This window comes from Phocoena phocoena, chromosome 19 (genome assembly GCF_963924675.1).
Source record: "Phocoena phocoena chromosome 19, mPhoPho1.1, whole genome shotgun sequence".
Taxonomy (NCBI): Eukaryota; Metazoa; Chordata; class Mammalia; order Artiodactyla; family Phocoenidae; genus Phocoena; species Phocoena phocoena.
The window spans coordinates 19,098,503-19,149,477 of record NC_089237.1 but is presented as its reverse complement, the minus strand read 5'-3'; the positions used below and the strand labels follow the sequence as shown (position 1 = coordinate 19,149,477).

General features: G+C 48.8%; 5 protein-coding genes across 9 annotated transcripts; 3 read left to right on the top strand and 2 right to left on the bottom strand.

The window, feature by feature from the left end:
* Window positions 1-640: 640 nt before the first annotated feature.
* COASY (Coenzyme A synthase) lies at window positions 641-4,710 on the top strand. The gene is made up of 10 exons (XM_065896876.1): window positions 641-729; window positions 1,116-1,823; window positions 2,396-2,610; window positions 2,856-2,987; window positions 3,130-3,319; window positions 3,403-3,467; window positions 3,659-3,743; window positions 3,904-4,001; window positions 4,090-4,236; window positions 4,338-4,710. The coding sequence occupies exons 2-10, from the start codon at window positions 1,127-1,129 to the stop codon at window positions 4,395-4,397; spliced, it is 1,689 nt and encodes a 562-aa protein (XP_065752948.1). The 5' UTR covers window positions 641-729; window positions 1,116-1,126; the 3' UTR covers window positions 4,398-4,710.
* An 802-nt stretch (window positions 4,711-5,512) lies between these two features.
* Window positions 5,513-12,313, top strand: MLX (MAX dimerization protein MLX). 3 transcript variants are annotated; one of them, XM_065896751.1, is made up of 8 exons: window positions 5,513-5,572; window positions 5,974-6,010; window positions 6,490-6,579; window positions 6,858-6,964; window positions 7,219-7,318; window positions 7,506-7,605; window positions 7,975-8,176; window positions 11,176-12,313. In XM_065896751.1, exons 1-8 carry the CDS (start codon window positions 5,531-5,533, stop codon window positions 11,230-11,232), a joined length of 735 nt encoding a protein of 244 aa, XP_065752823.1. In that variant the 5' UTR covers window positions 5,513-5,530; the 3' UTR covers window positions 11,233-12,313. The 3 variants fall into 3 exon arrangements, with proteins under 3 accessions (XP_065752823.1, XP_065752822.1, XP_065752825.1); XM_065896750.1 differs by having other exon boundaries at window positions 5,531-5,734; window positions 11,176-11,232; XM_065896753.1 differs by lacking the exon at window positions 6,490-6,579 and having other exon boundaries at window positions 5,531-5,572; window positions 11,176-11,232.
* Window positions 12,314-12,500: 187 nt separating this feature from the next.
* Window positions 12,501-17,053, bottom strand: PSMC3IP (PSMC3 interacting protein). 2 transcript variants are annotated; one of them, XM_065897347.1, is made up of 8 exons: window positions 17,020-17,053; window positions 16,831-16,931; window positions 16,552-16,641; window positions 13,642-13,753; window positions 13,008-13,153; window positions 12,834-12,887; window positions 12,656-12,715; window positions 12,501-12,557 (listed from the first exon to the last, which is right to left on the bottom strand). In XM_065897347.1, exons 1-8 carry the CDS (start codon window positions 17,051-17,053, stop codon window positions 12,501-12,503), a joined length of 654 nt encoding a protein of 217 aa, XP_065753419.1. The 2 variants fall into 2 exon arrangements, with proteins under 2 accessions (XP_065753419.1, XP_065753420.1); XM_065897348.1 differs by having other exon boundaries at window positions 13,008-13,138.
* Window positions 17,054-19,952: 2,899 nt separating this feature from the next.
* On the bottom strand, window positions 19,953-39,131 carry RETREG3 (reticulophagy regulator family member 3). The gene is made up of 9 exons (XM_065897896.1): window positions 38,893-39,131; window positions 27,197-27,303; window positions 25,445-25,475; window positions 24,388-24,514; window positions 23,663-23,747; window positions 22,721-22,858; window positions 21,594-21,676; window positions 20,815-20,947; window positions 19,953-20,410 (listed from the first exon to the last, which is right to left on the bottom strand). The coding sequence occupies exons 1-9, from the start codon at window positions 39,129-39,131 to the stop codon at window positions 19,953-19,955; spliced, it is 1,401 nt and encodes a 466-aa protein (XP_065753968.1).
* Window positions 39,132-39,421: 290 nt separating this feature from the next.
* On the top strand, window positions 39,422-44,138 carry LOC136138021 (tubulin gamma-1 chain). 2 transcript variants are annotated; one of them, XM_065896520.1, is made up of 11 exons: window positions 39,422-39,559; window positions 39,878-39,990; window positions 40,195-40,362; window positions 41,225-41,293; window positions 41,581-41,660; window positions 42,085-42,211; window positions 42,435-42,521; window positions 42,635-42,784; window positions 43,183-43,335; window positions 43,419-43,580; window positions 43,749-44,138. In XM_065896520.1, exons 1-11 carry the CDS (start codon window positions 39,511-39,513, stop codon window positions 43,944-43,946), a joined length of 1,356 nt encoding a protein of 451 aa, XP_065752592.1. In that variant the 5' UTR covers window positions 39,422-39,510; the 3' UTR covers window positions 43,947-44,138. The 2 variants fall into 2 exon arrangements, with proteins under 2 accessions (XP_065752592.1, XP_065752591.1); XM_065896519.1 differs by having other exon boundaries at window positions 39,511-39,559; window positions 41,225-41,320; window positions 43,749-43,946.
* The last annotated feature ends 6,837 nt before the right edge of the window (window positions 44,139-50,975 follow it).

Below are 50,975 nucleotides of genomic sequence, written 5' to 3'. Positions count from 1 at the left end.
CCATAGGGACCATTCTCTGGCAGCTCTACTGAGCTCACACGCAGAGCTCTCCTCCTCCTCCTCTCTCTCCGTAAAAAACCGTCATATCACTGGTTCTGGATGATGTGGAGAGCACTGCACGGGAGCCACGGCACATGGCCTCTGTCCTTACCTCCCCAGATATCCCTGGAACACACAGGGCGTCAATTTTTCCATCTGTGAAATGGGGGCTTGGACAGAATTGTCCTGTGACCTCCAACATGAGGATCCTCAGACTGGGAGGGTGCCAGGAGGGCTCCGGGGACACCGAAACCTAATTCAAGTGCTACCCTACGACCCCCAACCTCCGTCCCCGCGATTTACGCAGGAAAGCCAGGTGTTAGTTCCGCCTTTGCCGCTGTCTCCTGAGGGACCTGGCTGAAGCCAACCTCTCCTCTTAGAGTCTGAAGGGCACCCGTGTGAAACGGGCTTTCAAGTCCGCCTTGACCTACTCGGCCCAGGCCCCGTGAGGTTGGGTTTTGGAAATAAGTTTCCGCGTATCTCCCAAAGCCCCGAGCTCGGCTCCTTATCAATGCAGGTGCCCCACCCCATGAGAAATCTCGCGAGAATCCCTCGCCGAACCAAAGTTGAGATGTTTGGCCTTTCTCAGGTTCCGTAGCTCGGAGTCGCAGCACCGGAACTAATGTTAACTGGTCGCGGCTGGGGAAGCCTTCGCGGTGGTGCAAGCGGAACCAAGGCCCGGAGGTCTCAGTAAGTAGGACCCGAGCCTGAGCGCCTTTAGTACTCTCCTCCGATTCCTTGAAGATCCTGGTGCCGCTCAGCAAGAGCGCCCAGGATTTCTGGATCCCCAGCCTTATGACTCAGGGGCTCCTGCCGAGTTTTCCCCTCCCGGGATTTCGATGCAATTCAGCGAATTCACCGCTCCGTCTGAGAAATGATAAAACTGAGATTTAGAGCACAGCCCCGAGGCGCCGTTTGCCAGGTCCCGTACCCTCCCCCGGGTTCCTCTCGATCCGCGCTGGGAACGCCATCCCTGCTCCAGGTCTCCCTCTCTTGGGTCCGAGTCCTCCTACAGTCTTCGGCCTCAGACACATACCACTCAGTAACCCTCGCCTTGTCTCTCTGACTGTCCGCAGGCCTGGGCAGCATGGCCGTATTCCGGTCGGGCCTCCTGGTGTTGACAACGCCGCTGACCTCCCTGGCCCCTCGCCTGGCCCCCATCCTGACCTCGGCGGCCCGGTTGGTGAATCACACGCTCTATGTACACCTGCAACCGGGCATGTGCCTGGGCGGCCCGGCTCAGCCCCAGTCCAGCCCCGTGCAGGCCACGTTTGAAGTTATCGATTTCATCACGCACCTCTACGCTGGCGCCGACGTCCACAGGCACCTGGACGTTAGAATTCTGCTGACCAATATCCGAACCAAGAGCTTTCTCCCTCCCCTGACCAGCTCAGTCCAGAACCTGGCCCACCCGCCGGAAGTGGTGCTGACCGACTTCCAGACCCTGGATGGAAGCCAGTACAACCCAGCCAAGCAACAGCTCGAACGTTATGCCACCAGTTGTTACAGCTGTTGTCCGCAACTGTCTTCGGTGCTCCTATACCCCGATTATGGGCCTGGAGTTCTGCCCGTGGGGTCCCTGGACGTCCCCTTAGCCTCCACCATCAGCCCAGCCTCCCCCGTGGGCAGGTCTGCCAAGCAGCCAGTGCGTGGCCACCGGCGAGGTGCTGTGGGTGGCACGTTCGACCGCCTGCACAATGCCCACAAGGTGTTGCTCAGCGTCGCATGTCTCCTGGCTCAGGAGCAGCTTGTGGTGGGAGTAGCAGACAAAGACCTGTTGAAGAGTGAGTGAGAGAGACTGAGTTAGGGCAGTCTTACCCTCCCCCCAGGCCAAGATTGAGGAAGGGTGGGGCCGTCCGTTACTTCCCACCACTCCCAAATGTCACAGTGCCTGGCACTCAGTTGGTACTGAGGGAATTTTGTTAAATGAATAAATGCAGCTTTCTAGGTGTGTGGTCTAGTCACCATTCAATCAGGATCCCCCAAATGTGTAGCCAAGGAACCTGCACTTTTAAACAAATTCTCCAGGTGATGAATCCTGAAGTTTGAGTCCCAGGGAATAAATGGATGAGCAAGTTGTAGGTAGCAGTGCCACAGGCAGTCAGAGGAGCCTCTCGGAATTCTCTGGCTCTTGGAATTCTCCATCTGACTCTGGTGCCTCCTGGCACTGCTAGTTCTCTGCACACGCGCCAGCCCTTGCAGCTCTATTGTGCTTGCCTGCTGCCTCCTCATAGCTCCCCCGATCACTGCCCAGCTCCCCTCTGGAGATAGGATGCTTAGGGACGCTCTCCCCTGAACTGGCCCACACTCTTCCTCCCCAGTAAAAAGATCTCACTGTTCTGGGCTCCTTCCCCAGGCAAGTTGCTCCCTGAGCTGCTCCAACCCTACGCAGAACGCGTGGAACATCTGAGTGAGTTCCTGGTGGACATCAAGCCCTCCTTGACTTTTGATATCATCCCCCTGCTGGACCCCTATGGGCCCGCTGGCTCTGACCCCTCTCTGGAGTTCCTGGTGGTCAGCGAGGAGACCTATCGTGGGGGGATGGCCGTCAACCGCTTCCGCCTTGAGAATGTAACCCCTGAGGGAGACTGGCAGAGGGAGTGGATGGGGATGGGGAAGGCCACTGGGGGCTGTTGGAAGTACATGACCCCAGAGGAGGGAAGAGAGGGCTCAAGGTGGTGGGAAGAGGCAAGGAGGAACTTCCCAGCTTGCCCTCCGAGGCAAGCTCTACCTCTGGGTAGGCAGGGGAGGATAAGGCGATAGATTTGTCCTCATCTCAACCCTCCTTCTCTCTCCTCACTCTTCCTTTGCCTCAGGACCTGGAGGAGCTCACCTTGTACCAGATCCAGCTGCTGAAGGACCTAAACCACAAGGAAAACGAAGAGGACAAAGTCAGCTCCTCCAGCTTCCGCCAACAAATGCTGGGAAACCTGCTCCGGCCTCCACATGTAAGCCTAACCCACCTGCCTCCCACCCCTTCCCCTGCGTGGGTGGGCTGGGAATGCTGGAGAGGAGAGACTGAAGGGTTCAGCCTCAAACCTGAGTCTGGGGACCCTAGTAACTGTGGGGTTCCCTCTTATCTTCCCATAGAAGAGGCCAGAGCTCCCCCCAGGTTTCTACGTGATTGGGCTGACGGGCATCAGTGGCTCTGGGAAGAGCTCAGTAGCTCAGCGGCTGAAGGGCCTGGGGGCATATGTTATCGACAGTGACCACCTGGGCCACCGGGCCTATGCCCCGGGTGGTCCTGCCTACCAGCCTGTTGTGAAAGCCTTTGGAACAGGTAATAACTGGGGAGGGCTGGAGGTGGCCTGAAGTGAGGAGATGGCTGGCCTCCTTGCCCAATCCTCTGTCTCTGTCATCCAGATATTCTCCATAAAGATGGCATTATCAACAGGAAGGTCCTAGGCAGCCGGGTGTTTGGGAACAAGGTAAACACACACCTCTCCGAGGGCTCTGCAGCTGCTACTAGACCCAGAGGTTGGGACCCAGTGGACCTCTCTGGTCTGGCCCAGAATGCCAGTTTCCACTCAACTGTTCCCAACTGCCTCCCCCCTCGGGCTGGCTCCATCTCATCCGGGGGAGGGTAAACTCTGCCCACCCCTTCCATTCCCTTTCTCAGAAGCAGCTGAAGATGCTCACGGACATTATGTGGCCAGTTATCGCAAAGCTGGCCAGAGAGGAAATGGAGCAGGCTATGGCTGAGGGTGAGTGAGCAGCCCAAGGGAACAGCTAAGCGGAATCTCCCTCGGGAGCTTTCCCACCCTAAATCAGACCATCCGCTTTCCCTGGGACTGTGTTTCCTTGGCTCTCTGACTGGTAGCAAGTGGCAAGGTGCTGCTGGCAGTGACTGGGGTCTCCCCACAGGAAAGCATGTGTGCGTGATTGATGCCGCCATGCTGCTTGAAGCAGGCTGGCAGAACATGGTCCATGAGGTGTGGACCGTTGTCATCCCTGAGACTGAGGTATCTGGATCCCACCCCCCACTCTATCCCCATTGTAGCCCGCATCCTGCTCTGAACCAGTGGGCTGATGAATGCCTTGTCTGCCCAGGCTGTACGACGCATTGTGGAGAGGGACGGCCTGAGTGAGGCTGCGGCCCAAAGCCGGCTGCAGAGCCAGATGAGCGGGCAGCAGCTTGTGGACCAGAGCCACGTGGTGCTGAGCACCTTTTGGGAGCCACACGTCACCCAGCACCAGGTTGGTGCCCAGGGAAAGGCTGGCTTGTGGGGAGGGAGTCTCCAGTGGATGCGTGTAGGACCCTGTCCTCTTTTCTTCCCAACATTCTGGCCTGTCCGAAGGTGGAGAAAGCCTGGGCCCTCCTGCAGAAGCGCATCTCCGAGGCACCATCAGGCCCATGACTGACAATGAGTTCTCTGTGGGGCCAAACTGACCCCTGGAGCTGACAAGAGATCCAGTGATGATGGCGAATTGGGGCCTTGAAGCTCACCCTAGCTGGGGCCTAGGGAGCTCTGTGCTAAGCTGGGCCTGCTGGACACAGGAAGCCTACCCAGCTTGCCAGTGTTTGGCCAACACTGAGAATGTAGCTCTTGGGGGAGCAGGCCCCCTAGCGTTGTCCCATCCTCGCTTTTGCCCACAGGTTTGTGGCACCCATGGTGGGCTGGAGCCAGGGCAAACACTGAAACTTGTTACAGAATTAAAGGTGAATGTTGCTAGGTGCTGCCTGTGTGGTGCTTACTTCCTGCTCCAATGCCTTTGGGTATCTTTGCGACACTTAAGCCACAAGTGCAGGGCCCAGGCCCGAGCTGTAAGCCAGGAATGCAGTGGTTAAGAGCATGGCTTTTGAAGCTAGCCGGACTGAGGCCAGTCTTGGCCCTATCACTGACTAGCTGTGTGCTTTTGGATACGTTCTGGACTTTGTAGGTACCTCAGTTTGCTTAGCTTACAAAGTAGCATGACTTGGCTAACAGGCTCTTTGAAAGCGTCAGTTCCTCAACTATCCTGCCAGACTTGGGCTGGGCGTTGCAGGAGCATCCTACAACAAGCCACGCGGGGCCTCTGGCCTCACAGAGGTTGCACCCCGGAGGGGTCGGACGAGGTGGCCAAGACTGCAGGTCCGGGAAACTCGTCCCGGTCCTCGGGAGCTGGCTGGCCTCGGCAGTGCGCGTGCGCGCAACCCTCTGCGACACCGCGTACCAGCCTTTTGCGGGGAGCCCGTTTCACCGAATGTGCTTCATGTCGCGGCGGCTGGGACGCCTGCCCTGAGGAAGGGCAGGGACGGGCGGGTAGGTCGGCCCCAAGACCGCCGGTATTAGCCCCGACACCAAGCCGGACTCCAGGACTCCACCGGCCGCAGCGGGTGGGGGTGGTGGGCGTCGTGGGCGTCTTCCGGGTCGCGCATGCGCAGCCTCCCCGCCCCGCCCCCCGCCTCTGGGCCGCGGGTTGGTGGGTTTGGGTCACGTGGGCGCGCATCGCCGCTTCCTCGCCGCAGGGGGCCAGCCCGCGGGCAGGTTTCCGGTTCGGTGGGTCGGAGATGACGGAGCCGGGCCCCTCTCCGGAGGACCCCTGGGTCAAGGCAAGCCCCGTGGGCGCGCACGCCGGCGAGGGGAGGGCGGGTCGGGCTCGTGCACGTAGGGGGTCCGGAAGACGAGGGGATTCCCTGAAGTCCCCAGAGCTACTCCCGCTCTCCGGGCCCCGGGGCTGCAGAGAAGACAGCTCTCACCCCGCGTGTGCCAAGGTGGGAAGACAACTGAGGCGTGTGCGCGCGGGTGTGAGGGGACGGGGTTGGAGGGCTGGGGGTGTGGAGTGGGCGGACGGGGTCCTGCCGAGGGGTGGCGCTCCCGCGGCCTAGCCACTCTTGGCTCTGGGGGAATCCTGCGGCTGCCCGCGCACCCCAGGGGTGGGTGTGTGTGTGTGTTTGTACACGCGCGCAGGGGCGGAGGTCTGAACGGGCTTCTCCCTTGCTCGGTGCCGCAGGTCGAGTATGCGTACAGCGACAACAGCCTGGACCCCGGTGAGTGGCCTCCCCCACCGTCTGCAGCTCTGGAGGGACACTCCCATTTCAGCCCTATAGATTTAAGTGGCCTTGCTAGCCACACCTGAGCACAGTCCACTGCCCTTGAGCTGAGCGGGCCTGAGCAGCGAGGGAGGAGGAGCTGGAGGACAGGGGCAGGAAGCATCCGAGGGTGACACCTAGTTCCCTATGTCCTGGAGCAGGGACGTGATGGAAGTAGTGACAGCTGGTCACTCACCATCATCACGCCCAGATGCCACTTTGTGAGCCAGGAGGTATCACTGCAGGCCTGTGGAGCAGAGTAGACACTAGAGACAGGAGCACTACGAAATGGCACGACAGGAAGTGGGTGGCCCAGTATGGCTGGCTTTTGGGTTGAAGGGGAGAGGTCAGTATTTAAGGCCCAGGAAGCCATTATGCTCCTAGCAGGGCCCCTCCCTCTATCCTACCGCTTAGTGATTGGGGCCTCTCTTTTCCAGGGCTTTTTGTAGAAAGCACCCGCAAGGGGAGTGTAGTGTCCAGAGCTAATAGCATCGGTTCCACCAGTGCCTCTTCTGTCCCCAACACAGGTAGGCAGCAACGTCCCCCCCACTCGGGGGAACCAGATATGCCTTCATTTTAGTATCTTTCCTAGACAGGGCAGCTCCAGCCATCCACGTGGAGGCGCTGGAACCGTAGTGCTAGAAGCAGGGTATTGCCATCTCTCACCTCATCTGGGATATTAGGTTCTTGTATCTATCTGCCATCTCTGGGTACCAGGTTCTTCTTCCCAGCTGGGGAAAAGTGGGCTAGATGGGCCCCACTGGGCCCCAGAATGACCTCTCCCTGCCCCCAACTCTGAGCGTAGATGACGAGGACAGCGATTACCACCAGGAATCCTACAAGGAGTCTTACAAGGACCGGCGGCGGCGAGCACACACTCAGGCTGAGCAGAAGAGGAGGGATGCCATCAAGGTGATTGGGGATGCCTGCACCTCAGCCAGCGCAGGAGGGCACTGCACACTTCAGATCCACTCTGCCTTGACCCCGTCAGGCAGTCCCAAGCAGGCTTGGGGGCAGCTAGTCTAGGCCCTGGACATGAACTTCTCCCTCCTTCCCACTCCCTTTGAGTGAGTGAGCATGGTACCTGATATCATGGAAGAAAAACTTTGTGCCCATTTGCCTTAACCCCTTAGTTAAGGAACCCATGTCCCCTGCTGTCTCCACAGAGAGGCTATGATGACCTGCAGACCATCGTTCCCACCTGTCAGCAGCAAGACTTCTCCATTGGCTCCCAAAAGCTCAGCAAGGCCATCGTTCTGCAGAAGAGTATGGCCAGGAGAGCACTGGAGGGCTTGGAGCCAAGGGGGCTGTGAAGGCTAGCGCCTCAGAGCCGCTTTTGGCCTGGCCCTGGTGGGGTGGTTGTAACAGGAGAGGTGGGGTCTGGGGGAAGGGGAGACACAATCAGCCTGGTCCTTCTGGTTGTGCCCACCCCCTCTTCCCTCCCCCACTCCAGCCATTGACTACATCCAGTTTTTGCACAAGGAGAAGAAAAAGCAGGAGGAGGAGGTATCCACGCTACGCAAGGACGTCATGGCCCTAAAGATCATGAAAGTGTAAGGGGGGTGCTGGGCTGGGGGAGCCAGGGCTTCTGGTTCTGAGGGGACTCTGAGGCCCCTTCAGTTCATGCCCTTCCCTTTGTTCAAAGGCCACATCAGATAATATTCTCACTCTCTCATGTGGTAGGCAGGACTCTATCCCAACTGTAGCAGATACTCTGGAAACGCCTGTGGGATTAATGAAGGGAAGGCTGGAGAGGGTGGGTCACCACTTCTGACCTGGAAGCAGTACCTAGCTGATGTTGAATACCTCCCCAAGGCTCTCTGGGAGTCTCCTTCCCAGGGGAGTACGTAGGGCAGCGCTGTTCTTCCTCCTGGGCCGGTGGAGCTGCTGCAGCCCCTTAGCCCCGGCCTGTTCGCTCTCAGGAACTACGAGCAGATTGTGAAGGCACACCAGGACAACCCCCACGAGGGGGAGGACCAGGTCTCCGACCAGGTGAAGTTCAACGTGTTTCAAGGCATCATGGACTCCCTCTTCCAGTCCTTCAATGCCTCTATCTCCGTGGCCAGCTTCCAGGAGCTGTCGGCCTGTGTCTTCAGCTGGATCGAGGAGCACTGTAAACCTCAGGTATGGGGCAGCAGTGGACACGGGGTTGGGGGTCTTCCCTCAGGCACGGTGGCCCCAGCCGTTGTTTGTTCAGAGAGACAGGGTAGCAGGTTGTAGGTTTCTGGAGGATATTTCTACAACTTTCAGTATTCCTGTTTCCCCCTTTGCTTTCTAGCCCAGTTTTGCCTGTTAAGGTTTCATTTGGCAAGAAGGATTGGAGCACTCCCTAATGCAAGGCCTAGCTCTTGGCCTTTGTTTCACCCACATAGCGGCAAGTAATGGCAGCCTCAGGCATTCCTCCTCAGCCGCCCAGCAAGTAAGCCCCGATCACTCGCAGCAGACTTACTTGGGGTTTTTGGAAAGATTCCTGGCCCCCACCCCCAGGCCCACTGAAGTAGCTTTCCATGGGGTTTCTAATTATCATTTGTAATGGAGAGTGTGTTAATGGTTGCACTGAGTCTTCCATTTTTGAGGCCTGGTTGCTTTTTCTGAGGCTTGACTTGTATCTGAGATTCTCACATTTTTGTTTCCCAACATTTTTTTAAATGTAATTTTTAAAAGTTACACTCCATTTACACTTATTACAAAAAACATTGGCTGCATTCCCCATGTTGTACAATACCTTCTTGCAGCCTTACACCCAGTAGTTTGTACCTCCCACTCCCCCACCCCGATATTGCCCTCAGCCCCGCCCCCCACCGGTAACCACTAGTTTGTTCTCTGTATCTGTGAATCTGCTGCTTTTTTGTTATATTCACTAGTTTGTTGTATTTAGTTAGATTCCACGTATAAGTAATGTTATACGCTTATATGTGGAATCTCTCTGACTTATTTCACTTAGCATAATGCTCTCCAAGTCCATCCATGTTGCTGCAGATGGCAAAATTTCATTTTTCTTTCTGGCTGAGGAGTATTCCATTGTGTGTGTGTGTGTGTGTGTGTGTGTGTGTATACCACATCTTCTTTATCCATTCATCTCGGTTTTTTGCAGGGTTTTTTTTGGTACTTTTAAAAATTTTATTAAAGTACAGTTGATTTACAGTGTTGTGTTAATTTCTGCTGTACAGGAAAGTGACTCAGTTATACATACATATATTCTTTTCCATTATGGTTTGTCACAAGATATTGAATATAGTTCCCTGTGCTCTGCAGTGGGACCTTGCTGTTTATGCATCCATCCTATATACAGAAGTTTGCCTCTGCTAATCCCAAACTCCCACTCCTTCCCTTCCCTACCTCCCCCACCCCCGCAGCCTCAAGGCTGTTCTCTGTGTCTGTGAGTCTGTTTCTGTTTCGTAGAGATGTTGATTTGTGTCAACTTAGATTCCACATATAAGTGATATCATGTGGTATTTGTTTTTCTCTTTCTGATCTACTTTGCTTAGTATGATAATCTCTAGGTCCATCCATGTTGCTTTAAATGGCATTATTTCATTCTTTTAAGGCTGAGTAATATTACATTGTATATATATACACCATATTTTCTTCATCCATTCACCTGTTGATGGATGCTCAGGTTGCTTCCGTATATTGGCAGTTGTAAATAATGCTGCTGGAACATAGGGTTGCGTATATCTTTTTGAATTAGTGTTTCTATTTTTTTTTGGATATATACCCGGGAGTGGAATTGCTGGATCATATGGTAGCTCTATTTTTAGTTTTTTGAGAAACCCCCATACTGTTTTCCACAGTGGCTGCACCAGTTTACATTCCCAGCAACAGGGTGCAAGGGTCCCCTTTCCTCCACATTTGTTATTTGTGTTCTTTTTGATGATCACCATTCTCACAGACGTGAGGTGATATCTCATTGTGGTTTTTTGTTTTTCTGGCTGCGCTGGGTCCATTGCGGCATGTGGGTTCTTCTTCATTGCAGTGCATGGGCTCAAGCTCACGGGCTCAGCAGTTGTGGCGCTTGGGCTTAGTTGCCCTGTGGCATGTGGGATCTTAGTTCCTTGACCAGATCTTGACCGCGTCCTCTGCATTGGAAGGCGGATTCTTAACCACTGTGCCACCAGGGAAGCCCACCATACTGTTTTGATTACTGTAGCTTTGTAGTATAGTCTGAAGCCAGGGAGCATACCTCCAGCTCTGTTCTTTCTCAAGATTATTTTGCCTATTCGGGTTCTTTTGTTTTTCCATACAAATTTTAAAATTATTTGTTCTAGTTCTGTGAAAAATGCCATTGGTATTTTGACAGGGACTGCAATGAATCTGTAGATTGCCTTGGGTAGTATGGTCATTGTCACAATATTGATTCTTCCAGTCAAAGAACATGGTATATCTTTCTGTCTGTTTGTGTCATCTTCAATTTCTTTCCGTCAGAGTACAAGTCTTTTATCTCCTTAGGTAGGTTTATTTTATTCTTTTTAATGTGATGGTAAATGGGATTGTTTTCTTAATTTTTCTTTGATACTTAAATGCAAGAGATTTCTGTACATTAATTTTATAACCTGCAACTTTACCAAATGCGTTGCTGAGCTCTAGTAGTTTTCTGCTGGCATCTTTAAGATTTTCCATGTTTAGTATTGTGTCATCTGCTAACAGTGATATTTTACTTCTTCCTTTCCAATTTGGATTCCTTTTATTTCTTCTCTGATTGCCATGGCTAGGGCTTCCAAAACTATGTTGAATAAAAGTGGTGAAAGTGGGCATCCTTGTCTTGTTTCTGATCTTAGAGGAAATGTTTTCAGCTGAAAGCATGTCCCAGCATTTTTATTGTGAAACACTAAACATACTGCAGCAGTGAGAGAATTTTATAATGAACACTCATATATCCCCCCCTCCCCGCCAAAGTTTACCATTAACCTTTTTTGTATTTGCTTGATCACATAGTAATGCATCTCTCCATCCCTGACTGACTCCATCCTGTTTTGGGGGCATCTGCAAATTGTAGACATCAGTGCTTCCCAGGTTTTTTGTTTTAACTGCACTCTGAAGAGCACACGTGGCTCAGGCAGGCGTCGCTGAGCAGCTCTGTGCCCTCCGTGAGCATGATCTCTCTCTTCTCTGCTGCCCCTCAGACCCTGCGGGAGATTGTGACTGGTGTCCTACATCAGTTGAAGAACCAGCTTTACTGACCAGCTCTTGGAACCTGCAGAACAGCCAACAAGAGGCCTTGAGTCTCCTACTTGGCCGTGGAGCCACTGGGCTTATGAGATTGGACTGTGACACTGCACACCAGTCAGCTGCTTTCTCCTCAGTGTTTGGCTCCCCAGCTCCCCCCTCCCCCTCAGCCCCATCTTCAGTGGGGCTGGGGAGGGGGGAAGGTTATTATGAAAGCTTTGATTAATTTATTATACTGACCATAGATCTCAGACCTACCTAGTCTTTCCCCCTCCCCATAGGAGTCCTCGGGATGGGGTCTGCTCTGGGAACCCTAGAAAGCTCCTGGCCTCTCCCTTTGTCTAGGCCTCAGGTTTCTGCTCCCATTTGGTAACTACCGTTTGCCTGTTCTGGTCTCTCTGGCAACCTTTAGCCTAAGTCTGGCCACTGTGGCAGTCGTTGGATGGGAAGAAAGGAGGAAGGGAAAATACTCTCACAGCCATGAAGGGTGAAAGGTGGCCTCATGCCTAGGCTAGGGCTGCCTGGTCAGCCCAAGGTGAGGCCAGAGCTTTCTCTGGCCAGCTCAGGGCAGGGCTGCCAGGTTCCTGCCCTTGCCCCCTACTCTGGGTGGTAGAGGGAAGCAACCTCCTCACCCACTCCTGCCCTCTGTGTCCCCACAGGCAGTAGCACTGCACGGCAAAGTCAAATGTGACACAACACTACATATTACATTTTTTTAATTTTTCTAAACACCAACAATGCAATTTTGCTAAAGTTACAATTTTGGAAAACTGGTCTCAAGATCACTCCCAGGCTTTCTGTCAAGTGTATCTGGGTCTCCAGCATCTCAGTGCTGCCTGCATTTCCCCCAGGACTTAGGGCGGGGTGAAGGTGGGTAGAGAAGATTTTCTAAAGGTCTCCTGGAGTGTAGAGCCCAGGAGAGTCCTGGGTGAGGCCCTGGGCTCCTTAAATGCTGTGCATAGTAGCCTCTCCCTGCCCTTGTCCCCCAAGCTCTCTTTTGCCTTCCTCAGGTTTGATATTTGGGAGGTTTGATTATCCAGAGGAAATTAAATATTTTTATATCAAATTATATTACAATAAATATTGCCAAATGCTTTTCCTTTTGCATTGTTCCCCATCTAACTGTTAAGTTCAGGCAGTCGAAACGTGGATGACGAAATGTGTGAAACCATCCTCTCTGGGCCACCAGTGCTCCACCCAGTACTTTGGTGTGTGCCCAAAAGCGGACCTAAACAAGGCAGCCAGTCCAGGACGTCTGTGTTCCCAGGCCTGCCGGAGGGCCTCAGGGATCTGGGAGCTTGAGGTTGTAATCTTCATCTGTCTCTATCCCAACTTCCTCCTGCGGGGGGGGGTGGGGGGGGTGGGCAGCAAGACAAGTGAATGAGACCTCCCTGGACGCAGGCCCCAGGGGAGCAAGGAAGGGAGAACACCACTTACAAAAAACTGCTTCTTGCTCTTGGGGTATCCTTCAAGGATTGCATCAGACAGCTCTGTTGCCTGACAAGAAACAAAACCGCCCCCTTTCAGATGGGCAGTACTTGGCTTGCCTGACGGTCCATGATACCCCCGGCGGCTGCCGCTGTCCAGGGCCTGCCTAGGGTTCCCCCGCACTTACCATCCTCTTGCGCTTCCTCCACTCCTTGCAGTACCTCTGCCTCTCTCTGTACACCTAGACAGGGAAACAGGTTCCTCTGACCCCCTCAGCCCCACAGCAGCCGCTGGGGTCGACACTCCTCACTTTGAACCTGCACAGGCAGCCCTCCCTGCTCCCCACCCCCTCCCCACCCACCTGCTCTTTCTCTTCTGGAGTCACGTGGTTGGTGGCCGCTTTGATGTTCTTCAGTCTCTGTGTGTAGCCAGCACATTCCTTCTTTAACTCCTGGATCTCTTTCTGCATCTCCGGTGTGGTCAGGGCACTAGCTAACTCCTTCAGCTCTAAAACCACATCCCACGGAGAGGTCACTGGCTACCCTGAGGTAGGAGACCAGGCCTCCACCTCGCTCTGGGCTCTATACACAGGGTCCAGAATGGGTCCCATATTCTGGAAATCCTCAAGAGAGATTAAGGCTTACAGAATTATCGGTTTATTCTAGTTTTCTTTCCTTCCCCATCTACAAATAGTTGAGGGGAGTGAGTCCGAGTAGACTGTTAGCTGTAGTCAGTTAAAGCAGCAGAGTAAAGGGAAGTGTGGGAACCATATACTGGTACTCACAGCAGGGAAGGCAAATGCCTGTCCTGCCCACTTATCTTCAAAAGCCATTAGTTATTAGACACTGATTTTAAGGTAATGCCTATGACAGCCCAGCAAAGGGATCTTTGCTGCAAGAAGACAACACTGCAGTCAACAAACCTTTCACTTGGTAATTCCTGACCTCGGATTGACCCTGACACTAGCGGTACCTTCTGGGGTTGCCCAGTCCTACCCGCCTCCATGTGGCGGCAGCCCTGCTGCAGTGCCTGCACCTTGGCGGTGAGGGCCACGATTCGGGCATCCAGGACATGGAGGTCAGCATCACTGACCGTGTCAAATTGTTCCTGCCAGAGACAAAAGGATAAATAGAAGCAGGCTGATGGGAGAAGCAAGAAGGGAACCCACGTTTGGGAAGGCCACGTTCATACACACTCGCAAATCTGGGCCTGGGAAGACAGTGAGAGGGTACTTTCGAGCAGTCACTCGGTCAGTACCAGTCCACTCAAAAAGCTGTAAAAGAACAAGTTGAAACCTGATAATCGTCCTCAAGGGGTTTTGAGGTGCAGGATACTGAATAACAGGACAGAAATATCTTTCAGGTTACCGGCAAAACCACTCACTGGGCTGAAGGAGTAAAGGAACATTCTTCTCAAGGTGATGATACCTAATTATGGGTTTCCACAATAGGAAGAATCTGGACAGGTGAAGAGGCATGGTGGGAGGTATTTAGATAAAGGATACCAGTGAAGTCTGAGGAACCTCTCCCATGAGACCAGCAGCTAGAAAAGGCCTGTGCTGGGGCTCAGTGGGGTCTTGTCAGTGGTGATGGGAAGCAGAATGGAAAGGATGGGAATACCAGCCCAGGCAGTTTGGACTCTACATTCAGGTGAGGTAAACCATTAGGGCAGGAGGCAGCAAACTACAGCCTGCAGGCCAAATCCTGCCAGATGCATGTTTTTGAAAAAAACTTATGGAAATGTAGCCACATCCACTTGCTTACATATTGTCCATGGCTGGTTTTGCTCTACGGTGGCAGACTTGAGTACTAGTGACAGTTGTGTAACTGGGACAAGAGACCATCTAACCTGCAAAGCATAAAAATATTAACTGGCCCTTTACAGAAAAAAAAAAAATCTGCCAACAACTTTAAGGGATCTTCAATAGAGCAGTAATATAATGAAACCTATTTTAGGATAATTAGCCTTGACGGTGGCTATTAAATCCTGTGGGGTTACTGAGTAAAGGAAGATGAGAAATGGGGTCTGCCCCAGAACAGCTTCAGTTTTGTGAGGGAGACAAGTGAAAAGACAATTACAATAGAGTGTGCCTCAAAAGAGGTAGGTGCCCGAAGAAGGCAGTTAGCTCACAGCATTCAGGGAAGGTTTCTGGAGGTGATACCTGCGTGAAATCCTAAGGGATAAGTAAGAGTTAGCCGGGCAAAGGGAAAGAAGGGACTCAAAAACTCTGAGCAGAGGAAGGACAATGAGCAAAGGCCACAGGAGTAAAACGCATCTAAATGGTCTAGTATTGATGAATGGAGAAATAACAGGGACAGGAGAGGCTAGAGGCAGGCTGGGGCCAGGTCTCCAAGTGCCTTTTATCTGTTCTAGGGAGCACTAGAGTTTTCAGTAGGGAAACGGCATGACTAGATTTGTACGTACATAGATTATTCTGGCTGTAATGTTTCAGATATGTTTAAGGAGGCCAGGAGTTAGGAGGATATTGCAGTAGATGAGGAGCACCTAAACTAGAGCAGTGGTGGCAGCTGGAAAAGGAGAGGATGGATTCAAGAAGAGGAAAACAACTGGACTTGATGGCTGACTGGGCATGTGAAATAAGGGAAGTTAAGAATGATTCCCCGGGACTTCCCTGGTGGCGCAGTGGTTAAGAATCTGCCTAACAATGCAGGGGACACAGGTTTGATCCCTGGTCCAGGAAGATCCCACGTGCCACAACTACTGAGCCTACGTGCTGCAACTACTTAAGTCCACGCACCTAGAGCCTGTGCTCCGCAACGAGAAGCCACCGCAATGAGAAGCCCACACACCGAAACGAAGAGTAGTCCCCACTCGCCGCAACTAGAGAAAGTCCGCACGCAGCAACGAAGACCCAATGCAGAAATAAGTAAACGAACGAATGAATGACTCCAGGAACATCCCTGGTGGTCCAGTGGTTAAGAATCCGCCTTCCCATGGACATATATACACTACCAAACGTAAGGTAGATAGCTAGTGGGAAGCAGCCGCATAGCACAGGGATATCAGCTCGGTGCTTTGTGACCGCCTGGAGGGGTGGGATAGGGAGGGTGGGAGGGAGGGAGACGCAAGAGGGAAGAGATATGGGAACATATGTATATGTATAACTGATTCACTTTGTTATAAGGCAGAAACTAACACACCATTGTAAAGCAATTATACCCCAATAAAGTTGTTAAAAAAAAAAAGATTAATAAAATATACTCATTTTCTTCAGAATCCGCCTTCCAATGCAGGGGACGGGGGTTCGATCCCTGGTCAGGGAACTAAGATCCCACGTGCGGGTGGGCGGGGGTCAATTAAGCCCCCCACCGCAACTAAGACCCAATGCAGCCAAAATAAACAAATAATAATAATAATAAAAAAGAATGACGGCCCGGTCTCTGGCCTGTGTGAAGAGTGATTCCATTAAGGGAGAAGAATACAAGAGGAGCCAGTTTCGGGGAGAGATGAGGCATTCCACTTTGGCAATATTGATTCTGAATGGACTGAGAAGCATCCAGGTGAGGGGGGTCTGGGCTGGAGATACAAAGTTAATGTCACATGTGTTTACGGAAGGGGGTGGAGACAGAAGGAAAATAATTTGGAAGACGGTGGTTCTCATCTAGATGATTGGGAATAAGAACTTCCAAGGATAAATGGACCTCGATAGCAACAACTCAGGATCTTCTGTCCTCTATCATATTTCAAGTCTGGAAATCTCGTGAAATTTGGATGACAGCAAAGGGGGTCCACACTTTGACTTAAAGGCTGGCTGGGACCCTTTTATTGGCCTAAGACCGGTGAATTTCACAGGCTGCTTCAATTCTCCCAAAGAGTTCATACCAGGGGCTGATTCACCTAACGCCGGACTCTCACACACGTGCGAATCTGCACGTTTCCCTCACCTGGTCAGCAAAGTATATTTTCTGCTTGCCGTACATCTTCTCTTTGATCTTGCCTTGTTGGGCCAGCTGGTCCAGTGCCTTCACCACCGCCTGGCAGAGGGGAGGGGGCGGAGAAGTCGGGGGAGTGACTTCGGGCCGGGCTGGAGAATGTCACCAATGAGGCGGGAAGCGCCCGAAGAGCCTTAGGAAGCCCAAGGCTAGAATGGCAGCCTCGGGAGGGGAGGAATCCAGGCTGATTCAAGGGGTCCCAGGGGAGGAATCCCAGGAGAGGGTCCTCACCGCCTTGCCCAGTCCGTGTTCCCGCTGCAGGTTCCCGAACACGTCCTGGGCGCTGTAGGGCCGGTTCTGCTCCTGTAGGTACCTCAGCAGGATCCCGGAGGCTACGGAGAGAGACGAGGCGGGGAGGGGTTCCCTCAACCGACCCCTGCCCACCCTTCTCCCCGGTCTCCCGGCCCCCACGGCCGTTACCTCCCGCCACGGCTTCCGCCCGGCCTTTACTCATGTCCTTTACCGCCACAAAACTCCGAAAGCCGGAAGTTGCAGTTGCTCGGGGCAACAGCTCCTTCCGGCGATGAGCCGGGCAGGCCTCAAGTGGTGATTGGCGGAGGGAAGCCTTCGCGAGGGGCGGAGCAGCCCTTCACGGACACAGTGGTTCAGCTCGGCCGGGAACTCGGGCGCCTACGTCTCGCCGGCCGGGGAGGCGGGGCGCGCGCTTCGAACCTCTCACTTACTCCTCTCGGAACCAGGGCTGTAGGGAATCACGCGCTGATGTTTCGAGACCCAGTTCTAGCGGCCGCTGAGCGCTCGTGACCTTGAATTGGGCTGAGTATTCGAACGGAAAGAAACCTCAGCATCACCTCCCGCTGGGCAAGCGACTTGCTCAAGGTCACAGGGCTAGTTACCTACGGACGTGTCCCCTCCCACGGCCCAAACCTTTCAGTCGGTTTTTCTCATTTTTTGTAAAACGGCAACAAGAGGTGTTTGCCGGAGGGGAGTTATGAAGACAATAGAAGGGGTAAGCGCCCTGGAAAGAATAACGCTGCCTTAATTTGCCCGTTACCGAGCTTCGCACACAGGGGGCGCTCAGCACATGCTGTGGTTGAAGGTAGGGTTGGGAGGGGGCTGCTCTTAAGCCACAATGCTTGTAAGAAGTTTCCTCTTGGCCAAGACAATCTTATGGCAACACCTGGCAGGTGCTTTCCACTCCTGCCCACATCGGCCAATGGGACAAAACCTGAAATAAGTATTTCTAGTTTCTGAGGTCAGCTGAAGGCCAAAGAGCAGCTGTTGAGTTGCAGGCTCAAACAATCCAGAGGGCCATGGTGCTAATGTTTAAAGCTTCTATTACCTAAAATCTCATTAGCCATTGAAACCTGTGCTTGTCTTCACACGTTTAGGGGACAATATTAAGAATTAGAAATGACGGAACTGCAGGCTAGATGCCAGCCGAAAGTGCCGGTTCTGCTCACATCTGGGCTCTCCTGGAGAGGGGAAGTAGCCTCCCACCATGGTGATTGTTCTGGCCATCACAGAAGGAAAAACAGGGATGGGCAGGTGGGTCCCTCACACATGGGCTTCCTCTTTTGAGGCTATCACCTCCTCAAATTAATATCATCTCAGATTAACAAGACCTATCAAAGGATAAGGCACCATTCAACATCAGTCTCTTAAAAGATTGTTCTCATACAAGATTTATTCCCCAGCACCCCTCCCTCCCTCATCCCCATCCCAATTCACAGTGGAGGACTAAGGAGATTCAGAGCAGGATCCGCAGGTACAAGAAACACCATCCAAAGATTTTGCTCTCCTTCCTTCCCTCCCTCTTGCCAATTCCCAAGGCCCGAAGCTAAACACACTCATGCAAACACACAAAGTCCCACTCCTTTCCCACACCTGTTTTTTCCACATCAGAGCTCACTTGTAAGACATCTGGGCTCTGGGAAGAGAGAAGGTATCCAAAGTCTGTTTGAGAACACTAAAGTGGGGAGAGGCCGTTATCCTAACCTTCCACAAAGGGAAGTGACTATGAATCAGACACCTAGCTCTTCTCCCTTCTCACCGTTGACTGTTTTCACTCCTTGGCCTCTACCTTGTCCATCAACCAAGAGCAAACATGTTAGCACACTCCCACCTGCAGCACGTGAAAATGGGCTCTGTCCAACATCCCTCACCCAGCTACAGGGGTGTTGGGGGAGTGGTCCCTGAGGATCAGCAAAGGGTTAATGCAGAGGGAAAGAGGACAGAAGAGTTCAGCTTGAGCTCTGATTGGGGAGGCACAGGTTTAGAACTAATGACCTTTTAAAGTTTTTGTCTCGCATGATTTTATCAGGGGCAGTAAAACAGATACCCTTTACTGGGGTCTCTGCTGATTATAGACACATTCTTGCTAACTGGGCTCATCCTTAAAAGAAGCCCTGCCAAACTGGGAAGGAGTTGAAAACAAAATTATTAAAGGAGCTGAACAAGGAGTAAGAATAGCTGGTGCAAGAAGAGCTGGTGGCTCCTGGGATGAATGCCACTGAGCCATTTGTAAAGTGCTACTCTGACATTGCCCATGTGGGACTATTGCTTCTCCAAAGGAGGAGCAGGGGAAGGAACAGGAACATGGAAATGGGTATGGTATGGTATTGCTTTGCTCACTGCTCAGGCTGATGGGCAAATGGAGCCAGGGGTTAGCAGCACCAAAAATAACCAGGCAGCTCCAAAAGATTCAGTGAGACCATGAGATATCGAGGCACTCACCCTCCCAGCCAGCTGACCCCATGGCCCAAAGTAATGTAGAAGAGGCCCACCCCCACCTCATGTTCACATTCGTAAATTTCACAAGCAATATTTTGGAGCACTGGAGGTTAGGCCTCAAGAAATGAGGATGGGCTGGGGCAGAGGGAACAGGCCTGCTCTGCAGAACCAAAGGACAAGCTTGCTTAGAAAAAGGCAAATCAAAGCATGGCTTAGCAAAAGAGGAAGATGACAGTGTAACTCTCCCAGCTGCCTGACTTGGAGCTCTCGACAGATGATAAAGGGGGGAAGGAAGGAAGGGATCTATCACTGAGGGCTTCTGAGCACCCATACTTAGAAGCACACAGCAGCATCCCCTCAAAAGGGAACCAATACCCCTGACTACTTTGTTCCCCAGAAATACCACCATCCTGATGGAGAGAAGTGTCCCTCAGGGGAGCACATTCTCACATCAGTGACTTGAGCTCAGAAGTCAGTGTCCAGCTGGTGGCAGAGGAGTGAGTATCCTCTCTCATCAGGCCTCTGCTCATCTGCCAGGCTACTGAGCACACATATATAATTCAGGGGCTGGGACCTGGGTTCTTCCCTTGCCCCTTCACCTTAAGTGGAATGGGGAGCAAAAAAAACCTAAACCACAATGACCCCCAAGGGGAGTCTCTGCCTCAGTGGCTCCTGGAACTGGCAGGGTCCAGCTGATTCAGCTCCGACTGGTCCAGAAGTTCAAAGTCATCCCCCTCAGCATCAGTGTCCAGGTCTGAACTGGGGGCCCGGAGGACACCTCTTGTGGCTCTCCGGGGAGGTAGGCCAGCAGGGCCTGGCTGGGAGGCCCCTGACAGGGCCAGCTGGATCATGCCCTGGGAGACCAGGCTAGCAAGGTTGCTGGTGAGGTTGGATCCTGCAGGCAGGGCACCAAGCAAAAGCTCCGGCAGTGCAGCCTCGTCCCGGCTGGCAGGGGGGCCCTGAGGCTCCTCGGCCCCTGGTGGGGAACGGTACATCAAGCTGGGCATCCCGATGCTGGTATCGTCCTCATCATCCAGGCCAGCAGGATCCACATTAATGGAAGGAAAGTCTGGAAGGTCTCTGGCAAAGGATTCCTCTGGATCACTGTGACCATCTAGGTCTGGGAGAACAGAGGAGTGTCTGAGACATGGCAACTGCCTGGCCTTCCTATGCCCTAGCCCCACCAAGTCATCTCCAAGTAACCAGATGTTTCCACCCTGGATTTCTGGCACCGGTCAGCTTCCCCCCTCCACTTATAGACTGCTGTGACCTCTACCGGCCAGAGAACTCCCCCTTTCTTCCTCTGCTATGTCCCCCATAAGCCGAGAATCTGAGGCTACTAAGGGACTGAGGATTTCTAGGAGAGCAGCAGTGCCACCTGGCTGGAGCCATACCCCTATAGCTGCTCTGCCACCTGATCCACAGCTCAGAAAGCAGGAAAAGCGGGGGCAGCATCCCCGCTGCCCGGGAAGCTGAGAGGCAACAGTCAGGGCCCATAGCAACTTGGGCCCAAGGTTCCTCTACCTTCAGAGCCTTCTGTGAGAGGTGTCTGGCCCCGTGAAAGATTGAATGTGCCGTTGTCTGTACAGGAGACCTCGGCATCCGAGTGCTCTGAGTCTGTGATGGCCAATTCCCTGGCAACAGTAGAATCATCCAGCTTAGGAAAAGAAAAGACCAACATGCCTGAAGAGATGGTGCCATGAGAAACGAGCGCAGTTCCCTAGTTACAGCTTCACCAGTGAGCTGGCCCTAAAGGCTACCTTAAGGCCAACAGTGTAACCAGGCATGCATGGGGACCTGAGTCAAAATCTTGACCCCTTTTAGGCTGCTCCCCCAGGGAAAACACCCTTTTTCATCAGTCTTGAGCACAGGAAGGAAAGCAGTCTTGGGTGTCAGCCAGCCACTTACTCTTAAGCAAATAACTGATCCAGAGAATACTTTTCACAAGTGGCCAGGAGGATACACACATCGCCTGACCTAAGGCAAGCTGGGCTGTTTAAAAAATGATCACGCCAGTTGCAGAAGTTCTGCCATGATGGCAGGGGTTAAAAGGAGGCATGGAAGAGGGTATGCTGGTCATCATGCTCAAACTGAGATTCTACATACAAAGTCCCAATATAAAACTAGCTTCTCTCCTCACTGCTCTTGGGGCAGTGAGGTCCTTGGAAAAGGGCAAGAAGCTGGGTCCCTGGAGAGCCCACAGGGAGCTTGAAAACCTGGTTACTGTCTAAACATGAGTGCCAGATGGTTAAAAAGGAGCTAAAAAAAACTGGGCAGCGATGCAGCTCCCACACCCAAGATACCTGAGGACAGAAGGCAGCGAGCTCCTCTTCACTGTCACTGTGGTTGTCCCCAGCACGTTCTGGGTGTAGACCTCTGCGGCGCACTATGTGGAAAGAGCAAAAACGCCTTGACACCTTCCCTTGAGGGGAAGCCCCTGTCCCCTTCGGATTTCAAAGGCATAAAATCAGAACACGAGAATGAACCCCCTAAGCCTACATAACAATGCCTGAGGGAGGAGCTGCTGAGCCTAAGTGGCAAGGTAAGCTGATAACACAGGAGAAAGACCTCTCTTCCAACATCCCTCCCTTTTTGTTCTGGTCAGATATCAACTACCAGGCTTGTCAACAACTCTCAGGATCAGCTAGGGACAGACCAGATGTCAATGTGTAAAGCGGGCACTGTCACAGAGAGGGCAAAGGGAGATGCCCCACCTGGGCTGAATCAGCCTTTTGAGGACTGGTACTATTCAACTGGCTGCGTTAGGGGGAGCTGGGCCTTGGTGCCCATGTGCAGGGCTCTTAGAAGGCCAGGGTTTAATGAAAACCCAACCTGACCATACCATAAAAGAGAGGGAAAAGTTCGCACGACTGTCACTCGTGTGTTGGAAGATCCTGGGCTAGTACACTTCTGGCTTCTGAAGCCAGTTTTAAATTACTTTTGGAAGGCAGCTTTCAGTACTGAATGGAGACCGAGCTTAGGAGTTTGAAAGACCTGCTCTGCCATTTACTAACCGTGAGCTTCAGTTTCCTCAACCAGAAACTCAACCAGAAAAAGATAATACCACCCTCTTCTCAAGGTTGTTATAAACATTAAATAAGACAACGTATGCAGAGCAGCCAGCACATGGGACGTGCTTCATAAAAAGAAGCTAACACTGGGAATGTCTTCACTGTCTGTCTTTTAGTTGACTTGGGAGAACTTTTCTCGTTATTTGTTTAAAATGGGAGCGTCTAGAATTCCAAACGGGAAAAACTAGTAAGCCTGCATAGATTTCCCTGGAATAGAAGGTCACTTTTACCACCAACCCCCCACATACCAACCACATCCCACTTCTCCATGTTCAAGGACCTATTATGTCAGACCTACGGGCTTCTCCTTCTCCTCCCCAAATTGTCCAAGTGGAAGGAAGCTTCCCCTTGACACTTACATTGTCTCTCTCTCTGCTTGGACATCATGTAGCCACGGACACTGAAGTCCAGCCGCTGCAGAGCTGGCTTCAGTCGTACACACACTCGATCCCACAGTCGGTGGTACACAGCAAGGGGCCACATCATGACAGTGACAACTGAGAGGAGTGGGAAAGAGTGGCAAAATGGAGAAAGGGCTGCATGAAACAGTCCTGACTGTCCCTCTGCTATCGTGTCCTTAGGGCTTGGACACAATAAATTCTAATTCTGCTGGTCATCTTCACAGATGTGAAGGTTCCGGAGGGCAGAGACTTCCGCAGTCACCTACAGGGCTGTGCATAGCAGAGCACATGCTGACACATCGAGGGCAGAACCAGGCAGTGCTGTCACTTGCATATGGGTGTTGCTGAGCCATAAATAAGGCCAAACGGTAACAATGCCTCAGCAAACACACAACAAATCATGTGAGCTTCTGATATATAATGGCCAGGGCCATCACTACTCAGTTCTTCCAGCCTCAAGCAGACAGAGTTCATGCCAATATGAAGCAACTAAATTTAAAGAACTGTGCTCCAGGGGGAAACAAAGTGCTCCAGGGTAAACAGAACCTAGTAGAGGATCCCCCAAGTGTTATGTTCTACTGCTATACAATACACTGACTCTAAAAGTTCCCTCCTGAAATAGGGACAGACAGTCCTTTATAGCTGGTAACACAATATATGTTAGTGGACCCTCATCAGTTTCTAAAGCTGACTTGGTAAGAAAAGGACTTTATATGGGGGGAACCTGATACAGGTAAGAAGAAAGATATTTTCATGACACTAAACAGGACATGAAAATATAAAAAGGTCATTTCCTGGAGAACCAAAATATAAAAGTCCTCTCCCTAAACCCAGAGTTAGCTATGGCTGGAAAAGCTATGAGGAGGGTAAGCTTGTGGGGGAGGTATATACCATACTTACGAATTAAGTAGGAGAGCAGGAGCCCAGGGATGTAGCGGCCCAAGACAGCCAAAAAGGTCAGTATCCCACAGCTCAGCAAGCAGAACTGGGGGCGTCAGGAAACAGTATTAAGCTTCTGCTATACGGCAGGGGACTGGGTTGGGCATGGGGGGCGGCTAAGATGGAGATGTGATAGAAATGATTCTTTATGACCTCTGAGTAAAGCATGGACATGTCAGAATGACATGTACCTAGCTACTGTTGCATCCAGTGGTGATTCTGTTTGGGAGGAAAGGGAGGATGTCCACTTCTATTCAAACTCTTCTCACATGGCTAACCCCACAGGGCCGCACCTTTCATGCTGGCAAATTGGTTTGAATAGGACTCAGCCAAAAGTTCTCTCTGAAAACAAGTGTTGGTGGTGGACTTTTTACGTCAAAGTAAAATAAAATAAAAAACTCAACCACCTACCATATGTTTAATGACACAGAATGCACACAAGCAAGCTTTCTTTCCCATCTTGGGGCAGGAAGATGGCCTAATCCAAGTAGCAAGCACCCAAAGAAGGAATCATCAAGCTCTTGCCTTAGTCTTAGTCAGAAGCCCCTTCCTATGACTTCCCTCGTCTAGACAAACACCATGGTCTTTTCTTTCTTGAAGGAGGGTAGGTAGTAAAAGGGCTGTTTCAGTTTAGCATGAACTGAACTGAGAGCCAGAAATGAGAGTGAAAAAGGGAAGAGTCTTACCTTGCCTGGGTTTTGCTTTTTGAAAAGCAAAAGGTTCCTTATGAAAATGGTCCCACTAACCCAGACTTCAGCTACGTGGTAGCAGAGCTCGGGCACGCTGAGCAACCGAGGGTGCACAAAGCCCCAGCTATGGGAGAGAGAAGGGGGAGCTGTGAAAGGAGGGTGTTGAAGGTTCCCCCCGCATCTCACTGTGAAGGCAGCCGATCCTTCCGGTTTAAATAGGGTCTGGGAAGTGGCTAGTCCTGGTTGCTCTGGAGGTAAAGCATGACTTTCTTCTTGGCTCACCAGGTTGAAACTGGAATTTAAGGACTAGGAGGGCAGACTTGTTCTGACAACTCCACCCTATGAGCAAGCAGCCCAATCCACGTGTGTAAACCTGCCACCAGCTCCAAGGCCCTTTGTGCTTAAAAACATCTTTCCTGGGCTCAGACCATTGCAATTCACTGTGATTGCAATGCAGGGAAAAAAGTAAAGCACAGTCTGATACCACTGCTGCTGAGGTGAGAGGCAAAGGATGTGCCCCTGAGAGAGAAAACAAAGCAAAACCAAAATAAACCATGGCAAAGAAAATTCTTTGGGTCAAATATATGAGATGAATGAACTGAGAAATGAAAGCAGGAGCTGTAAGCCACAAGGGGGATCTTTGGCTTGCTGATGCCAGGAACCACTGTGTTTTCTGACCAGGAACTTGAAACAGCCAGAGGTTACAGAAAACACTAAATGACCTGGTATAAAAGCCAGGAGACAAATGAAGTAAGTTGCCTCTAAGTTTTCATACTAGAGCTGAATAATGCAGCCAATTCCTCGGTTATGGCAGGTTATGGGGCACTGTAATGCTTCTTTCTCAGAAACATCTTTTGTGAATATCACAGGACACTGGCCGTCTTAACATATTCCTTCCTGAACTTGAGGATTTGTTAAAATGATTATTTGCAACAGACTAGGTTCTCAGCTTATACTTTGTATCTAGAACATGGAGTTAACAACCTATAACCAGAATATTACAACAAGAGAATCAATCAGAGCAACGAAAAGGGATTTAATTAGGGTTCCATACCTCTCATTGTCTAACGCGTCGGGCCTTGGCACTACAACATTAAAACAAACACCAGCATTAGTTGGTAAGGAAAACTTAAACATGAAAATGTTAGGCTGTTGGTCTGATAGCTCAAGTTCTAATGGGTTTGGGGAAAAGGAAACAGTAATAGACGATAAAAAGGAGACACCATGTTATACTGCCAGAGTTAGGGAGCTGCAGACAAGGGAATGATGGCTGATGCCCGCTCTTTTCTCTGGTGGGATGGGGTGGGGATCCAAATGGAGCATTAGGGCCCCTTCTAATTACTACAGTTGAGAGCCAAGGCGCACATAAAAAAAGGTCCATCCCACCCCTCAAGTGTGTCTGGGTTGCGCGTACGCATCGATGTGTGCTAGGTTACGAAGGCATTATATGACTACTTCAACTCTAGAAACCTGCCTATTCTCTTTAAAAAGAGACCCATTAACTACAATCAATGATGTAAAGTCTTTTGACATTCACTAGCCATAAGACAGGTGGGTGAACTACCTGATTCCTTGAAGTCTCTCCAAAATAGGATGGGAATGTATTTAAAAGCTGTATACTCTGGTTTGAATATTCTGCCAACACTTCAAAATTACCATGTCCGACCTACATCAATTTTCCTCTCTCTCACTCCCCACCCAAACCAACTGCCCTGCCTGACGTTGCCTACATCTAACTGTAATGCCACTGCTACTCTCCTACCTTTGAAATCCCAAAGCTGCTGTTATCCCTTACTCTCCTAACCTCTATTTATCAGTTTGACGTGTCTTCCTTCTTCACAGCTCTCCAAGCCACCCATCGTTTGTTTCCACTGACACCTCTCTGACTACTTCTCACACAGATACAGCCAGAGTCTCCCTTCTTCGCCCTTTTCTCTTACCATGTGGTTGGGTAAAATGCTATCAAATTAATCTTTAATATCTTCTCAGCATATAGCTCTAATAAAAGAATTATCAGGGACCACCCACTATCTATAGGATAAAGGTTCTAAGCCTAACTTAAAGGCCCTTATAAAATCTAATCCCAACACACTTTATTTCCTAGCACTCCCTTTAATGACCTCTCCACTCCTGTGAAAATGATCAGTTCCCTGCCCTCAGGAGATGCTTTGCAGCTTCTGGTTCCTCAGACTAATCAAGCCTCTGACCCCCATAGAAACCCACTTATCTCTCTACCTGTCCAAATCTTTTGTTTCATTCAAGGCTTGAGCTAGGGCCAAAATACATGACAAACATACTGATCACATACTGCACTGTGACATCTCTGGTGCTGTTCTGTAACTTTTCTTATGTTTACGTTATGTATCATCTTGGATAAAAGGAACCATATCTTAGAGGACTTTATCTAAGTCATAATACCTAACTTAGTGCTTTGCAAATAAACAATTTAAAAGAAATTCCAGAAGCAAATTGATACTGTCTTGGTAATGATGTAGTACCCAGTGAGGAGAATTATTTTTTAACAACTTGAGGACTATTTATTCCTCAGGCCAATTATGAGGGCAAGAATATCTCAGGTGGCGGATACAGATTTCCTAAGCTTAATAAACAATGAGGAGGACAGAACTCAGCTCTAAGGAACTACAGATGGGGCACTAGCCCTTCAAACGTCTCCTAAAGCAAATAATTCAGACTTCAAAAGATATTCCCAGCTCCACATACTCTCCCCAAACCCCCTAAAACTAAAGGTAAAAATGACAGAAAAGCCATTTCCGGTTCAGATTGTTCTAAATGCTACCAGACTTACCTTTTATTTCAGGCCAGATTTTGCTCTTCCATTGATCTATACACACAATGATCATTGAGCTGAATGCAAGTAAAAACACAAGACGAAGGGATGTCAGAGCAAAGAACCTAAAGAGAAGGAAGAACAGAAGATCATTATCCAATTAAGCTAATTTCAGAAAAGACCATATGTGCACCACTGGTCCTGCGGTAAACAGACTTAAGTGTTAGTTATACACCTTGGGAAAAATCACTTAAACTTTCTGGACTTCAGCTATTTCACCTATGGTGCAGAGATAATAATTTGCTTCTGTAAAGGCAGAGGACTAAACCAAATAACCTCTTAAAGCCCATTTCAACTTTCAAGCCTGTGATTCTATTAATATCAAGGAGAAATTCATTCTTTGTTTTTGTTTTTGCCACACAGCACGGCTTGTGGGATCTTAGTTCCCTGACCAGGGATTGAACCTGGGCCCTCAACAGGGAAAAACGCAGAATCCTAACCACTGGACGGCCAGGGAATTCCCGAAATTCATTCTTGTACTGACCAAGTTGTTTTGATGAAAGCAAACATCGTTCTACCAAATTAGACCCTGGTTCAGGGCAACAAACTGACAGACATGCAGTAAAGAGCACCTAATTTAATTAGATATCCTTTTACAGAGGAAGGAACTAAGGCTCAAAAAAGTAAAACGAGTTGGTCAAGGTCACACAGAAAGTGAGCACTGAAGCTACATCTAAAAGCCAGTTCTCCAGAATTAACACCAACCCTTCTCAAACTCTTCCCAAAAAATTGAAAAAGAGAGAACACTTCTTGATTCATTTAATGAGGGCAACATTACTGTGGTACCAAAGTCAGACAAAAACACTACAAGAAAACTAAAGTATATTGATACCTATGAATATAGATGCAAAAATCCTCAATAAAATATTCAAAACACATTCAGCAGCATATTAAAAGGACTACACACCATGACCAATTCCTGGGATTTACTCCAGGAATGCAAGGGTGGTTCAACATACAAAAACTCAACAGTTGTATCACATTAAGAGAATAAAGGACGAGCTAGTTCTTATTAGAAGGCATCAACCATAAAGAGATATTTACAAAAAATCTGGGAAATCTGAACACTGACAATACATCTGAAGATATTAAGGAATTATTGTAATTTTGGGGCTATGATGTTACGGAAGTTATGCTTTTAAAGAGTCCTTATCTTTTAGAAATACATACTAAATTATTTATGAATGAAATGATATCTGGGATTTGTGTCAAAACAATAGTTTGGCAAGGGAAAGGGTGTGAAAGAAGAGGAAACAAGATTGACTATGAGTTGATAATTGCTGAAGCTGGATGATGAGTACTTGAGATTATTTATGCTATTCTCTCTACCTCTATATATTTAAAATCTTTCACAATAAAATTTTTTTTCAAAAAAAGCTAGTTCTTATGAGTCTTTCTATGATCCAACTCTAAAGCCTTTAGGGCAATGCCCTGTACAGTGTCTGTAGTCCAGTGACATTACCAGACTGTGAGGAAATAAGTATAAAAATTGAAAGTAAGAATTTAGCAATTTGACCAAGTAATTTTGAATCTAAGGGTATATTTGGGCTTGTATTTTGTATGCATTTTAAACATATCTAGTAACTCATTTATACTGTATTTTACAAAAGTATTGCTCAGAAATAGACTGGGGAAAACGACAACACTAGTCCTTCACTGCAGATCGTTTGAGAAACAGTGTTCTAAGATCTTGAAGGAAGCCAAATGCACCACAAGAGGCGGTTCAGCAGGCATGGCTCTTAGACCGACTTGAGTTTGTTTCTCTGAACAGCCACTCTGAGTTGATGACCTTGAATAAATTAGCTTGACCTCTTTAAGCCTCAGTTTCCTCATCTATATGTGATGTTAACAATAACAAATCAGGAGACTTTCCTGGTGGTCCAGTGGTAAAGAATCCACCTTCCAATGTAGGTGACACAGGTTTGATCCCTGGTCGGGGAACTAAGATCCCACTTGCCGCGGGGGCAACTAAGCCTGCGCACCATAACTACTAAGCTCGCGCGCCTCAACTAGAGAGAGAAAAACGCACACGCCACAACTACAGAGAAGCCCACACACTGCAGTGAAAGACCCCTCATGCCTCAATGAAGATCCCACATGCTGCAGCTAAGACCCAATGCAGACAAATAAATAAATATTTTTTTAAAAAATAACAAATCATGCAAGATTATTTGTAGGTATTAGAAACAACATACTTAATCACTTATAGAAATATCATAGTTGGGCTTCCCTGGTGGCACAGAGGTTAAGAATCCGCCTGCCAATGCAGGGGACACAGGTTCGAGCCCTGGCCTGGGAAGATCCCACATGCTGCGGAGGAACTAAGCGTGCGCCACCACTACTGAGCCCACGTGCCACAACTACTGAAGCCTGCGCGCGTAGAGCCCATGCTCCGCAACAAGAGAAGCCACGAGAATGAGAAGCCTGCACACCACAAAGAAGAGTAGCCCCCACTCACCGCAACTAAAGAAAGCCCAGGCACAGCAACGAAGACCCAACACAGCCATAAATAAATAAATAAATAAATAAATAAATAAATTTATTTAAAAAAAGGAAAGGAACAGAGAACTAGAAAAGCAGCAAGAAAACTAACAAAATTTTTTAAAAATATCATAGTTGATCTTGCTAAAAAGACAAGAAAATACAAGGCACCTAATATATGCCTAATGTATGTCCTATTCAGTTTTACAATGTAGAAGTGTCGTTAGCTATCATCACAGCAACTGATCAAACAAGAGTAAGGATGACCAAGAGTTGGTTATAAATGACCTCTTCTCTCAACACATGACCTAATGATATATTCACAGAACACCATACTAAGAGTATAATCCTTACATTAAAAAAAAAAAAGCTTTATCTGTATCTATGAATACGTATATGCAAGCAGGAATTGTCAGAGGAACTTTAATTTTGGTCTCTAGACGTTTCTGCACTGTTTTCAATAAACATGAATCTATGTCACATAATTTTTTAAACTATACAAAGAATGAGGGATGGAAGAAACCAAGAACTTAGAAATCCAGTCATCAATGACAACCCTATTCCAATATTTCCACTCCATCACTTGAAGGATACTGTAATTATATATGAGATTACAGAATGAAAGTAGTTTAATAGATTTAAGCCTCTAGAGCTGCCCCAGGCCATTAATCTTCTCTCCAAAGCCAGTTCATCATCCCAACAAACAAGGAAATTTAACAAGGCCAAGGAGAAGGGCTCGAGGGCATCCTGCTCCCCAGTGCTGCTGCTTCCATGTCCCAGCAGTAGGATGTGTGGCTGGACTGTTTTCTCTGGAGTACTGGAAAGGGCTCTCTGGGGAGGCAATCCAGGCTGTCTGCAATCTCTGCTTCCCAAATCATGATTACTAACACAAATATAAACTGGGGTAGGGAAAGGATACTAAGCTCTCCTAAGAAAGGTCAGTTTTCCAAAGATGATGGCAATAAAAATAGTGTTTCTCCAAGAGCTGGACTATTTTAGTAACCTGTTAGAGCCCCCACCTATGCTTCAACTCAGTTCAAACATTTATTAATTGCCTATTATATGCTGAGGCCTTGTGGTAAGTAGGCCAATTACAGAAAAGCGTAAAACGTGGACCATACTCTCAAGTGTATTTAAGTCAGTACGTGTTTGTAATATAGCATGACAAGTTAACGGTAACAAAGAGGACATCTAAGCTGGGATTTGAAAGATTAATGGTTAAGACAACAGGGCAAAAGGATGCGGGGAAAGAGAGGACATTCAGATAGGGAGAAGAGCCAGCTGGAATGACGTATTTAGGGAACTACAAGTAGTATGATAGAACTGGAACTTAAAGAACAGAGGGAGGGGATGAGTATGGGGAGAGAGGCAGAAGTCAGATCATGAAGGGCCTTTCATGACAAAGGGTACTGGATTTTATCCTGCAGATAAAGTTGAATCAGCAAAGAGTTTTACAAAGGGTATATTTTCTGGATCATGAAGGCTGAAACTGTGCGCATCTTCTTGAACCAGATTAATCCTGGTCCATAATTCAATTTTAGAGCCAGATATAAGATAACCTTTCCTTGAACAAGCCAATGCAGAAACTTAAGAGGAAGAAGAGTTTTTCTGTGTGGTGCAAAATAACAATTCTTGGAAAAATAGCTTCTTCCATATAGATAAAATCTTAATTAATGGAAAGACCACCTCAAACCACTAGAGTTACCTCTCCAAGGTAACCAGACAATTAATATCAAATATTATTAAGTCCCTTAGGGGGTCTATCAAATATAAAAGAATATGGATAAGTGTGTGCTCCTTTCCTTCAGCCCTCAATACTAAATTCTTAAACAAAAAGGAAATATCAATCTCAGATGCATGTGTTTGGGATATACTAAAGTCACATTACTTTTATTTTATGGCGGTAACTTGGAAGCCGACCTGTAAAAAAACCTCTGCAACTATGTACAAGGACAAGACAAAATTGAAGATAAAGTACTTGTGAGATTGGTATAGGTAAGGAATGAAGAAAAATAAGAGAGGATTCCTCTGGATTAGTTTAGTCCTGCAACGTCTATTCACGCAGGCCAAAAAATTCACATGCAGATATGTGTACAAGTTTGATAAGACAACATGCAAAACATTTTTCAGCAACTATAATCAGCATGAGAACTTTCCAATTTAGCAAAGATAACTACAAATGCAGTCAACTCTGGATATTCACATGTGATTTATTTAATTTGGTTACTGCCCATAGCCCATTACTCCTTCTACCCATTGTAGGCTCACAATAGACTTTTCCTTAATATTTATTTTTTCATATTTCTAAAGGCAAGCATGTTTACAGGAGAAATTTTAGAAAATATAATTACTAATTAAGGAAGAAAATAAAAATAATTAGTACACTATCACCTGTATGAAACAGTCTTGCCAATAAAAAAAAATTTTTTTTTTGAAACTAAATCTGATCAAGACTCTAGATTTAGCTACCAATTTACAGGAAATACACAGAGGAGCACAGGGGAACATGTTACGCCACAGGGATGTAATCAGCAAAATTCAATCTGCAGGACACTTTACAGGACAAACTGGTTTCTTCAACAGATAAATTGCAGAGGAAAAAAGACTGAAAGGGAAGCAACAGAGTAAAAGAGATGCTAAAAACAGAACAATCGGTCACAATATGTGGACTGCATTTGGATGCTAACCCCAAAGAACTGTTGAAAAAACAAAGTGACATTTATGAGAAAATTTGAACACTGACTGGAGCCATTAATTTTTTACATGTGATAATGGTAGTGATTTTTTTTTTTTTTTTAATGGTAGTGATTTTTTAAAAAAATCTTTATTTTTCAGGGTCACATACTGAAATACTTAAGAGATTAAATGACATGACGTCTAGGATTTCCCTCAAAACAAGAAAGGAAGCAGAAAAGAACTGGGGTATGGAAGACACAAAACTGGCCATGAATTGAAAAATTTTAAAGCTGGGTACAATTGTAATACATACTATTATTCTGACTGCTTACGTATATGTTTTTAATTTTCCATAGTAAAAAGTTTAAAAAATAACCTATTATCTACACACATACCCTAAAATGGCAACAGAGGTTCTTCATTTAAAAAAATATTCAAATATAAAAACTCCATGGAAGTATATAGAATATCTGGTTTAAAAACCTCCTCCTTCATTTAAAAATACATAGGCATGTTTTCCTTCATCACCAGGAAAGCACCACAACTTGAAAATGATTACATCATACACAGATACAATTAGGTGGTTTTTTTTTTTTTTTGGCTGCACTGGGTCTTCCTTGATGCACGCGGGCTTCTCTAGTTGCGGTGAGCAGGGGCTACTCTTTGTTGCGGTACGTGGGCTTCTCATTGCAGTGGCTTCTCTTGTTGTGGAGCACAGGCTCTAGGCGCGCAGGCTTCAGTAGTTGTGGCAGGCAGGCTCAGTAGTTGTGGCTCGTGGGCTCTAGAGCGCAGGCTCAGTAGTAGTGGCGCACAGGCTTAGTTGCTCTGCGGCATGTTGGATCTTCCCAGACCAGGGCTCAAACCCCTGTCTCCTGCATTGGCAGGAGGATTCTTAACCACTGCGCCACCAGGGAAGCCCCTACAATTAGTTTTCTAAACCTTTCCCTAATTGAACTGAGATGTTTCCAATTTTTGATGTAATAAAGCTGAACTAATATCACTGAGCATAAATCTTTGACCTTATTTATGATTAACCACTTTAAATAGAAGTACTAGGTCAAAAAGCATTAACTTTTTTTTTGTAACAGTATTATTGAGATACAGTTTGCATACCATAAAATGTATCCTTTCAAACTAATTCAATGTTTTTAGTATATTCAGAGTTGTGTGACTATCACCATTATCTAATTTAGAACATTTTGATCACCCCTAAAAGAAACCCATGCCCATTAGCAATCACTCCCCATTTCTCCCAGCCCCTGAAAAGGTAATAACTTTTTAAGTATCTTAATACATGTTGCTAAATTACTTTCCAGAAAGTCTGTTGAATTTATGTTCCTATCAACAATAAACCAGTTTTTCCATATTGTGCCCGGAATTAAATACTATCATTTTTAAAAACCTAATAGGCAGAAATTAGTAACTCACTGCCACTTATATTAGAATTTTTTATTACTAATACGTAAAAATTTATATATCCATTGATTTATTATTATTTGGGTTTTTTTGTCTTTTTATAAACCGTCCATCCCCTTTATTATGGGCTAAAATCCAATTAATTATCAGTCTAAATAGAATACTCCTTGGAAAAACAATCTGGTGTCCAGAAAAATCATGAGAAATTTCAAAAATAAACAATTTTTCTGAGGTCAAATATACCATGGATCCTCATCATTAGTACAGATAAATTAAAGTTTGTTATAATCATAAACAAAAGAAAGATCCCAAGTCTATTTTCAATCAAAGAAGATACTATTTCTGGGTTCCTTTGTTATTATGGAGTAAGCTTCTCTCAGTGGCACTTCGAACAAAGCATCCCATCCTATAGGGACAGAAAGCCCACTATTGTACAGCACTTGTGGCTGTCTGCTTAATGAGCCAGTCACTGGTAAGTCAGAATGAAAAAAAATTAACCCAACCAATATCATGTAGATAGTTGTTGCTTGCACAAAACCAGAAATGAAACCAGCTAGCTGCAAATGACCTACCTTATGTTAATGGACAGAAAACACCCAACCTATAAAAAAATAAATTAAATAAAATTCAAAAAAAAAAAAAGAAAGCACCCAACCTTATAATCAGAAGAGATAAAAACCGATGGCAAAAGAGAGGCAAAAAAAAAAAAAAGTAAGCCAAGGCATCTCTGGGAGTCTTCCTTGCTATCAAAAGCAACAAGATGGGCTTCCCTGGTGGCTCAGTGGTTGAGAGTCCGCCTGCCGATGCAGGGGACACGGGTTCGTGCCCCGGTCCGGCAAGATCCCACATGCCACGGAGCGGCTGGGCCCGTGAGCCATGGCCGCTGAACCTGCGCATCCGGAGCCTGTGCTCTGCAACGGGAGAGGCCACAACAGTGAGAGGCCCGCGTACCGTTAAAAAAAAAAGGAACAAGAACCCTCCAAAACTATCATCAGAAACATTTGCTCAATAAGATTTCATCTGAAATTTGACGTGTAGATTTTTTTTTCACAGAACAAATGTTTCTACTTAAATAGGCCCTCCCTTCCATCCCCTATCTCTCACTATTACTTTTTACTCAAATTCTAACTTTTAAAAAATATTTATTTATTTATTTATGTGGCTGCGTCTGGTCTTAGTTGCGGCACACAGGATCTTTAGTTGCTGCATGCGGGATCTTTTAGTTGCAGCATGTGGGCTCTTAGCTGCGGCATGCGGGATGTAGTTCGCTGACCAGGGATCAAATCCCGGCCCCCTACATTGGGAGCACTGAGTCTTAACCACTGGACCACCAGGGAAGTCCCTCAAATTCTAACCTTTTAGATCAGCATTGCGGTATACCTTTAATCACTTCTCCGGTCATTTTTTTGTGGGGGGGGGGACACGGGGGGGATTGGTTAACTCAGACTAGTGACTGTAAAAGCAGATCCCAACAGAGATCTTAACAAAAAAACAGCTTGTGGATTGCTCTAAATCAATATTCCTAATTTAAAGACCATCTAGAATCACAGACTGCTAAAAACTGAAAAGGAGCTCAGCAGTCATCTAGCCCTCCTTGAACCATATGTACTTCATAGGAGGCGGTGAGAAGGCTTAGAGTTCACACACATTTCCAGGGCTCCTTTGTCCTCCTCCCCTTACCTTGTGAGTCAAACTAAAAAGTTACTCAAACTCTTCTTTTCTGATCCTGTCACGACAGACTCTTGCTGACTCATATTCTTCCCCCAAATCATTCATTTACAGATGGTGCTGAGGCTAATGAAAATATAGGCTATTGATAAGGAAGGCCTGACATTTCTGTTATTACACTAGAGAAAATAACATGTAAGTGACCAGAAGCAATATAGGCTGGAAGATCTCTAATATGATGACTATAATTTTTCTGGAACCTGAAAATAAGAGTGAAAGCCTTGAAATACTATAGGAGCAAAGCATCTACATCTATCCCTATCTTTTATGTTGTTTTTTATTAATATGTAAGAGGGCACATTCACAGGTATGGAAAAACCTCAAATGAGAAGACAGAACACTGAAAGTTAAGAGCTACCTACCTGAATTCTGATGATTTGTTTGTATTCCTATCCAGTCTTCTAATACCTCAAAATGCATAAAACACCTCAGTTAATGACATATCATTATTCAAAACAAATAATGCAAGAAAAGTAAAATGTTTCAGATTTGATTTTTCTCTGACCTGAGCTAATGGATCCACCTGTGTTTCCTAAATTGCTTTTTTAAATAAAGTGAGAACAAAGCAGTTACTCTTCAACACTCCTAGGCAAAACGTCAACACCCACATTCAATTTGATGCTCCTGGAATGTGAAGTCTAACTTTTATTTTGAACCTCACGCTACCTTCCAAGGAAGCTCATATCCTAAAACAAACAATCCTGTGAATTCCAATGCTAAAACGACCCTAGCCTCTGGGGTCAGTCATTTTGTACCCTTCACAGGTATGAGTCCTCTCCAAAAATGGCATACCCAATTGCTCTTTCATTCTCAAGAGTCACACCCTCATTTTGCTACATCTCTCCCTCAGCTACTTAGAGCCTGATGGGAACGTAACACGAGTAACTGCATTCTGGATACACAACAGGCAAGCTACCAGGAAATGCCAGAGATAAAGACCAATCACACTGATGCTTTAAGAGACTCAGAGTAGGTAAAGGGGATCTGAGTTAGATTCTAAACACAGCATATTAGTAAACTTAAGTATATACTATTGGGAGCCAGTAAATTAAAGATAACTAACATTTAAAGATGTGTCTCAGAGCGGCTCCTTATGTGCAGACCTCAACCCCACATTCTACTTTGAAAATCTCTCTCAGGCAAGGCGGATGTGGAAAGCCCTCTCTTCAAAAATAACAACATACATGCTACTGATCTATTTGCATTAATAAACCCTTGGTTTCTCAGGATTCATTTAAATCCTGATAAAGTTTTTATATATCAGTCACACTCTGACACAAACTGGTTTATGATCAACTTTTTCCTGGGAGTACAAACCCAATGTAGGAAATGAAGTTCTGACTAAACGGTCTGGGGTTAGAGGTTGGGATGGGGAGGTGAGAGGAAAAGAAGAAAAGGTCATTTTGGAAAATGCTCCAGAATGAGGTGCTACAGTTAAGGTTTTTGACAGACAGCCAAGGAGAGAAGTAGGCACCTGGGGATCAAGGAAGAAACACTATCAAAAATAAATGAAGGGGCTTCACTGGTGGCGCAGTGGTTGAGAGTCCGCCTGCCGATGCAGGGGACACGGGTTCGTGCCCCCGTCCGGGAAGATCCCACATGCCGCGGAACAGCTGGGCCCGTGAGCCATGGCCGCTGAGCCTGCGCGTCCGGAGCCTGTGCTCCGCAACGGGAGAGGCCACAACAGTGAGAGGCCCGCGTACCGCAAAAAAATATATATATATAAATAAATAAATGAAGAGGGGCAGGGGACACGGGTTCGAGCCCTGGTCCGGGAAGATCCCACATGCCACGGAGTAACTAAGCCCGTGCGCCACAACTACTAAGCTTGCACTCTAGAGCCCACGAGCCACAACTACTGAAGCCTGTGCGCCTAGAGCCCATGCTCTGCAACAAGAGAAGCCACCGCAATGAGAAGCCCGCACAACACAACGAAGAGTAGCCCCCCCTCGCCACAACTAGAGAACGCCCACACCCAGCAACGAAGACCCAAAGCAGCCAAAAATAAATAAATTAAGGAAAAAAAGAACCCTCTTTAAAAAAGTCATGAGGGACACAAAATAATTTAAAAATAAATGAATGAAAGAAGAATGCTGTAGAAGTTTATCATCAAGTTTGCTCAAGACTCTAGAAGCAACAACTGCTGTGACACCTCTAACCTGAGTCTCCTTCAAACTGTGAGAGGATTAATGTAATAAGCACCAGTGTGTCTTCCTGTCAATGAACTTGGAATTATTCATTTTGCTCCAGCTCACTGAAAGTCTTCTTTCAGACAAAGGATAATAAATGTTTTGGTTTTAAAACCAAGAATTTCAAGAGGAAATGTATTTTTAGCAAAAGTAATTTTGTTTTGGAAACACACACTTTGTTCTGTTTCAGACTTATCCAGAACAGCTTTATTTCACTCAGCTGTAGAAGCCACCCTACACTTCAGTTCCCTTGGAATCTGATCAATAATACTTCCCTAGTTATTAATAAATCCAAACTCTGCTTGGCAGATCTTAGGAAGACCTAAGTCCACTTTAGGTGATGACAACTCAGAGAAGCAGCAGTTCCATTTTCACAGAGCATGACACAGACAGATTCTTAAAGCATACTTGTAGCCCCACTTTTCCAGCTCAGGAAAATACACACACTATTAGACACCCTCAATTTCCCTGGCTATAAACCATGGCTAAGGATGCCTCTCTAATTCCCTGTAACAGGGAAGACTTGCCGTCATACGTGACTTTGAAACGGCTGAAATCTCACAATCACTATTTCATAACTGTTCTTTAAAAGCTTACAATTTTCTTTCAAGTTGCAGCTATGGAGGCTCTCACGGACGCTCAGACTTCGCAAACTTCCCGAGTGGGCGAAAGGATATCTATCTAACATGCTAATTCAGATCGCTCAAGTTTGTTTTCTTATCACACCTATGTATACCTTTTCAAGAGCTCACGCCTCACGCATCTACCCCAACAATAATTACTAAAATCCCTGGAGACAGTCTTCAAACCACTGTTGAGCAGACAAGAGAAGGGAGGTGATGGCCTTAACGGGACACAGCTTCCCCTGGCTAAAATGAGGCGCCCTCGCTCACTGCGAGCGGCTCAAGATGTTACTAGAAGCTCCTGCCAGATGTGCGGGGCGAGAGTGCGGGAGCAGGTAAAGCACGGGAAACAACTGGAAGGCCCTGGGGAGAACTGCGGTGCTAAAGCCGCAGGCGGGAAGCAGTGGAAGGTGAGGCAAAATTAGGCAGGTATAGGAAGGAGCCAATGCAGCGAAGAAAATAAGGGGGGCGAGAGATAGAGCCTTAGAGAAACCTGACGAATTCGCGCCTCGGAGGGTTTCCGAGGATCCAGTTCTCTCACCAGAAAGCCGCGTTCAGCCCCAGGCACCACAGGGCGCTCCTGGCTGGCCGCTCCCACACCAGGGCTGCCTGCACCCGGCTCAGCAGAGGCTCGTAAGGCCCCAGCACCTCCACCAGGGCCCGCTGCGCCGCCTCAACCTGCTGGTCACGCTCCCAGGAGCCTGACATACTGCGGCGGCCCCTGAAAGTCTGCCCCGAAGCTGGGCCTGGGGCCACGACCACCCCCTCAGCCTCCGCCATCTCCCCCCGGCAGCCACAACATCCGGGGCCACGGCTCGACAGTCACAATAACACCAACTGCGCAGGTGCAAGATTCGGCGGGAAGGCCGCTTCCCTCCACAGTGCGCCTGCGCGTAGGGTCTAACTCCTGTCCACCCAGAGGGAAGAACGCTGCGTCAAAGTACGTCCCCGGCGCCCCAATCAGGAGCCGCGCACGCGCAGTCTGCAAGACTGAAACCAAGTGATTACGGAAGTGCGGTCGGCAGAACTCAGTTCTCATTGGAGCGAAGAATGTTCGTGGGCGGAGCGAGTTGTTTGGCGCCTGCGTCGTCCGGCTAGCGGGCTAGCGAGCCGCGGCTGGGCTGGCGGGAGCGGCTGCAACGCAGGTGCCTGAGGAGCGATGCCGAGGGAGATCATCACCCTACAGCTGGGCCAGTGCGGCAATCAGAGTAAGCGAACCTCCGGCCCCTCCACTAGCCAGGTTCCTTAGGTTCTATGGGATCTCGCTGTAGGATCCTGGACTCCATCGGCCCTTCCCAGAATCGTAGTTCTCCGAAAGGCAGGACATACCTGACCCAGTGTCCAGTTGCCCAACCCCGAGGGGCCGTCCCCTGCTCAGTCGCTGACATACAGCCCTTTCCTCTGACACGGGAGACTCCCGAAGCTTGAATTCCTATCCCTGGACCCAGGCGCTCAGTCCCCGCTCCTAGCTGGAACCTGCCCAGACCTAGATATCCTCTTTCTCCCCCGCCCGCCCCTCCCCACAGTTGGGTTCGAGTTCTGGAAACAGCTGTGCGCCGAGCATGGTATCAGCCCCGAGGGCATCGTGGAGGAGTTCGCCACCGAAGGCACTGACCGCAAGGACGTCTTTTTCTACCAGGTGCCCCCAGCGACTTGGCCCGGGCCGGTAGTGGCCCAGGGGGCCTGAAGGGAAGGGCAGTGGCTTGGTACTGGAAACCCGCTGGGCAGAGGAGCCAGGGCGGCTGGCTTGAAGAGGGAGGGCAGGCAAGAGCCAGAGTTGGGAGGACTGGAGGAGTGGGTGGGCCCGAGCTTATTGGGCCCGATCCTGGACTCCCCTTGACAGGCGGACGATGAGCACTACATCCCCAGGGCGGTGCTGCTGGACCTGGAGCCGCGGGTGATCCATTCCATCCTCAATTCCCCCTATGCCAAGCTCTACAACCCAGAGAACATCTACCTGTCAGAGCATGGAGGAGGAGCTGGCAACAACTGGGCCAGCGGATTCTCCCAGGTCATTTGCTGTTCCTTGGCAGAACAACTCCATTCCCGTGTGGGGACAGGCCCTATGACTTCCTAGAGAGAGATGAACCAGATGGAGGATGTGTGACTGTAGAGAGAGAGACATGGCTGAGGGGAGTTCTAAGCCAACTCTGTAATATTGTTAAGAAACTGTACTAGCTAGTGCTGTGTGCCAGGCCATACTAAGTGCTTTACGTATATTAACTTATTTAAACCTCCCAACAACCCTATAGGTAGGTTCTACAGGTCCACAGGCTCTGTGGGTTTCCAGAATTTAAAAAACCCTCTGAAACCAAAAGACGATTTATAACAACTCATTTAGCAGCAAAACCAAATCTCAATGGAGACAAGTTATTTTATAGTTTCTTTGTAACTTATTGTCACTACTCATAACTTCCATTGCAGAAATATTAATGTATTTGATTAGCACCCCTCAGACCCCCACTGGCATTTTACTTGGTACGTATTATACATTCTATGTTGCCTTCCTAGATCTGAAATACTTGAATTCCAAAACGTAACTGGCCCCAAGAATTTTAGATAAGGAACTGTGGACCTGTATTAGTACCTTCATTATACAGATGAGGAAACTGAGGTATAGATGAAGTAACCTGCCCAGAGTCACCCAGCCAACTAGAACTAGAGCTAATATAGGAACCCAGGCAGTCTGGATGTAGAGGGCCTGCTTGTAACCGCTAGGCTGTACTACCTCTCAGTGCAAATAAAAAGCAGGACCACTGTGCTCATAAAAAGGACTTTTAGGTGCTATAAGGAGAATCGAGGGTGGCTCTTCTGAGGTCAGAGTCCTTGTCCCTTAGTCCTGTCCCACTCTGACACCCCCCATGTCTGTACAGGGAGAGAAGATCCATGAGGACATTTTTGACATCATAGACCGGGAGGCAGATGGCAGTGACAGTCTAGAGGTGAGTGTCTCAGGAATGCTGGTGGGAGCCAACATGGGGAAGGCTCAGCAACACCCTTTAGAAGCCACCTGTTAGGTACGAGACCTTCCCATGTACCCTTTGCATTGGTCAGAAGCCACAGGGCCTTGCTGGAAACAAGGCAGAATCTCCTAAGCTGCATATGTGTGGCGGGGAGGGAAGTGGAGGAGAGGGCCTGGGAAGATAGGAGTCCAAGAAATTATGAGATGGGTCCAGTTTGAAATCCTGCCACTAGATATGTAGACACTGTCGGCCCCTTCCCCATACAGGGCTTCGTGCTGTGTCACTCCATCGCTGGGGGAACAGGCTCTGGCCTGGGCTCCTACCTGTTAGAACGGCTCAACGACAGGTAAGTCTGTGTTTTGAGGGGCTGGGAGGATTTGGTTTCCCAGGTGACTGGGAGGCCCTCCAGATAAACCTTCCTATTTCCTGGAGCAGGAAAGGGCCCTTCTATTCCCTCCTGTATTGAGGAAAGACAAGGTACAATGACCAAGAACCCAATCACACTCCCAGTGGTTGGAAATGGAGTCTAGCATCTCAGCCTTAGATTAAAATTCAAGGAGTGTGGCCGGTTTGGAATTAGAACCCTAGGTCCTAAGATGTCTCTCTACCCTTCCCCGCTTTTGGGTTACAGACTTCCAAAAGTCAAGTCTCCCTTCTCTGCTGTTCTGTGACCCCACCCAAATTTCCCCACCCTGACAGTCATTGGAAACCCCAAGTTTACCAAGCCTCCAGTCTGTTGCCCTTGACCATCCTCTCTCAAACACCACTAGGTACCCCAAAAAGTTGGTGCAGACATACTCGGTGTTCCCCAATCAGGACGAGATGAGCGATGTGGTGGTCCAGCCCTACAACTCACTGCTCACGCTCAAGAGGCTGACCCAGAACGCAGACTGTGTGGTGAGTCCTGGATTCTCCCTTCTCCACTCCCAACCTTCCTATTTTATCATTTTCATGCATTTTTAAATGTCCATTTGGGACCTTCCTGTGCCCCAGTCCTGTTCAAGTCCCTTTTGGATGGGTCTTTCTGGCGCCAAGGAAATTAAGCTTCAGAGCCCAGAATCAGGCAGAGCTCCTGTCCTTTCTGGCCCCATAAATCTGTCACCCTCTTCGGTCCCCCCAGGTGGTGCTGGACAACACAGCCCTGAACCGGATCGCCACAGACCGCCTGCACATCCAGAACCCATCCTTCTCTCAGATCAACCAGCTGGTGAGCCCTCACTCCTAGACTCCTTTGGACTGGAACCCCGCCTCGCCGGAGTGCCGTCTGGGGAAGGGAGGCCTCGCAGGACAAGGCCCTTGACACAGCACCCCTGTCCCCAGGTGTCCACCATCATGTCGGCCAGCACCACCACCCTGCGCTACCCCGGCTACATGAACAACGACCTCATCGGCCTCATCGCCTCGCTCATTCCCACACCACGGCTGCACTTCCTCATGACCGGCTACACACCCCTCACCACGGACCAGTCGGTAAGAGCAGCCCGCAGGCCCAGCAGGCCCTGACTTGCCTTTCTCTTTCCCTGCTGCACCCGGAGCCGCCCCGTGCGGCCCCCAGAGGCCCTGCGCTCAGGGACTGGCACAGGCTGGGCGACCTCCTGGCTGACTTGCGCTCCTCTCGCCTCTGCCTGTGGCTCCCTGCAGGGCCCGGGCTGCGCGGGGTCCGCTGATGCTCCTGCACGAGGGCGTGAGTTTGCTGAGCTCGGGAGGACTGAGATCCCTGACCCCACAGCAGAGGCTCGGCGTGGGCCAGAATCTAAGGACACTCCCCACAGAGGCCAAACTACCCCGAGTCTGACGGGGACGTGTGTGGCCTACTGCTCTCTGTCCACGCGTTTCTCGACTGTGCCCTGTGGCCACTGTCCCCTCAGGTGGCCAGCGTGAGGAAGACCACGGTCCTGGATGTCATGAGGAGGCTCCTGCAGCCCAAGAACGTGATGGTGTCCACGGGCCGGGACCGCCAGACCAACCACTGCTACATCGCCATCCTCAACATCATCCAGGGGGAGGTGGACCCCACCCAGGTAGGTGAGGCCCCTTCGTTCTACCCCCAGAGCCCACAGGGGTAGAGGAGAGGCTACCACCACCACTCCTGTGCCCACCCCAGGTCCACAAGAGCCTGCAGAGGATCCGGGAACGGAAGTTGGCCAACTTCATCCCCTGGGGCCCAGCCAGCATCCAGGTGGCCCTGTCCAGGAAGTCGCCCTACCTGCCTTCTGCCCACAGGGTCAGCGGGCTCATGATGGCCAACCACACCAGCATCTCCTCGGTGAGCCTCACAGTTGGCACATAAGTATTGTCCTGGTTGTGCCGCACCCCTGCTGCCCCTGCTCCTGGCTTTTTTACTGTGGAGATAGCCCCGCCTTGGTTCCCTGGCTCTCTGAGCCATGTTGTTCGCTGAGGTTCTTTGTGACCCCTGCTTTCTGCACACCCCAAGCTCTTCGAGCGGACCTGTCGCCAGTACGACAAGCTGCGGAAGCGGGAGGCCTTCCTGGAGCAGTTCCGCAAGGAGGACATCTTCAAGGAGAACTTTGACGAGCTGGACACGTCCAGGGAGGTCGTGCAGGAGCTCATTGATGAGTACCATGCAGCCACGCGGCCCGACTACATCTCCTGGGGCACCCAGGAGCAGTGAGTCCTCAGGATGGGGACCCTCATCTGCCTTACTGGTTGGCCCAGGCCCCACCTGCCTGACCAGCCCCTCAGAGCACAGATCAGGGACCTCGTACCTCTTTCTTGTAAACATACAAGTACATGGCCAGGAGACACATGTACTTCTCCTCTTTTGAGACTATTTATGTTTAATAAAGCACTGGCTATAAATCAAGTCACTGGTCTCTTGGAAGCCTTGGAGAACTGGGGGAGGTGGGTGCCTGTTCTTTCTCCATCGTTCTGACAGGGTCTTCCTCTACCTCCTACACCTTCAACTGTAAGCAAACGGCCTCCCCTAGCTTTTCCTCCTCCCGCCCAGTATTGGAGAACATGGGTGAGGTTGACCCACCTGAGACGTTCCTTTCCAGGACAAAAAGGTCCACAAATACTGCCTTGCCCTCTATCTGACACTCCACGTCCCAGTTCCCTCCCACCCCTCCCTGTATGGTGACCATTCCATCAGGTTCACTTTCCCACATCAGAGTGTTCTCTTGGTCGTCACAGCAGCAGGCCTGTGGCCACCACCCTCACCACCAAGCTCTGGACAAGCAATAGAGTCAGCCCAAGTGTCTTTAATCTTTTTGCAGGCAGAGCAGTGACAGAAAGCCAGTCCGGGAGAGCCCTGGTCAGGCAGCTGGAGTCTAGGACAATCAAATCAGGAGACCAAATCCAAAGTCTAGACTGTAAGCAGGGCCAAAATGGGCCCATATCTGGGGCACCATAATTGTGGATTCAGGTGGTCTCCAGTTATTTCAAAGGCCAGAGCCTTCCACTTCTGGTGCAAGATTGCAGGGAAGTAGTCAATACATAGTGGCCTAAATCTTCAGGATCAAAAGGGCAAAGGATTGGGGCTGGCCGGGCTCAGCAAGCAGATGAAGCAGCCCAAGAAAGTTCCTGCAACTCTGTGGAGGCTGAAGAGTACACAGGAGCTTTGGGTGAACTAAGACTTTTTTCCTTCTTGCTGCCTTTTAGCCTGGGGACACACTTTTCCTTCCACGAACCAATTTATCTTTTATAAAGCTCTGGACGTGAACAAAGTGAGCAACATACAGGCCAGACCTTCATGAACAGAGGGGACACAGGACTGATGGGCAGAGAATGCACAGTCACACGACAGGTCCTGGGCTGCCTGAGGGGTGGCAGGGAGGCCACAAGCCTGTCACCACCACCGTCAAAGCACGAGCCTGTCACTTTTGGTTGCCAGGGTCTGTAGGTGACTGACTAGGGAGAGCCAGCCTGGTTGGTGTCAGCCAGCTTCCTCCCTTCATCCAGTAGGGAGGAAGATGACTTCAGGGAAAACCTATGGGCACCGGGTCCCTTCTCAGCTCTACCTCTGACCCCTGCACCACTGGGTACCTTGCCTGGCTCCTGTTCTGACCCTGATGACCAGCCTTTCATCACTTGGGGCATCTGCACGAGTGGCTGGTGCTGAGTAGGGGATCATGAGCTGGCAGATGGGGTGAGGCTGCTATATGTGAATAGCAGCTGGTCCCCCTCCAAGCCACAAGCCATCCCAGGGCCCTCATCTGCAAGACCTAGTTAAAGAGTGTGGAGCCCAGGGGGAGGGAACACCTAGGTAGTCCGGAGTAAAGTTGTGTGTGGATATTACTACAGTCACCAACTCAGAGGGGTGAATACCATCCCTGGGAGGGAGAACTGGACTTAACAAAGATGCCTCCTTTTTCGGACCGCTGAGTGTCTAAGCGCAAACACCTCAATGACAGCTTCAGAGCCAGGCCCCTCCCCCAAGGCTATTTCCAGATCACCCATCACCCCACACCAGCACAGCCCCTCCCTGTTCTTGGCCAGCAGCACACCCCAAAGTATGTCAACCAGAGGGCAGCGAGGAGGCCAGGTGGAAAGGGAGGGAGGCCTCTGGGAATCAGGGTAGCAGTTGGTGCTGGTGGTGAAAACTCCCTGCAGTCTGAGAGCCTGCCAGCCACAGAAGTAACAGTGAGACGAGGGCTGCCGCAGAAGAGCTGGAGAGAGCAGAACGCTCAAGCCCGGAACAGGAACCTCTCTTGACTAAACAAATCAGAGAAAATGAGCCATTTAAAGGTAATGTTCCTAGAACACTCCAGTGTGATGTGACCCCAGGGACCCTGAAACACGCATGAGACAGAGATCTAGCAGCAGGAAGCACTTTAAGAGTGGTATAAACCAATCTGAAACCTCAGGATTGTAATTTTGGAAAGTGTGTGGAGATGAAGGCAAGAGGTAATGAGCACAAGGGTAGGGAGGCTCAGGGTGAGCACAGCCACTGCACCGAGTTGGTGAATCGTCTAGCAAGCCTTATCCCTGGTCTCCACTGGACTCAAGTATTCTAGAAATCCCTGGAAATGGGCACTCTGCAGTAGATAGTCAGAGTGCCCAGACTGTATCTTAAAATCCAACATACAGGGCTTCCCTGGTGGCGCAGTGGTTGGGAGTCCGCCTGCCGATGCAGGGGACGCGGGTCCGTGCCCCGGTCCGGGAGGATCCCACGTGCCGCGGAGAGGCTGGGCCCGTGGGCCGTGGCCGCTGGGCCTGCGCGTCCGGAGCCTGTGCTCCACGGCAGGCGAGGCCGCGGCGGTGGGACGCCCATGTACCACAAAAAAAATTAAAAATCCAACATACGGTCCCCCCTCCAGTAATGCCCACCCCTCTACCACTTGCTCACTTTCCAGTCCCACTTGAGGATCTGAAGCAGGTAAGGGGCTGCCCTAGAAAAGTCACGGGAACATTTAACGTGACATTCTGATTTACTAATCCATCATGTGTAAGTTTAAATTAAATTCCCTAGGGCCCGATCACTAAGTGGGAATTGGTAAAACGGAGTTCCTTGCAAAGCTGCAGGCCCCATCAGTCAGGGTCTAACACCCCCATGAGACCCAGTTGGAAACACCATCTGCATATCTGTGGCATTGCTATAGTGGTAACCTTGGCCATGGAATCCAGAGGTAGGCAGTTCTTCTACATAACCCTCAACCCTCAAATCCAGTGGTACTGAATTATCACCTGGGTGACCAACTCATCCTGGTTTTAGTACTGAATGTCTTGAGTCCCAAGAACCCCTTCAGATTTGGTTTTGAAACTAAAATTCCCATATTCCCTCATTCCTGGGAAAACCAGGACAGTTGGTCACCCTAAATTAAAGAACACCATAGAGAATGACTGGAAAATCTCAAAGCAGTACAAGTGAGTGATCAGGGCTGAATCAAGGCCAAGTAGACATCAGTTCATTTGTTCACTAATTAAGCAAGCATTTATTAAAAATAGAGACCAAGGTCTTCCCTGGTGGCGCAGTGGTTGAGAGTCCGCCTGCCGATGCAGGGGACACGGGTTCGTGCCCCGGTCCGGGAAGATCCCACATGCTGCGGAGCGGCTGGGCCCGTGAGCCATGGCCGTTGAGCCTGCGTGTCCGGAGACTGTGCTCCGCAACGGGAGAGGCCACAACAGTGAGAGGCCCGTGAACCCAAAAAAAAAAAAATAGAGACCAAGTTGCCCATTAAGCTTCACAATGGACCCTACCTAAGGGGGTTTCCAATTTTACTGGGAGTGGGTCATATAACATATAATGTAATTTATATTATGTATTTACAAAATATTAATAATATTTTTGCATGTGATCGTATATTGTTTTTCTTAATTAAATGTCTCAAACTATGTTGTCCAATTTTAAGTGCTATATGTAAAATATAATACAAAATAATTTTGGAATCATTATTGAGCATTTAATATACACTAAGCACAGTTCTAAGCACTTTACATATAAGAGCTCATTTAATTTTGACAACAACCATATAGATAGGTACTGTTTTAGCGCAATTTTTACAAACAAGGAAACTGAAGGTCAGAGGAAGGTGAAGCTCGGGGTCACATGGCTAGTAAGTAGTCTTTCCCCACCTGGAAAGAAAAGACTTAGGAGGAGATGTGGTAACTGCAAAATATATGATAGGCTGTCAGCTGCAAGAGGGAGGGGACTCATTCTGTGACACTCCAGGGAGCAGAATGAGGACCAGTGGAGGGAACTATGGGGGGGGTGCAGGGTCCAGCTCTGCAGCAGGAAGAACTCCCCCATGATCAATACTGTCTACCAGGTGCAATGAGTGGCCACATGGACCGTGAGTCCCCCTCCACTGAACTCGGTCAAGCAGATTCTGCATGACGACTTGCCTGGAATGGACGGATCCTAGGAGACGGATGAGGTGACCTTTTTTTTTTTTCACAGCATGCGGGATCTTTGTTCCCCGACCAAGGATCGAACCCGTGCTTCCTGAAGTGGAAGAGCAGAGTCCTAACAGCTGGACCACTAGGGAATTCCCAGATGAGGTGACCTTTAATGTGCCTTCCAGCCTTAAGGACTGTTAGGAATTTCTTGAAAACCACTTTCTTTTATAGTAAAGCTTATTCATTTTCAAAACAAATATATTAAGGGCTTACCGTGTGCCTGAACTTTTCTGGGAATTGGGGATACCTAAATGAATAAACTAAGGTGCTGAATCTCAAAAAATTCATAGCCCAAGACATCTACGCAGAAAGTGACAGTCAAGGTGGTAAGCAAACATCAGAAGGATCACAACAGTGTGTGCTCAATCAATATTTGTTGAGGATTTCCCTGGTGGCGCAGTGGTTAAGAATCCTCCTGCCAATGCAGAGGACACGGGTTCGAGCCCTGGTCCAGGAAGATCTCACATGCCGTGGAGCAACTAAGCCCGTGCGCCACAACTACTGAGACTGTGCTCTAGAGCCCGTGAGCCACAGCTACTGAAGCCCGCGTGCCTAGAGCCCATGCTCCACAAGAGAAGCCACTGCAATGAGAAGCCCACGCACCACAACGAAGAGTAGCCTCTGCTCGCTGCAACTAGAGGAAGCCCGCGCACAGCAATGAAGACCCAATGCAGCCATAAATAAATAAATTTTTTAAAAAAGAGCTAAAAAAAATATATATATATATTTGTTGAATACTTGCAAGAAGGAAAGGCTGTGAGAGGCCAGTGTGGGAGTCACAGAGAAGAACAATCATTTGACAGGGTCTTGAATTCTGAGGGAAGGCCTTCCAAGTGGAGATCTACGAGAGAGTAGGAGGGCTGGCATGTGCAAAGGCCCAGGGGAGTGCGAGTTGCAGCTCACCTCTCTTCTGAAGCTCAACCACTCCCTTCCCATCAGTGGCTGCGAAGGGAAGCTCACACCAGGCAAATGAGGCCACCAGGGCTCACCTGGGGCTGAGGGGAGACGAAAGGCAGAGAAAGGGGGTTGTGGCCCAACCCAGGTATGATAGTAGGCTTCACAGAGAGAAACCAGCAGGGCCTTGTATGCCGGGGAGCAGTTAACGCACTGACACCCAGAGGGAAGAGCATGGTAGGCACAGGGAAGAGCACCTGAGAGAGGAGGGAGCCCCCAAAACAGGACAGGGCTCTGGAAGCTGCAGAGGCTCAGAGGCGCATTTAGGGAAGCAACAGGAGACCAGGTCAGGGAGATATTCCAAGACCAGAAAGGTCATGTAGGGCCTTTTATGCCATGTAGAGTTTGGACTTTATTCTCGGAGCAAAGGGAAATCCCTGAAGGCCACCTGGGAAGCTCCAGTCACCAGCCTGCCCTTTCTGGACTTTTCCCCCCAAATGACCCCCACGCCCCCTCCTGCTTTCTTTCTTATTTTTTTTTTACTCTTCCATTATGGTTTATTACAGGATATTGAATATAGTTCCCTGTCTTATACAGTAGGACCTTCTTGTTTATCTATTTTATATATAGTAGCTTGTATCTGCTAATCCTGAACTCCTGATTTATTCCTCCCCCACCCCCTGTCCTCTTGGGTAACCATAAGTTTGTTTTCTATGTCTGTGAGTCTGTTTCTGTTTCATAAGTTCATTTGTGTCATAGTTTTAGATTCCACATATAAGTGATATCATATAGTGTTTGTCTTTTTCTGACTCACTTCACTTAGTATGATAATCTCTAGGTCCATCCACGTTGCTGCAAGTCACATTATTTCATTCTTTTTTATGGCTGAGTAGTATTCCATTGTGTATATATATTCATTCATCTATCGATGGACAGTTAGGTTGCTTCTACGTCTTGGCTATTGTAAATAGTGCTGCTATGAACACTGGGGCGCGTGTATTTTTTCGAATTAGAGTTTTCCCCAGATATATGCCCAGGAGTGGGATTGCTGGGTCATATGGCAACTCTATTTTTAGTTTTTTAAGGAACCTCCATACTGTTTTCCATAGTGGCTGCACCAATTTACATTCCCACCAACAGTGTAGGAGGGTTCCTTTTTCTCCACACCCTCCCTAGCATTTGTTATTTGCAGACTTTTTTTTTTAAGTTTATTTATTTATTTATTTGTTTGTTTATTTGGCTGCATTGGGTCTTAGTTGCTGTACGTGGGCTTTCTCTAGTTGCGGCGAGCAGGGGCTACTCCTCGTTGCAGTGAGCGGGCTTCTCATTGTGGTGGCCTCTCTTGTTGTGGAGCATGGGCTCTAGGCACGCGGGCTTCCGTAGTTGTGGCATGCAGGCTCAGTAGTTGTGGCTCGAGGCCTCTAGAGCACAGGCTCAGTAGTTGTGTCACACGGGCTTCATTGCTCCGCGGCATGTGGGATCTTCCCAGACCAGGGCTCAAACCCATGTCCCCTGCATTGGCGGGCGGATTCGTAACCACTGCGCCACCAGGGAAGCCCCGTTGTAGACTTCTGAATGATGGCCACTCTGACCAGTGTGAGGTGGTACTTCATTGTCGTTTTGATTTACATTTCTCTAATAATTAGAGATGTTGAGCATCTTTTCATGTGCCTGTTGGCTATCTGGATGTCTTCTTTGGAGAAATGTCTATTTAGGTCTTCTGCCCACTTTTTGATTGGGTTGGGTTTTTTTTTGTTATTGAGCTATATGAGCTGTTTGTATAGTTTGGAAATTAAGCCCTTGTCGGTCACAACATTTGCAAATATTTTCTCCCAGTCCTGTAGGTTGTCTTTTGGTTTTGTTTATGGCTTCCTTTGCTGTGCAAAGTTTGAGTAGGTCCCATTTGTTT

Coding starts and splice junctions, on each gene's coding strand:
- COASY (XM_065896876.1), top strand. CDS start 1,127: ATGGCCGTATTCCGGTCGGGCCTCCTGGTGTTGACAACGCCGCTGACC. Junction 3,468..3,658: donor GCCGGGTGTTTGGGAACAAG/GTAAACACACAC, acceptor TCCCTTTCTCAG/AAGCAGCTGAAGATGCTCAC. Junction 3,744..3,903: donor GGAGCAGGCTATGGCTGAGG/GTGAGTGAGCAG, acceptor GTCTCCCCACAG/GAAAGCATGTGTGCGTGATT.
- MLX (XM_065896750.1), top strand. CDS start 5,531: ATGACGGAGCCGGGCCCCTCTCCGGAGGACCCCTGGGTCAAGGCAAGC. Junction 5,735..5,973: donor CTCACCCCGCGTGTGCCAAG/GTGGGAAGACAA, acceptor TCGGTGCCGCAG/GTCGAGTATGCGTACAGCGA. Junction 6,965..7,218: donor AGAGGAGGGATGCCATCAAG/GTGATTGGGGAT, acceptor CTGTCTCCACAG/AGAGGCTATGATGACCTGCA.
- PSMC3IP (XM_065897347.1), bottom strand. CDS start 17,053: ATGAGTAAAGGCCGGGCGGAAGCCGTGGCGGGAG. Junction 13,154..13,641: donor CTGCCGCCACATGGAGGCGG/GTAGGACTGGGC, acceptor ATGTGGTTTTAG/AGCTGAAGGAGTTAGCTAGT. Junction 12,888..13,007: donor CTCCAGAAGAGAAAGAGCAG/GTGGGTGGGGAG, acceptor TTCCCTGTCTAG/GTGTACAGAGAGAGGCAGAG.
- RETREG3 (XM_065897896.1), bottom strand. CDS start 39,131: ATGGCGGAGGCTGAGGGGGTGGTCGTGGCCCCAGGCCCAGCTTCGGGG. Junction 23,748..24,387: donor AAAAGCAAAACCCAGGCAAG/GTAAGACTCTTC, acceptor TGACGCCCCCAG/TTCTGCTTGCTGAGCTGTGG. Junction 20,948..21,593: donor TCGCTGCCTTCTGTCCTCAG/GTATCTTGGGTG, acceptor TCTTTTCCTAAG/CTGGATGATTCTACTGTTGC.
- LOC136138021 (XM_065896519.1), top strand. CDS start 39,511: ATGCCGAGGGAGATCATCACCCTACAGCTGGGCCAGTGCGGCAATCAG. Junction 42,212..42,434: donor CCCAGAACGCAGACTGTGTG/GTGAGTCCTGGA, acceptor CGGTCCCCCCAG/GTGGTGCTGGACAACACAGC. Junction 43,336..43,418: donor GGGAGGTGGACCCCACCCAG/GTAGGTGAGGCC, acceptor TGCCCACCCCAG/GTCCACAAGAGCCTGCAGAG.